We start from the raw sequence: 72,089 nt of genomic DNA on the forward strand, positions 1-72,089 counted from the left end.
TTCATAGCAGACCAAACTCCTCTTGTCGAAAAGGGCTTGTCACAAGTTGATACTTGGAATGTGAAAATGTCTTGCTTAACATCCCAAAGCAAACCGAGACTGAATTGCGTAAGGGAAAGATCCATTTCTAGCTTAAATCCCCTTACACTAATGCCGTGTACAAAGGACCGTTTTTTCCGTCAGTATAAACTCTGACGATTTTTCTGACGGAGTTCCACTGAAACGGACTTGCGTACACACGATCACACCAAAGTCCGATCGTTTAGAACGCGGTGACGTACAACATGTATGACGGGACTAGAAAAAGGAAGGTAAATAGCCAGTAGCCAATAGCTGCCCTTGCGACGTTTTTTTTCCGTTGGAATAGCATACAGACTAATGCCCCGTACACACGGTTGGACATTGATCGGACATTCCAACAACAAAATCCTAGGATTTTTTCCGACGGATGTTGGCTCAAACTTGTTTTGCATATACACGGTCGCACAAAGTTGTCGGAATTTCCGATCGCCAACAACGCGGTGACGTCAACCATGTACGACGAGACTAGAAAAGGCCAGTTCAGAACCAAGCGCGGCACCCTTTGGGCTCCTTTTGCTAATCTCGTGTTAGTAAAAGTTTGGTGAGAGACGATTCGCGCTTTTTCAGACTCGTGGCTTTAAGATCGTTTTCTGCCGTTTAGTTTGTGCTTGTGGGTTTGTATCTGCTCTTCAGTGCGTGCAAGCAAGCTACGCGTGACTTGTCATTGTGTTCTTGTTCGTTCGTTACTGTTTTTCAGGTCGCTCTTCACAGGCCTTGCTGTTCTTCAGTGTATTCTGTTACTTCGTTCTGAGCAGCCGACCGATTTCTAGCCATGTTGCGTATACGTACTCCTCGTAGAGTTCGTGCTGTGCGGGGGCTTGGTGTTGGGGTCCTGACCTTGACACAAGTCCAGTCCATGAACAGGGTGGGGAGGAGTTCATGGACCAAGAATTGGTTGCTTCAGCGTGACCAGTTCTCTCATATGCCTTTGCTCCATGAGATCCGTGAGAATAATCCTGATGATTTCAGGAACTTTCTCCGGATGACGAACCCCGTATTTCACCGTTTGTTGGCTTCGCTGACCCCCTATATCAGCAGGCAGGATACCTGCATGAGGCAAGCCATCACTCCGGAGCAGAGGCTCATCACTACCCTGCGGTACTTGGCGACGGGGAGAAACCTGCAGGACTTGAAGTTCTCGACAGGCATCTCCCCCCAGGCTCTGGGGATCATTATCCCAGAGACCTGTTCTGCCATCATACAGGTCCTGCAGAAGGAGTATATGAAGGTAAGATTTGTATCCTTTAATATCACATTTTATTGTATTTAATGTTTGATAATATATAGTATTTATTTCCTCATTCCCTCATTACCATGATTGGAATATGCTGTGAATGTCCCCTTTGTCCTCATGCATGCTGGATTTTTATGTAATTATTTTTTTTAGTCCTTCATACATACTTGCCTTCACAAACCTCCCCAGCATGCTCTCCTGGCCCTATATTCACCTCATGTAGTCACTTAACAATGTATTTTATCAGCTCCATAGTAGTGCTTTACCCCAAACACCCCCTAAAATGTTTTTAAATGTGATTTGTGCTTTAAATTCAGGCAGAGTGCCAGAGGCTTTTTTTTGTAGTGTCCCCAAATCATTTTTATTAACCCTCCCTCCCCCCAACTGCTAAGTCAGCTGATAACAATTCTCTATCCTCAACCATCTATCTGCTGACTTTGCCAAGACCATACACACTATACCCACCTCTTTTGTGGTCAGATTTATGGATGAATTCCCCAAAGCATGTAGTGCAAGGGCCTGCCTGTATACTTTCAAATGGTACTGTTTAAAGTTTTTGTATCCTATTATTATCTTGATAGGTAATAGCAGAATGTCCAAATGTGCTCAAATGTGTACAGTGTGTATTTATATCTTTGTATTCTGACACTTCTTACCTGTCCAGTGGGCTGCCAATAGTGTAACTAAGGAGGGGCTGTTCCAAGTAATACCCTGTATTTAGGCATTCATCTCTCAATGAAGTGAAGAGGGTTACCTGTCCAAGATTTCCCCCCCTATAATGTTAGAGATGGCCCATGAGGGGGGGTATGATAGGTGTACCTTATACTTTGGTGTTGTAAAATTCCCCTTAATAAATGTTATTATCTGGATGTTGGGCAAGAACGTTTGTGTCTAATCTGCTTTCCATGTTTATGTGCAATTCTAAATGAAACAACCCTGACGGCGCTTGAAAGTGGCCGTCCTGGCTTGCCCTCCCTGAGTTCCCGTGATGTCCAGTTAAGATACCTTGAGTTCTTTGCCGGTAGGGGGGCCATCAATATGCCAGACAATTTGTGAAGCCTTTATCCAATAAAAACAAAAAAAAACCCAAATCTTTGGTGACATTTACTGCTTGTGTTTGTTTTAGCTGACCCTGACAGAAATGTGGGGAGTCCTGAAAATGGCGTGATTGTGTAACCTTATACAAAGCACTGTTGGGTGTTATTTACTAAAGGCAAAGACACTTTGCACTACAAGTGCACTTGAAACTGCACTGAAACTGCACTTGTAGTGAAAGAGGATTTGCCCTTAGGAAATAACATCACCACAAAAGTGTTGTAGCGTTGAGACAATAATCCACACATTCTTGATTAACAGTCTTTTTAATACCTGCACAATCACATGTGCATTTAGAAAATGTTTTTAAAACAAACCAACATGTTTGTTGTATAACAATTTTTGGGGTCACATTAGAAAAAGTAGAAATGTCCATTTAAGATAAAACAGGCATGTATAAAACCAACAAGAAAGACACAAATCTTGAACTTAGAAAGTTCACATTTGGTAGAACTTGAAGGCAATATCAGACATGAGTATTTAGGAACTGTATTTGAAATTGCATTCAGATGGGGTGAAGTCACCCCAGGAAAAGCCCAATTTGGAAGATGCACACAATTTTGCCAATGTCAACATGTGCTAGCTGCCATCACGGGGGATCAAGGGACGTGTTTTGGGGGAGAAACCCCTTCCTCTCAGCTACTTTATTGTTGAGGAAGGGGTTGCACCCCCAAAACGCGTCCATTGATCTCCCGTGATGGCAGATAGCACAAGTTGACACACTGTGTGCATCCTCCAAATTTGGCTTTTCTAAAAATCGCTAAAAAATTTTTAACATTGTAGCACACAAAAAAACATAGGGATTTGGAGGGGTTCTAAACTCGCCCCAAAACACCAATGATGTTATTATTTTTTTGAATAACATCATTGATGTTTTTCTTAAGGTTTTCCAATTCTAAATTACACCCCATGATCTCCCCGATTAGGATCTGTGCACTTTCTAATGTGAAAGGATCTGGATCCACAACATCACGATCACCTAAAAAGAGAGAAACCAAACAAAAACAGGTATCAAAAATATGCCGGCATCCATCTCTTACCTGAGTCTGTGGTCGCAGACACTCACCTGTTGTGGTGACAATTTCCACCACATCTTCATTCCTCCTCCTGCTCTGCTTGGGTTGGGGTATTTCCCCTTCTTCCCGAGGTGGGGGGTCTGTGGTCTCTTTGGATGAGGGGTGTCCTCCGAGTCTTTTCTCCCCTATGTAAAACAAAAATGGTATACTTAGCACACAGATATTTGATAGCAGAACTATAAATAGGGAACATTGCTTGGAAGTGGGGTACAATTGTCTATTTTGGCCAAGTTCCAAAATGTAGCATTTTCAGTGTCCTTTGTCAAGCTGCAATACTTTTTACCTGTTTTGTACAAGCTTCACAGATGGAGTCACTCTATAGTATACACTGGAGCACCTGTGTGGCCCCCCTAATAAGAATGGTGTTCTGGGGTCCCACACTAGTGCTCCAGTGTCCAGATGTGAAAACAGCTGCTCAGTGTCCTCTCCTTACACAGAATCTAGTTTGCATTTCATTCTAGTAACAAACACATCTACACAACCAAATTAGTTTCATACAAGTAGGGCGTAAAAAATGTGGCCAAATGCATATGGCCAAAAACAATGGTGTTTTATAGGCCGAAAGAAAAATGTTTGATACGAACGAATAATGTGCCCATGAACATGAAAGTTGCCATTTTAAAATGTACACTTTTAAGAAAAGCACATGGAGCAGCACGACCGTAATAAACACAAAAAGAATAGGAACACAGGACAACTACTTACTTTTTTGCAGCACTCTCCGGATCTTTCTGTACTGCTCGTGTTCTCGTAATTTCAGGTCCGACCACCGCTTCCTGTGCGGATCTTTCGATCGTCGTACCCCAAATTTCCGGTGCAGACTCCTGACCACTTTCGCCATGATCTTGGCCTTTCGGACATTGGGGTTGGGGTAAGGCCCATACTTTCCATCATAGTCGGCCTTCTTCAGGATGTCCACCATCTCCAACATCTCCCCAAAGGACATATTTGAGGCCTTAAATCGTCTCCTTCTGGATCGGGACGTTTCCGGATCCGGGCTTTCCTCCTCCTCCTCCTCGTTGCTGTAATTAGCACGCACCTGCTGTGTATCCGCCATGTGCTCTTCCCCCACTGCGCAGAACGAAAAGGGGTGGGGAATAGACTAGAAAGAATGTCAGGGGCGGGCGGAGTTACACGCATGCGCAGTGTGTATAAAGCGTAACAAGCATGCGTATTACGTACGATTTGTGAGCGGAGGAAGGAGCATTGGAGGCGCCGATTGTGATAACGAAGGTAAGATCTAAACTTGGGCCTATACTGCTTCGAAATTGAAGCCTATATTGTAACAATGCAAAGAGAGAAAATAGATTGGGCTTTGGACTTTTTAGGCACAATAATCACTATAGTTGGTGTAAATTAAAATCTAATTTATTAAAGATTTTTTAAAAAAATTGTAAAGATAAAAAGGACAGATACAAAATTCAGCTCATAATCACACATTTACAAGTTATACACTCCATACATAGCTTAGTGGTGTAGGGATTAGTTAAGTACTGATTGGAAGTGCCAATCCTGTTTACATACAATTGTACTATATTTGACAGAAAGCTATGCGGTGGTAACAGCCAGTATCTGAGATTTGCTCGACATGTTGCACGCCACGGGCGCTTCTTCAAGAGCACAGAACTGAATACTGTAATAAACAGAACATTCAATAAATAGTATAAGTGTATTGCACACAGTTATAACTAAGTAATGTCATTAGTGATGTCATAGATTCCACAATATTGCCAACAGTGTCCATCAGAAAGTGCTATTCCCACAAGGTCCGGGCATTATTCATATATTATGTGGACGTATGCAACATGATATTCATAAGAGTGGACATCAGATTATATAATTGATAAATTTGTTTTTCTCCGAAGAGGTATGACTGCTCCTAACATGGTAAGAAAAGAAGGGAAGAGGGGAAAGAATTAAATGATAAATGGGTGCCTGTTGTGGATATCATATAGGGATAGTAGGTCTTAATGTAGTAGTGATTAAATAAGCTATTTGCTATCAGTATATATCACAAACCCATTGGCGGTGTATTGCCGATAATTTAAACAGTGTGTGCACCCATCTATAGTGCCACAAAGGAGGGGATAAATTGCATAGGTATTGTATGCATATTAATTGAAAATACATGACTTATTTAAGTGGGCGGTTGGTCCAGTCCTTAGGGGCAACTAAAATAAATTAATATAAAATGGGGAAATATCTGTAGGTATTGTCTTGGAAATTCCCCCCTATTGTTGCATATCTAAAATAATTATTTGATTGAAAGTGCACTTCACTTACCGTAATATTATTTGTAGTTGTGTGTATAGGCAGTAGGGGTAAAAACAACAGCCTCTTTATTCAGTGTTTAAAGCATTCAGCGGTTTGCTAGGATAGTCCCATATTGATTGTATAGCTGAGGAGAATCTGGTCTCGGTCAAAAGTTGATAAAGAGTTGCAATAAGGCTAGAAAAGTCTTGCCTGTGTGAGATGTTATTGATGGTATTCCAGATATAGATCGTCCGGCTGCAGTGCCAGAAGGGTAGACCCGGAAAAAGGGAGACAAGTGGCAATAAACAAGGGAGTGAGTATTTGTATATAAGATTGGTTTGTAATTATTAGGATTGTATAGTAGCTTACCTTTTAATGAGACCGAGCTGATAAGGACTGAAAGTCAGCGGCGTAGATCCACACAGCCGCTCAGATCAGAGCACCTGGTAGTGTGGATTGTACGGTTGCGGTTGCCATGCCGACGCGGAGGATCGGGACATGCGCAGTATGCACCAGCGGCCGGCTTGAATGACATCACATTGGCTTCTCTGATTGGTGACCACAAGCGGGGCGTGTGTACAAGAGACGCTCTCAGCGTCTCTCCCCATACAATCCACACTACCAGTCGCTCTGATCTGAGTGGCTGTGTGGATCTACGCCGCTGACTTTCAGTCCTTATCAGCTCAGTCTCATTAAAAGGTAAGCTACTATACAATCCTAACAATTACAAACCAATCTTATATACAAATACTCACTCCCTTGTTTATTGCCACTTGTCTCCCTTTTTCCGGGTCTACCCTTCTGGCACTGCAGCCGGACGATCTATATCTGGAATACCATCAATAACATCTCACACAGGCAAGACTTATCTAGCCTTATTACAACTCTTTGTCAACTTTTGACCGAGACCAGATTCTCCTCAGCTATACAATCAATATGGGACTATCCTAGCAAACCGCTGAATGCTTTAAACACTGAATAAAGAGGCTGTTGTTTTTACCCTTACTGCTTATACACACAACTACAAATAATATTACAGTAAGTGAAGTGCACTTTCAATCAAATAATTATTTTAGATATGCAACAATAGGGGGGAATTTCCAAGACAATACCTACAGATATTTCCCCATTTTATATTAATTTATTTTAGTTACCCCTAGGGGCTGGACCAACCGCCCACTTAAACTAGTCATGTATTTTCAGTTAATATGCATACAATACCTATGCAATTTATCCCCTCCTTTGTGGCACTATAGATGGGTGCACACACTGTTTAAATTATCGGCAATACACCGCCAATGGGTTTGTGATATATACTGATAGCAAATAGCTTATTTAATCACTACTACATTTAGACCTACTATCCCTATATGATATCCACAACAGGCACCTATTTATCATTTAATTCTTTCCCCTCTCCCCTTCTTTTCTTACCATGTTAGGAGCAGTCATACCTTTTCGGAGAAAAACAAATTTATCAATTATATAATCTGATGTCCACTCTTATGAATATCATGTTGCATACTTCCCCATAGTATATGAATAATGCCCGGACCTTGTGGGAATAGCACTTTCTGATGGACACTGTTGGCAATATTGTGGAATCTATGACATCACTAATGACATTACTTAGTTATAACTGTGTGCAATACACTTATACTATTTATTGAATGCTCTGTTTATTACAGTATTCAGTTCTGTGCACTTGAAAAAGCGCCCGTGGCGTGCAACATGTCGAGCAAATCTCAGATACTGGCTGTTACCACCGCATAGCTTTCTGTCAAATATAGTACAATTGTATGTAAACAGGATTGGCACTTCCAATCAGTACTTAACTAATCCCTACACCCCTAAGCTATGTATGGAGTGTATAACTTGTAAATGTGTGATTATGAGATGAATTTTGTATCTGTCCTTTTTATCTTTACATTTTTAAAAAAAAATCTTTAATAAATTAGATTTTAATTTACACCAACTATAGTGATTATTGTGCCTAAAAAGTCCAAAGCCCAATCTATTTTCTCTCTTTGCATACAACTATTACAGGATGTGGCACACGTAATATACTATGTATCCGCATGACCACTATGTGCTGATACTTTAAGCATCTAATCCTATATTGTAACAAGATTAGGAGAGTTTGGCCTGACCTTAGGGTTTTTCTTGTGTCTTGCAGAGAAAATGGATGGCTTCAATGACCACAACTTCCTCCCCCTGTTCATAGACAAGTACAGGGAGCTGCCCTGTCTGTGGCAGGGGAGACATCCCCATTATAATAATAAACAAAAGAGGCAGGCAGCGCTGGAGAAACTGCTGGAGTTGGTGACGCCGGTGGTCCCCACAGCAACCATTCCTTATTTAAAAACCAAAATTGGTGGCCTGAGGAGCACTTATCTTAGGGAGCGCAAGAAGGTCATGGATTCCCAGAGGTCCGGAGCTGGAGCAGATGACGTTTATGTCCCCAGGCTGTGGTTCTATGAGAGACTGCGATTTCTGTCAGACCACACTGAAGTCAGGGAATCCCTCTCCACTCTTCCTTCCACTCTTCCTTCCACCCCAGCTGAGGCTTCCGATGTCCAACCTGGGCCTTCCAGCCAGGAAGAAGTGGAGGAGCCCAGCTGGAGTCAGGTATAGTATTCTTCTACAGATTTCTTGTCAATAAAGAAATTATCTTTACTAGATGTTATTATTGATCACTAATTGCTGATTGAAAAAAGTGTTTGACATATCAATAGACAGTAGTGGGCACCCAAAATTGGGACAAGAATGAAAAATGCTGGGCTCAGAATGATAGTCTGTTATATTTGTTCACATTCAATTTGCAACAGTCAGGAGGTGAAAATTGTGTGTGATTGATGACTAAAAAACTAAAACAATGTCCCTTTTTCATACACAGTAAGACCTCAGCCAGGAGGAGGCTGTGGAATGTGGCAGCCAGGAGGAGGCGGGGCTAAGTGTCAGCCAGGAGAAGCCTGGGACCAGTCGCAGCCTGACAGAATTGCAGGTTCCTCCCCTCCGCCTTCCATACAAAAGACCCAGGAAGGGGAGTCACGTTCAGGATTCTGCGCTCAGGCTTATTCAGGAGGCTTCTGCGTCCCTCAGAGCCTTACCCACTCCTGAAGAGGCCTTTGCCTGCATGGCTGCCACAAAACTGCAGGGCATGCAGGAGGGTCAATGCCTCATGTGTGAGCAACTTATTTATAAAGTCCTAACTAAGGGGGTGAGTGGCAAAATCACACCCAAGACCGACGTGATTGAGTTGGACCATCCTCCTCCTCCTCCTCCTCCTGCTGCCACAACTCCACCACCAGAGCCACAGCGTGGAAGGAAACGTGGAAGGAAGACCAGAGAGTGATGGCCCTGGGTTCAGTCTGGTCTGACAAAAGCTGTAGTCTCTTGTATGACCACAGCCTGGGGACACAGATGTCATCTGCTGCTTTCTGGATCTCTGGGACTTCTGGACCAGACTGCACTCCCTTACATATGGACTCCTCAGGCCACCAATTTTGCTTGAAAATAGTTGATGTGTGCCCTGGGGGTCCAAGGCTTCACCCATTTCTGCTGTTTCTCCAGCGTTGCCTCCCTCTTTGTTTAGTTGTGAGCCCTTAATAAATGAATTTTTTGGGAAAATTATACTCTCCTATGTGTGTTTTCATCCAAAAAGGACAGTTTGCTGGTGAGGATTCAGGTACATTTCGAAAATACAATGTGAAATTAACAAGAGACAACAACACCAAACAATCTCCTACAGATTAAATATAACAACATATCAATGGTGTTGTGGTAACTTGACACACAAAACACACACAAAAATATTCTGGAGTAAAATTTAAAATACAATAAAACAAAGATCAGCCTTGAAAAAAAGACAAACCAAAAAAAAAAAAAAATCTGCCTTAAAACCAAAAAAAAAAAAACAACACAAAAATAATGTTGTCAGATGTGACAAATCAAAATATATTGAGGGAATCCCGATAAATAGTAAAGAAATAAGTTTGTGAGAAGTCTGTGTGAATATGAGCAGCAAAACTACTTCATTCTTCTCACATTATAAAGAAGAAGAGAGTGCGCTGTATTAAACCATTTTTAACATTGCAGCGTGACGAAAGTGCTGTATCCATTCCGAACACTAATTTTACCCGACCGAGCTGTTCCGTCTCGGAATTTCTTCTGAGCATGCGTGGCACTTTGTGTGTCGGAACAGGCCACACACGGTCGGAATTGACGCAATCGGATTTTGTTGTTGGAAAATTTTATAGTCTGCTCTCAAACTTTGTGTGTCGGAAAATCTGATGGAAAATGTCCGATGGAGCCCACACACAGTCGGAATGTCCGACAACACGCTCCGATCGGACATTTTCCATTGGAAAATCCGACCGTGTGTACGGGGCGTAACAGTTTTACTGATAGGAATTGATTCCGTTGGAAAGATTTAAAACATGTTCTATTTCTAGGTCCGTCAGAATTTTCGAAAGAAAAAGTCTGATGTAGCCCACACATGATCGGAATATCCTATGAAATGATTCCGTCGGACCTTTTCTACCGGAAAGTTTGGTTGTGTGTACGCGGCATAACAGTATAATCATCAGAGGGAAAAGCCTTCATTACCTTGCTACTGTTAGAGATAATTTTGTGAAGCCTGAGGTTGGCAGTTTCAAGTATATCCTGAGTTCATTTGAGAAAATCAATTGCTTCTTCTTCTGTAGGCAGAGATTTTAGCTTGTTGTCTACGTAGAAATTAAATATTATTTTCCTCAAATTCACATGTATCTGATCTGAATTCTTTTCACCTCTTTGAGCTGTCCTTCTCAGCCCAAAAATTGCTACGGCAGGAGAAGGGCTATTACAAAAAAATGCATGTTCATTTGGTAGTTTATGACTTCATCGCTGACATCATTGACATGTTCTAGTGGGGGGGGCGGTCTCCCTGTCAGAACACAATAGCACAGCAGGGGAGATCAATGTACTAACATCGCTAGTGTTAATACAGCTATCTGTCAGTTTTGTTTTTCGTTCAACCCGCTGGGTTGGCTGAAAAAAATGAATAGTGTGTACCAGACTTTAGGGTACACAAGGCTTGCCAGCAAATTAAGTTTCCACATAGCACACTATATGCCCAACACCTGGGCCTAGGCTGGGTCATCATAGGCAACATCTGTCTGAGTAATGTTTCTTCTTTCAAGACACATGTCCTGTCAAAATGGTTGCTTTATCTGTTTCGAACAGTGCACCATGCAAAAAGTTTCTCACATGAGGCGATAACAAGGCCCTTCATTTCTGGGATGATAAATGTCGGCACCACAGTGTTCAATTTAACAACTAAAGACAGTAAGCTGGCAGTCACTTTGAGTAAAGAGTTCTATCAGGACAATTGTAATAGCTGGGTGGCACCATTTTTTGCATCAAGAAAAAAATTAGAGTGTTGAGATTGAGCGACTTTGGGAGGTATGGTGGTGCAAAGGTGTTCATACCTGTCGCTGACTCAGAATTGATTGCCTTGTTGGGTTGCAGCTGTGGAACAGTGTACTTGGTAGGAGGTAGTTGACTAGCCTCATGGTAACATATATTGTCCATTATCTGCATACCGGTGTCTACGGTTTGCTGCAGTGCAAAAGCCTGGTGTACCAAGGGATGAGTAGGCAGATTGTCTTGACAGGTGGTTTAACCATGTATATACCCTGTCTGCTTAAGTTTTTGATGTGGAAGGAACTCTGTTTCTTGCTATTTTCCCTGCTGTCAGCTGAATGAAAAAGGTAAAAAAAACAGCTAAAATTAAAAAAAAAAATGTCATGGGCCCCCCTCCAAATCCATATCAGACCCTTAGGTCTGGTATGGATTTTAAGGGGAACACCCATGCAATTTTTTTTTAAATGATGTGGGGGACCCCTCAAAATCCATACAAGATCCTTATTCGAGCATGCAGCCTGGCAGACCAGGAAAGGGGGGGAGGAGCGAGCACCCACCTCCTGAACCATACTAGGCCACATGCCCTCAACATGGGGGGTGCTTTGGGGCAGGGGGGCTCTGACCCCCCCATCCAAAACACCTTGTCCTCATGATGGGGACAAGGGCCTCTTCCCCACAACCTTGGGCCCTTTGGGTCTGGTATCGATTTTAAGGGAACTCCACGCCAAAATAAAAAAAATGGTGTGGGGTCCCCCTCACAATTCATACCAGACTCTTAGATCTGGTATAGATTTTGAGGGGAACCCCACGCCATTTAAAAAAAAAACAGCGCGGGGTCCCCCCAAAATCTACACCAGACCATTATCCAAGCATACAGACTGGGGGGCTCTGCCCCTCACCAAAAGCACCTTGTCCTCATGTTGATAGGGACAAGGGCCTCTTCCCCACAACCCTGGGCTGTGGTTGTGGAAGTCTGCAGGCAGGGGGCTTATCGGAATCTGGAAGCCACCTTTAAAAAAGGGGCCCCCAGATCCCAGCCCCCCCCATGTGAATAAGCATGGGGTACCTATTCACCAAAAAAAGTGTCAAAAAGAAATAAAAACACAGACACAGTTTTGGACAATTTCTTTATTAAAGAAAAAAATAATGTCTCTCGGATGCAGATCCATCATCAATCATGCCACCCGCTGTCACCACCGAAGCCGAAAAAAAAAAAAAAAAGCTCCACCTGTGTGTATCCACCGACTGCAAGCTCCGCCATTTGACAGTTCTTGTATAGGTAAGGGTTGGGGCCACCTAGCGACATCACCTGATGGCACCTCCCCTTGTGACTTCACCAACCCAGCATGCACTGGGGGTGTTCGGCCCAACTTTTATCTTTATGGAGAAATAAGTAGTTTGGCTTTCAGCCAAGTTTCCTCCTTATCAATAGTTTACTGCAGGAGATTCATGAAAACACCGGGTGGGTACTATCCCCACAACACTCAGTCACAGCCCTCCCACACCTAGTAATTCGTAGCTTTACTGCTTCCTATTCCTTTAAACCTGGAATATCCCTGAGCTCCAGCTGTATACACACCCATAATGCTTTGAATATGGGAAATGTAGTGCTGAGTTCCCCCATTGCATGTGGCATGCAGGTACAGCACTGAACTTCCTTGAGGGCCAGGGACATCACATGTATCTGACATAGCTGATGGTATCACAAGAAATATGATAAGAAGTTATATTTAAAAAAAGGTATTTTTTTTTTAAAATTCAGCAATCGGAGCGTCATCTAGGAATAAAAAGTGGGCAGGATCACGGGGCTCAGTTTTAAAAATAACTAGCACATAATAATATATAACTTACTCTCTTTCTCTTCTTTTTTCAGTATATTTGGTAAAAGATTAATTTTAAAACTGACAAAAATTATAGGTTCTTAAATTTTATGGAATGTGCACAAATAGCTATATGCTCTTCCATCTTTCCTAAAATATACTCACTGGGGAAAATGAATTCCTTTGACTAAAAGCACATTCTTCAGATAGACTAATTTATCCTACAGCTCACAAGATGGGAATGAAAAGGCTTGCTTGACCTTCAACTTCTCTCTCACACCCAATGAAGTCTGATCTTAACTGAAATGTTCTTTTTGTAAGTTACACATTTGCTCAAAGAAAAATATAAGCTTTAGTCTCTTACACAATATTTTCAATTGGCTATTTGCAATTGTGCTCAGGTTCAAAACCAACATAAACAACCCAAAAAAAAAATCATTGATATGAATTTATGAGCTGACTGTGGGCTCTATTTAGAAAGTAGCAAAATAAAAAGTAGGTCACTGACACAAATGTCCATAGGCTCTAACAAATATTGTAGCAGCAGCCTGAAATGTGGAGGGCATATCAGGCAATCTATTTAAGCTGCTGAGTCAGTATCAATATTTTATATGTAGTGTGTATACATTGGGCATTATTATTTAACATTGAAAACATTTAAAAATATAAGGTTAGTGTTTGGAACAATAACAATCATAATAATATTAATAATAATAATAATAATAATAATAATAACAAAAACTTTATTACATTCTACTTTTGAAATTTTCTGTATTAGAAAATGTTAAGGTGCTAACAAGCTGTTTTGTGTTCCTCTCTGTGCTCCTCTCTGTGCATTTCCTAAACAATATATAATACAGGACTAAGATTAAACCTGTGAGTCAACATATGGTGACAAAAACCTTTGAAATTAGAGAAAGCTAAATTTATAAATTGTTTTCAACATTTAAAGGATAGCTAAAAATGTCAAAATTGTATTGGAAGGAAAAACATAATTGAAATACCAGTTTAAAGCATACATAAAATGAGCATTTGCCCTATGTCAATAATGATTTATAACAAAGTAAAACCATCTGTTATGCATGACTTTCATCCTACCCTCACTGAAAATGCACCACCCTTATTTTGAAAAAGGTATATGCCTCACTTGACCCCTGTCTTGTCAAAGAAATTGTCTGTTATAAAAATAATTCACATTTCCTGTTATTTTCAGCTTTGTGGCATGTGAACTAATAACATGAGATGAAGCTTAATGGAAAATGTTTAAACTTCAAGCAGAAGTATTAGGCAAATGTATTTACCAGTTAGAATTTAACTGATTTGCTTAAGGAATATCTTTGTGAACTTAGATGTGCATATATTAGTTCATATGAAATATTCTATATCATTTTTACAGTGGTTTCAGGTAAGGTGTACCCCCCAACTACACCTTAAATCCATCCTAAGTACTTCTGCTCTATCCATCCCCAGTGCTTCCCAATATTTTCCATAAACCAGTCAGGGAATGCACACAGTGGTGAACACATCTTTAGGTCTTTATATGTTTTACATTTCTATGACTAAGCGCCCGCTTGAATGAAATGCGTAAGGGGAGCAGGTGGGCTTTTCCTGTATTGGATTACATTTATACATACAGTATATTCTGAACTTTTTATAGTTGAGCAGCTCCATCCTTGTGTGTTTTCTGTTGATGTTGGTGGATCACTGACCTTTCCTGAAGCCTGCATCCTTTGGTTGGTGGAGCAGTGAGGCGAGGCTTATAGCGGAGTGTCAATCGAATAGGATGGCTGCACACCAGAGTAGGAAAGTCCAAAAAATTCCAAATCTCATTGAAGTAAAATCCACACCATGCAACACAGTGACAGGAGCTTAGGAGCAAGATGTTAACACGTTCCATGCTACTGTACGCTTAATCATAACTTGCATCTAGTATCGGGATTGTTACATTGGGTATCATGGACCTACCTTGAGCAATGCAGCTATTTGTTGGATTGTCTTATAGCGGAGTGGTTGGAATGATTTACACACTGAACACACCTTGATGCTGCTGAGAGTCTTTATCACATTTTGTTTTTCACTAAGTTGAATGGGATTGTGGGTGTCCTCCATGACCTAGCTATTGCTATCCTAGCTGACGTGAAGATAAGGGCTATGAGTTTCCCTGCCTGTCTTGGTGTTCCATCAAATGGTCATCCCAAAAGGGCTTGCTGTGGTGATTTGAGTAAATTCACCTGTGTAAGTGAGTAAATGAAGTTGTAGATACGGATCCAAAAGCCTTTCACTTTGGGACATAACCACCATATATGTAATACTGTGCCTTCCATCCCGCATCCTTGAAAGCAAGAGGAAGAGGCCCCTGGAACATATGTGGCTATTCTCATTGGAACCATGTACCCTCACATCAATACCTTATAGTTTGCTTCGATCAATAAGGTATTTATGTATGATTTTGATGCACACTGTGAAATTTTGGATCATTCATCCATTTCAAACGTATATATTTTAGAGATGTGGCCAGCGTGCTTATCAAATTACCTACACAAATACTCCATTGAAGTAGAAGTGGTAATATTGGATGTACGCTGTAAGGATTTCAAGAAATGTACAATTTGAACATAATGAAAAGAGTTTGAGAGTTGATATTTGTCGCGTAGGTTGTCTTTAGGCAGAATACCTCTGTGACCACAAAGATCGGCAATGCGCAGCAAATCCTTGTTTTCCACCAGGCAAAGATGTGGGGATAGAGACCTGGAGTGAATGCTGGGTTGTGGACCAAGGGGGCCATGGGACTGTGCGGGGACTTAAAACCGTAATGCCCTGTACACACGGTCGGACATTGTTCGGACATTCTGACAACAAAATCCATGGATTTTTTCCGACAGATGTTGGCTCAAACTTGTCTTGCATACACATGGTCGCACAAAGTTGTTGAAAAATCCGATCGCTCTGAACGCGGTGACGTAAAACACGTACGTCGGGACTATAAACGGGGCAGTAGCCAATAGCTTTCGTCTCTTAATTTATTCTGAGCATGCGTGGCACTTTGTGCATCGGATTTGTGTACACACGATCGGAATTTCCGACAACGGATTTTGTTGTCGGAAAATTTTATAGCAAGCTCTCAAACTTTGTGTGTCGGAAATTCAGATGGAAAATGTGTGATGGAGCCCACACACGGTCGGAATTTCCGACAACAAGGTCCTATCACACATTTTCCATCGGAAAATCCAACCGTGTGTACAGGGCATTAGACTTTGTTAATCTATCCCACAGATGTAATGAAAGTGATAATGTTGGACACATCATAACCCCCCTATCTTTTGGTTGCAACCACATTAAATGGCTAATTGGTTTTGTTGGATGCAAGGAGGATTAGAGGTGATGAGGATTAGAGGTGATGAAGAATGGAACTGGATTAGTTGTGACAGTTGTGTTGCATGGAAGAATTTAGCTAAGTCTGGGACTCCCCGGCCACCCCTTAGCTTGGGTGTATATAGGGTGCGTTTGTTCACTCGAGGTCTCTTATTCCCCCATATAAATTTTGGAACCTTATTTTGGAACTAGTCTAAATCTGCCATGCAAATTGAGATAGGAAATGTTCTGAATAAGTATAACAACCTAGGCAAAAGATTCATCTTGATTGTGTACAGTCTGCCGAACCACGACGGGGGATTTTTTTCCCATCCCATTGATCTGCTATCATCTTTCTATATAATGGGGGATAGTTTGCCTGATATAGCGTATCTATATTGGGTGCTCCCACATAGAATAACAGTAATAAGATATAAATGCGACAGAACTGCACCAAATTTACAGTAAATAGTGATACTGTGCAAAACATATATAGCTGAAAATAAATGTCCAATAATAATATCGAAGATGATACTGTGCAAAACTGAATAAAATAAAAAGTCCAATAATAAAGTGAAGTTTTCCTCTGTTATCACACAGAGAGGTGCAAAGTATTTCTTGAGTGAATATAAATAGTGTAGCGCTAAAAAGTGTAATGCCTCTGTATACAAACAGGGGTAATACACAGTAACATGAAAGTGATTATGTAACACCTACTTAGAATTAGGGATGGGCCGAACACCCCCCTGTTCAGTTTGTATCCAGGACATGCGAACAGGCAAAACATTTGTTTGAACATGCAACGCAGGATTCCCATTGCATCAGAGGGGGGGCAGGGTCACCCGTACATGTCACTGGGAAACCCCAGCATTTCCCCTTGTCAGAGGGGGCGGGGTCACGTGACAGCTACATAAGAGCTGTCAAGCTAGCGCTGCATCATTGGCTGGGTGCCTCCGTGGAGGCAGGATACTGTGCGCAGTCCGTTACTTCTGCTCAAGGTCTCCGCAATGTATCCCTTTGATGTCGGGGTGGCACCTAAGTTTGATAGCCAGGGGTTCCAAGGCCAGTATAAATAAGATGGAAGATAGGGGGCACCCTTGTTGGGTTCCCCTGTGAATATCTATTTGATGTGAGCTGTAGCCCTTCACCAGTATCCTAGTAGTGGGCTCACTGTAAAGGGTCCAAAAAAACCATCAGAAACTGTGGGGCAAATCCATAACCCTTAAGTACATAGAACAAATAGTCCCATGATAAGGAATCAAAAGCCTTACATAGGTCTAGGGACAGCATCATGCCCTTCCTGGGTCCACAGTTGTCCCAGTTGGACTGCATTGGAGATGTAAGATCTATTAATCTTCGGGTCTGATCTGAAGCCTGACGATTGGGCACAAACCCAACCTGGTCCGAATGGACATACCTAGTCAGGAAAGTATTCATTCGATTTGCTAAAACTTTAGTCATCAGTTTGAGACCCATGGTAATAAGTGAGATCGGGTGATAGTTAGCACAGTCCCCATGATCTTTCCCAGGTTTAGGGATGACATGGATAAATGCTGAATTTTCATGAATGGCCAAAGAGCCTTTCTTCAAATCATTAAAGAATGAACAGAGATGAGGTGTCAGCAATTCTACTTTCTACAGGAATTCTTTCTATAATAGTGACCTGAGAATCCATCGGGACCAGGTGCCTTCAATGGATGCAGGCTCTTGATGGCTGCTTTGATTTCCCCCTCCATGAAATCTCCCTTCATAAGCTCTACATGCTCTTTTGCCACCCTGGGTAGAGTGATGTCTCTAAAAAAATGTATCAGCTAAAGCTGCGGGGAAGGCAGTCACTGAAGCATACGATTTAGAGTAAAATTCACAACATTTTTGAACCACCGAGTGCAGATTCTGAGTCACTTTGCCATCCCTTAAGTGCAGCTTTGGGAGGGCAGGATTGTAAGGATGAGGGGAAGTTTCCTAGCTAGTAGGGTGGTTGGTTGATCTCCCAGCATGTAAAATCTATGCCTGGACCAGCCAAGGTACCTCTCTGCTTTAGTGGTAAGGCTAAGATTTAGCGCCATGCATGCTGCGTCGATTTTGTGCCTCAGGGCTAACTGGGGATTTTTCTTTTGTTCACATGAAATTGCCTGTAGATCATATTCTTGCTGTTGAATTGTTTGCGTGTGTATACATTTAGTCCTAGATGCTAGTTGAATCAACTTGCCGCAAATTGTGGCTTTGTGTGCTGCCCAGTTAATACTGGGGGAGGTATCTGTGGCTCGATTTTTAGTAAAATATTGGCGTATGGCCATTTCTATTTCGTTAAAGACAATGGGGTCATTAAACAAGGCAGCATTGAGGCACCACACAATGGGTTTTGGTTTAGTCCCCAGATCTGATAGGGAGATTTGTACCAGTAAATGGTCTGACCATGATGCATTCAGTATTTTAGCTGATTTGATTGAGGGGAGTATTTGCGATGGAGTAAATACATGATCAATTCAAGAGTAATGCCCTGTACACACAAATAGATTTTCCGACAACAAATGTTGGATGTGAGCTTGTTGTCGGAAAGTCCGACCGTGTGTATGCTCCATAGAACATTTGTTGTCAGAATTTCCGCGAACAAATGTTTGAGAGCAGGTTCTCAAATTTTCCGACAACAAAACTTGTTGTCGGAAATTTCGATCGCGTGTTCATAAGTCCAATGCACAAAAGTCTACGCATGCTCGGAATCAAGCAGAATAGCTGCACTGGCTATTGAACTTCATTTTTCTCAGCTCGTTGTACGTGTGGTACGTTACCGCGTTCTTGACTTTCGGAATTTCCGACAACATTTGTGTGACCACGTGGATGCAAGACAAGTTTGAGCCAACATCCTTCGGAAAAAAATCCAGTTTTGTTGTCGGAAAATCCTATTGTGTGTACAGGGCATACGTTTTATGTACTTGGGAATAATGTGTGTAATCCCTAGTTGTTGGGTGGAGATCTCTCCAGGTATCTATAAGGTCGTAGGAGTGTAACAACCGAGCCAGTTTACATCCCTGCTCTGGAACATGTTTTAAAACTGGTTTGAGTGGATTAGACCTGTCTATAGCTTGATCCAAGGGCATATTGCTGTCTTCTCCTCTAATAATCTGGCCCGTAGCTTGTGGCATCAATGTCGATAACATTGTCTCAAAAAAATGTAATCTGTCCCGCATTAGGGGCATAGTATGAAACTAGGGTGATAACTTGTCCATGAATTTTCCCGACCACCATAATATATCTGCAGTCTTTATCTTTAATTACTATGTCTGGGGTAAAGGGGACATTTTTGTTAATGCAAATTGTGACTCCCCCTTTTTTCTCTTGGCCATTAGATAAGTAGCATGTGGTAAAGTGGGGGTTCAGGTATTTAGGTGCCGAGACGTGAGAGAAATGCATTTCCTGTAAAATCACAATATTCGCTCCCCATTTATGGTATTGTTGGAATGCCATTGCCCTTTTGGTTGGGGAGTTAATGCCCTGTACATTGTGGGTTAAGACTACAAATTTGTTTGACTGGGAGTTCAACATAATGGTTCGACAGACTGTACTCGCCTGGTATAGTTTTCCATCGTTACCTCCAAGATGTCATCACTCCATGGGGAAACCTCTGGATTGGAGAGAAAGAGTGAACTTGAGTGAAGAGGTAGGAATAAAGAGGGAGAAAGAAGGAGATTAGAGTTGTAATCCAATACACCGAGTGGTCATGCGTTGTGGGCTGAAGGTGAGATAACATCTTAATTGTGCATAACATAACAGAGAACCATGACCTCTGGGAAATCAACGTTCCCATAGCGTAACGTGAACTTGTCTCACTCTTGCATAGGGGGACAAGCTCACCAAGAAGTGGCATGCGTTTGCGCCCCGGTATCTTTTCATTCATATAGCTGTGAGGGCAGTGGGAGCATCTGAAATACAACATTAAACAGAAATTTGTCCATACTATTGGAAAGGATAAATTGGGCAGCTGCATCCTGGTCAAAGGGACCCGAACCCTCTATACTAAGATCAATTATATAGCAGGTGCTTCCCTGCCCATAAGTGGCGCAAAGATGTTCTTATTGTAAGTAAACCAGAGCACAAACATTGTGTGATTTTGCAAAAACATGAGAGAAAAAAACAAAAAACAATGGTGGTGAGGGTCCACAGACTTTTTTCCAATCCGGGTTTTGTCAGACAAAATGCTGACAAAAATAAAAATACAAAAAAAAAAAACATTGATTCTGAGTCATCCGTATGTTCCCACAGTTGGAGAGGGCCATTTGGAGGATGAGCGTCCTTGTTGGGACTATATGGGTGAGATCGGCAGATCCCTTTCTCGTTGAGAGGATATAGAGGATGAGTCTCGGGAGATCAATCCAAGTTCTAGAAGAATTTCTCCTTCATCGAAGTTCATGGAAGTTGGCGAAAGAATGCGTCTTGCCCTTGTGGGTAAACGATAGGCGAAAGGGGAAGGACCAGCGGTATTTTATGTGCCGATTGGTTAGGTGTACTAGCAGTGGCTTTAGTAAACGTCTCTTCTGGATGGTCAGTTGAGAGATCTTGTCAGGTCTTGGGGCCGTTAAGGCATGATATACACTGTCAATCTCCAGATGGGAGTGGAGAAATTTCAGGGATCAAGTCCTGCAGCAGGAAATGCACTGCGTCTTCCAGCTCATTGACCAACTCCGGCAGTCCGCGTATCCGAAATTTGTATCGTCCAGATCTATTTTCTAGATCTTCTATTTTTGTATTGGCTTGGTCTAGTTGTTCTTGTAATTTAAGAAATCAGGGTGGTGTTCTGATTTACCCCTCCCACTATACCATCCATCTTTGTGAAAAACTTTTTTTATTTTCTTAACAAACACATAGACAATACAAACAGCCAACATCTGGCTATTAACAGGGAAGGGACCCGCGCAGGGGTCACAAGGTATCCTTACATTACCCAGAAGCATGAAAGTATTAACGACTAGCTTAGTATAACAATATCAATGGGCTGGCCTGGCTCATGCTCCAGAGGTGGGCTGATAATGAGCTAGCTCACCTAAATTATCTTGCCAGCAGGAATTGGTCTATTAGGGTTTCAAGGGAGGCCATGATAATCAGGAAGGTTTCTTAGTCTGTCGCAGCAGTAGAGGGTTCTGCTTACCACTTTCTCCAAACTGTCTTATTTTTTTGGACAGCCTCTATTTGTATAGGTGTCCCTGTATAGAGGTATTACATTGTTTACAAGTGTTTTCCATAGACATATAGAGGGAGGAGTCTTTTGCTTCCAGTGTAGATGGATTTCCTGGCATAGAACAGCAGGAGACCCAATAAGGTTCTCTCAGCCACCCTGGGCACCAAATCCTCCACCAACCCCAGCAGGCATATTCTTGGGGATGGAGCAATAGAAATACTTAATAGTTCATTCACCTTCTTACAGATTTGTGACCAAAAAACAGTAATTACCGGGCAGGACCAAAAGACGTGAATGTGACCATCCCCAGGGGCATGGTCACAACGCCAGCACTCTGGGGAGAGAGAGGACCTCATCCTGTGCACTCAAGTGGGAGTAAGATGTGCCCTATGGACAATCATGTACTGAATGAGTCGGTCTCTCAAGGAAACAGGTATTTTAAATGGAAAGTCCCACACATCACTCCAGTCCTCGGAGTCCATCTCCGGAACGTCCAGGCCCCATTGCTGTTGGAGCCTGGATAGTACAGAATACGAGACCCGGAGGAGATGTGCGTACAGCACGGAGGTGGGCTTTTCTGTACAATCAAAGCGCAAGATCCGCTCCAGGTCGGACTGCACCAACTGCTTTTCGCCAGATGGGAACTGAGCCTTGAAAGCATGGGACAACTGTAAATATCTGAATTTGTATGAGAGCGGGGCATTGTGGTGAGACATTAGATGATCAAAAGAGAATATCGATAGGTCTGAGGTGATGTCTGAGAGAACCTTAATATGGTACTTGGCCCACATCACAGGGTCAGGAATCTCGAGAAAGTGCTGTAGGTTAGGATTGTTCCAGAGGGGGGCGTTCTGGGATACGGCAGTCAGAGGGTACTTTTCACAAGCCAGGCCTTCCCTCCAGGCCCTAAGGGTAGTACGCATGGAGGGGGTTAGGTCGATGGAGCTTTTGGACCCCGCAAAAGGAGATTCAGCAATGCCTACACAGATCGCATCACCGCAGCCTCAGTAGCCCAAGCTGAGTTGGATCTATCTGGAACAAGCCACCAAAATGCAGTGACTAATTGAGCTGCCATGAAATATTTGTGGCAGTCCGGGAATGCAACGCTCCCCTGTGAACAAGGACACATAAGGGTGGTTAACTTGAAGCGGGGGGGACGTGGGCCCCAAAGAAAGAAGGAGAAAATTTTGTTTATTTGGGAGAAGAATTTGGGGATCCATTGAGGGGAATTATGAAATGGATATGTAAGCTTGGGGAGGATTTTCATTTTGATGAGGTTAATACGACCCAGTAGGGACAGAGGAAAATTCTCCCATGCTTTCAGCTTGGCTTTGACTGAGTTGACTACTGGGGACAAGTTTAGCAGAATGAAGTCAGTCATTTTACTCCAAATACACACCCCCAGGTAGGTAAATTTGTCCACCCATTGTAGCTGAAGAGAAGCCGAAGCCTCTTTTTTAGCATCAGCATCAATAGCAAGCAGTTGCGACTTTGAACAATTAACCTTAAGCCCTGTCACCTCTGACAAGTCTTTTAGGACTGAAAATGCCCCTTGCAGAGAGGAGTTAGCATCATTTAGGAAAAGGAGGAGGTCGTCTGTGTACAAGGCCACCCTCTCCTCCAGCCAGGCCAGCCGTAATCCTTTAATGAGCGGCGAGACACATAATGCATCAGCCACTGGTTCCGTGGCAATGGCAAAAAGGGCCGGAGAGAGAGGGCAGCCCTGCCATGTACCCCTAGAGAGTTTAAAAACAGGAGACAGACGACCCCTGAGGCCACTCAATGGAGTTGAAAGCCTTCTCAATATCAAGAGAGGCAACCACTCTGGTTCCCTGATTATCATGTCTTGCATGGAGGTTAGTGAACAATTAACTAAGAGTGATATCTGTAGACTTGTGGGTCATGAACCCGGTCTGATCCGAGTCTATAAGAGAGGGGAGTAAAGGGTTAAGTCTAGCGGTGAGGGGTTTAGTAAGGATTTTGAGTTCATTATTTAGGAGTGCTATAGGTCTATAAGAAGCACATAGTTTGGGATCTTTATCATTCTTGGGGATGAGAATAACATGTGCGTTCACCATGGAGGGCAAGACAGAGCCCCACTCCAGGCAATGTGTAAATAGGGTGGCCAGCCGGGGGGCCAGCATGTGGCCATGTGCTACATAGAAATCAATCAGAAGACCATCCGGACCAGGAGCCTTGCCTGTGGATAGGGAGTTAATTACAGCAAGAACCTCTTCCGTGGTAATTGGAGCAACTAATTGAGATCTTTCGGAATCAGAGAGCCAGCCAAGGGCTATCGGATCCAGAAGAGATGCCAACCTCTTTGCGTCAAAACCTGAGGGTAGTGTGGTGGTATATAGGGATTGATAAAAATCGTGGAAAGCTAGCAGGATAGCCTCTGGGGAGGAGACAGCCTCATCTGTGGGAGAGGTAAGTTCAGGAATCACGGTACTGGGGATGTCATGGTGAGACATCATCGCCAACAGTCTGCCATTCCTGTCCTCCTGTTCAAAGAACTTTTGTTTCGTATTATACATTTCCAGTCTAGTGACCTCTTTTTTTTTTCAAAAAGATTTTATTTAGATTTACAAAGCGTAAAACATATTACACAACCTTTTGTAAGACATTTTACAGAGGAAAAAAAAAAAATGTAAGTACATACTTATGTTTGTTTGAATCTGTTTATAGGAAATCCCTAGGATTTGCTAGATAAAAACAAAAACAATGGAAAATGAAACAAGAAGGGGGGGCAATAGAGTAAGGCATAGTGAGGGGGGGGCTGCATGGCTGAGGCATAGACAGTTGTAGAGGTAAGCTTTACAATATTGAATAGCTAGTGATGAATGAGGGCAAAACTGATGATCTGAGCTAAAGTCCATTAGATGTGAGATGCCCTGTAGATGCCTCTTTTGGGATTGGAGGGGAAGACTCATAGTATGAAAACGAGAATTGGCTGAAATTGGCTAGTTCCTCCTGAGAGAGAGTTGAGAGCATGAATGAATGCCATTTGGAGTAAAAGCAGGCTTTAGATTTTTCCTGTTTGAAATCCGTGTTTAGACAGTCCTTAATTAGGAGATGAAGAAGCTCTCGTTTGATTTGGGTGATATTGGGGCTGTGAGAGGAAGTCCAATGTTTCAAGATGGTTCTTCTTGCAATTAGAAGACAAATCAGAGTGCAGTCTTTGTGGGAAGGGTTATCCTTTGAGATTCCTGCGAGTCTCGTAGTTGTAGTTTGGGACCAAGGCAGCAATTTGGGGTCCCAGTGACCAAAGATGAGGAGTAGCGGGTCTTTTGGTAGTTTTAGTAAGGTTACTTTGAAGATGTAGGATAGTAATTGGTCCCAGAAGGTAGAGATATAGGAGCAGTTCCAGAAGCTATGGGTCAGAGATGGCTTCGGTAGGTTACAGAGGGGGCAAAAGGCTTTGCTCTGATCTGATTTTGAGGATAAGAAGGGTATGTATGCTCGGTGAACTATTTTCAGCTGCGTTTCTCTCCAAATTTCATTGGGTGTTAATTTTTGCACAGCGTTAAGGCCTTGTAGAATTTTTTCCACTAGGTTCGGGTCAGGGAATTCTTTGCGCCAGTTGTCGACAGAGGAGGATGTGAGAGGAAGAGGTCCGAGATTTTGTAGGAGCCATCCAGGATCATTTGGTCCATGTTGTTCCGCTGAAACCTTTTGCTATCTTCTTTACATGCGTCCTTTAAAAAGCTGATGCATTGGCTATAGTGGAAGGCATGCGTAATGGGAAGGTTTCCGCTATGTTGGCAAAGGGTAAAGGCCGCCCCGTCGCTGTATTACATAAGGAGGAGAATTTTGTTAGGCCTTTTTGTACCTAGACGGTGAAGGGTTTGTGTTCCAAGCCCAGGGGGAAGACAGGGTTTCCCTGAATTGGAAGGTGGCTTGACATAAAAGGAGATAACTTAAGCTGTTTCCTGGATTCTCTCCATGCTATTGCTGTATCTCTTAGCAGGAGGTTGTGTTGATAAAGAGGGGGGACTGACTTCCATTTGCAGTGGAGAAGGGCTACTAATGAATACGGATGGCATGTCAGATTCCAAAGAAAAGTTGGAGTAGCGGGAGGATTGTGTTATCCAGTCCAGACTAGTTCTGAGTAAACATGCTAAATTATAGATTCTAATATGGGGGAGACTGATGACCCCTTCGCGCATGGGAAGATATAGTTTTTTTAAGGCTATACGTGGTCTTTTGTTTTGCCATAGAAATTTAGATATGGCTGAATTGAGAAATTTCACATCCTTGTGATGAAGAAGTGGCGGAATAGTTTGCAATGGGTATAATAATCTAGCAAAACTGACCATTTTTATCAGGTGGCATCTTCCCAAGAGCGAGAGGGGCAGATCCATTCAGGTAGTTAATTCTTGAGTTATTTTGGAAATCAAAGGAGGGTAGTTGAGGTGGTATAAGGAAGAAGGAAGTTTCCCTATTTTGATTCCCAAATAAGTAATATGTGAATTGGCGACTGGAAAGATGGAGTGCTGGGCCCAAGATGGGTTAGAGAGAGAGTGCCTAAGGGGAGGATTTCGCTTTTGCCATAGTTAATGCGTAGGCCTGAGCAGGAACGAAATTCGTCAAATACCTTGTTTATGGTGAACATATCTGATGGGGGGTTGGCTGAGAATATAAGAACGTCATCCACAAAGAGGGAGTTGCGTAAGTCGTGTTTACCAACTTTTTTTGCCATGTAAGGGAGCTTTTAAGGTTAGGTACCTGGATAGGGGTTCTAGGACGATGTTGAAGAGGAGCGGGAACAGGGGGCATCCTTGGCGTGTACCCTTATGGAGGCGGAATTCATCTAAGAGAAGGCCTTCGAGCCACCAATCTAGCTGCCGGAGCAGTGTACATGGTAATAATGAGATGGTGGAAGGGACCATTGAATCCCATCGCTGACATGGTCATGGAGAGCCATTCAAAACTGACATTATCGAAGGCTTTCTCCGCATCTAACATGATAATGGCATGGTCTGTGCCTGGGTTCTGTTTAGCATGCTCTAAGGCCAGCATGACCTTGCGTATGTTTTGGGTGGTGGTTCTGCCTTTCACAAAGCCAGATTGGGCGGGGTGGATCAGTGAGGGGATGATGTCTGCTAACCTAGTAGCTACAATCTTGGATAGAATTTTAACATCTAAATTAAGAAGTGAGATGGGTCTATATGAGCCCGGGTCCTTGGGGTCTTTGCCCTTCTTGGATAATAATTTTATAATGGCCTGGTTTCCCGACTGTAAGTATGTACCACCTGACCAAATACCATTGTATACTTGGTAGAGAGTGGGTTCTAAGAGAGTTTGTAGGGTTTTGTAAAATTCACTAGTGAATCTGTCAGGACCCGGGGCCTTGGAGAGGGTTAAGTTACGGATGGTGGTTGATATTTCGGGTAGGGAAATGGGAGCATTAAGGGCTTCTAGTTGTGATGGAGAAATTTTGGGCATGTTTATTTTCTTGATGAAAGAGTGTGCTGTTTGTTTATCTATGGGGTCTGGGGCGTAAAGTGTTGAGTAAAATTTAAGCATGACCTTGTTGATTTGCTGTGGTGTGGAGTGGACGTTTCCCTTGGTGTCTCGAAGAGATGTGATATGGGTCGGGCGGAATGGACCTTAGCCTGGCTAAGAGTTTGCCTGCTTTATTTCCGAACTTGTGGAGGGTGGCGTCTAGGTGGGCCTTTTTGGTTAATTCAAGGGTGTTTGCCCAGGTATCAAAGTCTCTCTTCGCTGCCTGCCATTAATTTCTGGTGTCTGGGGAGTCTTTGGTGTACATAGAGCATTGTGCCTGGTGTAGGCGTGCGCTGGCTGCTTTGTATTTTGTTAAAGTGTTTCTTTTAAAGGAGGTGGCATAGGAAATGATTTGACCCCTGAGGTATGCTTTGCCGGCATCCCAGAAGAGGTTCGGATCATCTATGTGGGGGGCGTTGGTCAAAGAGTATTCAGACCATGATTTGGACATGAACTGCTGGAAGTCAGTATTGTTATGTAAGTAGGAAGGAAATCGCCAAATTTTTGGGTGTGGGGGTAAGTCAAGATTGTCGAGTGTTACCTCTATGGGATGGCATGGTCGGAAATGGTTATGTCGTGAATGTCAGCCCTGTGGAGCATGGGGAGGAGGTTGTCTGAGCCAAAGAAATAGTCTATCCTTGTGAAGACATTGTGTGGTTTGGATTAAAAAGTAAATTCCCTGTCAGCTGGGTGAGAGAGGTGCCATAGATCCTGGAGGTGGATGGCATCCATAGTGGTTGCAAAGTATGAGGGGGCGGAGGGGGCGGACTTAGGTTTAGGGCGCTTGGGGGACGATCTGTCATCCATCTGATGGAGGACGTCATTGAAATCTCCTCCAACCAGATGGGGGAGGTGGGTGTTGCTAAGTAGCCAAGTGGACAGTTCAGTGAAGAACTGTCTGTGTGGGCTATTGGGAGCGTAGACATTTGATATCACTATCTCTTTGGAGCCTATTTGTATATGTGCCGTGATAAAACGTCCCTGGTTATGTGATTTCACAGACAAGACTATGCAGGGGAGGTTTTTATGTATTGGCAGGAGAACACCCGCTTTGCGTCCAACTGCACCCGAGCCTAAGACAGTGCCTACACAAAGCTTCTTCATGCGATAAAAGTCTGGGGTTAGTAAGTGAGATTCCTGAAGTAAGGCTATGTCAGTTTTGATTCGTTTGAGATGTAAGAGAATTTTCATCCTCTTGTGGGGGGATCTGAGACCTTTTACATTCCAGGAGACTACTTTCATATTGGGGGGGTCGTGCGAGGGATATGGGCCGATATACTAGATTTGTCACTGTGTGAGTGGTGTCACAGCTGTATCAGGAAGTAAGATATTGTTGTCCTGATGGGAATGTGGAGGAGAGAGGTGTGGAGGTTTGCATGAGCCCCAGAGGAAAGGGAGAGGGGAGGGGGGATATGTCAGGGGGGGGAAACCTGAAAAAAACCCAAAACATTCAAACATGTGAACTTCTCTGTTTTCCGCATGGAGTTACTGTGTAGGTCAACTCCCAGGACAGGACCCTAATGATACGACCTTAGAAAGCCCAAGGCTGGGTAGAGGGTTCTTGTGTGGGCTCCTTCGGGCCGTGTATTGGGGAAGGATGAGTTAAGCCGTACACAGTGAGGCCAGTAAGGATTGTAGAACATATTAAAAGACATTTGTAAAAGAAGATATTTGATAACTTAACAATGTAACATAGTAACACAGGGCATGTTGGTGTACCCACCGAAATAAATAGTGATATTTAGCAGGTATAGGTGGCGAGGTGAGAGGAGGGAGAAAAATAAAAAATAAAAGAAGTAACGAAAGATCGATAATCGTGTGAGAGGATGAGCACAGACAGAGACAAGTCCTGAAATGTTGCAGTATTAGCTACCTTAATAGAATGGTTATCCAAGAACGAAGACTGCAAGTCCTTTTTCAGTGAGTGGGGAAGCGATGATGATCCGGGATCGATGATCTGAAAGGTTTGGGGGAGTCTTTGCATGGGCTCCTTTGGTCCAGGGAGTGATTGATAGGAGCAGCTTTGGATGGGGTGTGCAGGTGAGGGTTCGGATGTAGAGACCGCAAATAGGCTTCCGCTTCAGAGGGGTCTTGGAAGGATAGCTGATCGCCGCTTGGTGTCTTGAGACTGAGGGTGGCCGGGAAGGCCAGTGTGAATTTAATTTGTTGTTTAAAGAGTTCTGTGCAGACCTGCTGGAAGGCTTTTCGCTTCTTAGAGACCTCAATGAAGTAGTCGGCAAATATCAGAACCCTAATGCCATCAATTTGGAGTGAGCGGGTTTGTCTGTACTTTTGGAGGATAAGGGCCTTGTCAGAGTAATTTAGGTATTTAGCGATTATAGGCTGAGGGTTCCTGCGTTCTGTGTTGTAGGACCCCATACGGTGGGCATGTTCCACTGTGCAAGAGCCTGGGACGCCTAGCGCTTCCGGGATGCTTTGGGAGCAAAATTCAGATAGAGCAGGTGCTTGTAGGGATTCAGGTATACCCACGAATCGCAGGTTGCTCCTTCTGGATCTGTTTTCCAAATCATTGAGTTTTTGGATAATATATTGATTTGTCTTGTCCTGTGCTTGGTACATCTCTTCTTCCATGCTGGATAGGCGGTGTTCTAGCTCGTTCAGTCTAGTGGTGTGTTCTCCTAGCTGGGCCTTTATTTGTTTCATCCCCGCGTTTACTGCCTTTTCCACTGAGGCAGAGATCATAGGGGACAGGAGGGCTGCTACAGCCTGCGCTATGCGCCCTGTGCTGTGATCCCCATTATACTGTGGAGCGGAGGCTTGTGGGGAGAAGGCCTGAGAGAGGGAGGCTTGTGGAGAGGAGACATGAGGAGGTTGTGGCTGAGCAGAGGAGGCACGTAGGGAGGTATGAGTGGCTGTGCTGCCGCTTACCTCAGCTCCGCCATCTGGGCGCCTGTGTGAGGCTCCGTGTAGGCCGAGGCCAGGGCCTCGATTTGCCGCTGGGCCATCTGGGCCGTTTGAGTGCGGGAGCCGGTTTTCTCCACAAACCGGTCCATAGGCTGGCGGATGTCACCCGGAGGTAGCTGAGGGTGGATAAGGAGGCTCTAGGCAGGGTTTATAGGCAGTTTTGGTCCGTAGTGCGGGAGCTGAGGAGAGGAGCAGCTACCCCATGCGGCACCAGAACCGGAAGTGTGACCTCTGTTAAGTGAAGATGAAACTGTGTTTAGATGCCTGCAATGCATCAAAGTTTGAGGTGGAGGAATCCAAGCCGTATCGTCAGAAGCCAACCCCACCTCGCTCTCCAATGCTGATGTGGTAGCAGTTTGTTGCAGCCTGACTGCATGGATGATTGAGATGTAATGGCCTTTGTAAATGCCTTGAAGGCATCCCTCTTTCTGGAGAGGCTGAACCCTCATTAGAGTCCCAGTAATTGCGTAGGGCCAGGGGGATTTGATCGGCTATATCGGGGTGGGAAATCCATTGCACACCAAGACGCCAACTAGAGTCATTACGAGAGGCGGAAGTGCACAGGGTGATCTCTAGGGGGCTGTGATCAGACAGGCTGCTGGGTAAATAAGCAGCTCCCAGAACGTCTGTCAGCATAGAGGGGTTAGCAAACGCATAGTCAATTCTGGAGGCCGGTTTTATAAGAGGTAGAGAAACATGAAAAGGATTTGGTGGATGGGAATTTACACCTCCAGATTTCTGTGACTCCTGCAGATAATGCCCAGTTTGACAACTCCCCATTGAAGGACTTAGGTGGTAAGAGTCTATCCAAATCTGGGGAAAGGATGGCATTAAAATTGTCCAATAGTAAAGTTTTTGTAGGACAATAGGGGGTAATCCTCTCCAGTATAGTATAGAGAATTTTGGATTTAAAGGGTGGCGGCATATATATGCCAGCAAAGACATATTTCTGCTGCCATAGCTTGAGTACCAGTATCACATATTTACCCAGTGGATCTGTGTAGACCGCTTCTATGACACACAGGAAAGACTTATGCACCAAGATGGAAACTCCCCTCACATATATCGAATAGGAGGCATGAAAGGCCTTCTGTACCCAGGGCCTATTCAAAGCCTTTAGCTTAATACCCACCAGGTGTGTCTCCTGCAGAACTAGAAAAGCTGGACTATATTGTTTGACATATTGAAAAAGAAGCACCCTCTTAAATTTAGAATTGAGGCCAGGATAGCACAGAAAAAGTATCCTGGTCATGTGACGCCAAATTTAAAATGGCCAAAATAATTAGAGGAGATTAATAATCGTCGAGCAGGTGACACCCGGTGGGCAGCAGTGGAGCATGAGCCATTGTATATGAAACATAAAATCAACATATAGAAAAACACTTCAACCAAATTAAAACTTCCCAAGCACCAGGTGCTTATCCTACCATTTCCCAGTGCCCCCAGAACATCATGGGGGAGGGCAGGAAGCAGTCTATACCCAAAAACAAAAAAAACAATGCCTGTGAACCTGATAGTCAGGTCACAGTGCAGTCTTAGGTAGCACGGAGCTGAATTTTCAAGCTCAACTTTTGCAAAGTTCCTTCAACAAAGCAGGGTGTAACAGTTCTGGGAACTTTTGTGCTCTTACAAAATCAAACCGTGGGGGGTAAGTGCATATCCAACGTAAAAAGGTGCACTGGCCATGGCTCAGGTACTAGTGAAAAGGAGAACAGTAGGATAAGAGAGTTCAGGATGTGGAAGATCCATGCATCATATAATCTTAAGTGACAGGAAACCTTTATCTTAAAGTGGCCAGGCAGTCGTCTGTCTCAGATGGGGTGTAAAAAAAACAGACATTGCCGTCATGTTGGACACGAGTCGGCTGGGGTAAAGCATGCCGTATTTAATGTTTTTTGCTCTAAGCCTTTTGCGGACATCATTAAAGGTTTTCCTCTTCCTCTGTAGCTCGGCCGAGAAATCAGGGAAGAGGAGGATGGAGGTGTTGGTAGTGTGGGATGCTTGCGAGCTTCAGCTAAGATCCTGTCTGTCCCTGTAACTAAGAAAGCGAACTAGGGAGGGTCTGGGGAAATTCCCAGGGATTGCTCGCCCTGTGGGTACCCAATAGGCTCTCTCAACCACATACGTAGAGGTAACAGCTGTAAGACCCAGTGGGCCCTTGAAGAACTCCTCTTCAAATTCCGCTGGATGGTCCCCCTCCTCTCCCTCAGGCAGGCCAAGGACACTAATGTTGTTCTGCCAGAGTCAGTTTTCAGCATTGCCAGATTTTGCGACCAGGGCCTGTACCGTGTGCTGTAACTCGGCGATGGATGTGCTATGGCTGGCGGTAAGATCCTCAGTCACAGAGATCCTGGACTCAGACTCTGTCATTTGCCCCTGATCTTATCCAGGTCGTTCCTTATCAGGTTACATTCTTCAGCAAGGTGGTCTATGCACAGTGAGCAGTTAGCAGTGAGGTCCTGCTCTGTTCAATAGCTGCTAGAATCGTGACTGTACTATCCTGGGGTAAAGGGGCTGATGTCGCCACCACTGGAGCATCTCCAGGATCCATTTCTAGTTTGGCTAATAGGGCCTGGAGCCTCCCGACCAAGATGGCGTCCGGCCGCGGTGAAGGAGATGGCGGTGGTTTCTGCTGTGGAGTAGACTTGGCAGACTTGGGGTAACTCTTTTTTGAGGGCATTTGCACTGGAGAGAACACAGGCAGCACCTATGGGGAGGGCAGGGGACACCCAGATGGAGGTCTTGACCAGGCCCTATGTACCTTTGTCAGGATAGGTGTGCAGGCTCGGCTCAGCAGCTTTCCCTCACCTGGTAGGAGAACAAACAGGAGGCTGGAGATGTGGAGACTGCGCAGCTGGGCCCCGATTGTGTGCAGTCCCAAGCAGTGTGGCAGGATGGGGGCCGAGAAGATGGCGGACGTCACCAGGCCCCAGCAGGCTCCTGCGGACAATGATGGCTCAGCGGACACCCAAGCCCCAACAGGGGGATAAGGAGATGACAGGTTGGATGGGGCTGTCAGGAGTGTGCTCCGGAGCCTGGGATGGGGGGTGCACAGCCGCGAGTCCCAGGCCAGCAAAATGGCCACTGCGACCGGCCTCCACAAGCAGTTCCAGCCCAGCGATCCTCTAGGCCAGTGGTCATCAACCCTGTCCTCAGGGCCCACTAACAGGCCAGGTTTGCAAGATAACTGAAATACATCACAGGTGATATCATTCACTGCTCAGTGATTGCAGTATCCAGTCTGCATCTCCTCAAGGTAATACATAAAACCTGGCCTGTTAGTGAGCTCTGAGGACAGGGTTGATGACCACTGCTCTAGCCCACAGCCAGGGTATGGGGAGTGAGATGGTGGCTCAGGATGGCTGAGCGGCGTTCCGGAATCGTGGATGGATAGGGCCCAGGGCACCACTGCGGGACTTTGGTTGGGCAAGATGGCGGCAACGGCTGCAAGGATGAAGAGGAACAGTCTGGTGGCGATGTCAATGCTCACCAGACCGGTAGACACAGGTAACTCCAGACACGGATGGCAGAGGATGGCAGGCAGGATACCCGGAGCACTCCAGAAACATGTCCGCCACCGTTCACATCAGGACACGCCCCCCGTACCATCCATATTTGATTCAATTGTGTCTAGTCTCTCCTCTATGCTGGAGCACTGCAGAGAAGCAAGCCAATAGTGCTGCATCTCTGGAATAAGGAGCAGGTGGTGGGGGTTGGGATTGATCCTGCACTGAACTGGACTGGCTCAAAGTGATTTTTGCCAGATCTGCCATGTGTCTGTCCTTGGATGAGGCAGGGGACCCTGCATAATCTGTGCATTCCCTTTGATAAGCAGAGGCAGGGGAAAACTGAGGGTGCTCACCTCTGTGTGGCGGCGTCATCTCATCCTGTGACTGGGAAGAGAATGGATCCAGCTGCTGGCTAGGGTGTGAAGTGGCTGCAGCATTCCAAGGAGCCTGTGAAGCAGCTGCTGTAGTGTGAGGAGAGGCTGGGCCGTGTGAAGACCGGGTCCCATGTCCTGCTCCTTTCTGAATGTACACCATCTTGAGAGGATGCTGTGCTGCTGGTGATGGACGCTCCAAACGGGCGGTATTATAGGAGCGTGGCTAGTTTTTTTTTTTTTTTTGCTGTTCCGATTGTCCTCCGCTGCATGATGTGGCCCTAAGTCCAAGCAGGGGCTTACTGCTTCCGGATCGCTGATGTTAGCTTGGAAAGTCCGGCAGCAAGCGGAGCTCGGTCAGAACATGTCCGCTCCCGATGCCTCATGCATGCGCACTGGCAAACTTTCTTAACTCTTAACACATCGCAGATGCATTTAGAAATTACTATAAGAAACTATACAATCTATGAAACGATGCACACAACAACCTGCTTCTGACTTCTGATCTGTTACAGTCACCAAATTTCCCCAAGTCTTACTTCAGATCAATTATCCACACTAAATTTGGCATTCTCACCTACTGAAACAGATAAATTGATAAACTCAATCCCCCATAACAAATCACCAGGTTTGAATAGATTGACAGGGGAATACTTTAAACTATTTAAAGGCTACCTTCTGCAAGAAAATAATAACTGCACATACAGTATATTTGCAGAAAAAATGTGCATTTATTATTTTTTTTTGCAAATGAGTCTGCAAAACATTGAAACCACATTGCAGCTCTTTGTCCATAGTGAGGTACAAATGTTCAGTTAGAGATCAGGAGGAATTGTCAATGGACTACCAGTGTAGTATTCACTTCACTTATGTTCCATTGAGAACTACAAGTCTGTCTGCCACGGTAGTTTATTCATTCGCAGAATGTGGAGCACAGCTGCACTGTTTTCAGATCTGACAGTTGCTGCAGGGGAGAAGACCACCTCCTTGCTGTGAGAACGGCTCTGTTTTGTGGGTGAGGGATACTTGACACCATGTTACATATTACTATCTTACTGGTTGGATCAGCAGGTAATTCTAAACTTTCGGGACATTTTGGCATACAACATACTTATGATTCCCTTCAGCTCTAATACTGGTTGCCATCACGTTGTAAGGATGTCAAAAATATTTAATGTTTTAGTGTGTGCCATGTTTGTGGAATCCAATTCATTCGTTTTCACCCTAGCTAGCTTATGCCTTCATCCTCTAATTACAGATGAGCTTTGGAACTGCATTTCCATGGATTTTATCACTGATCAACCCTCCACCTGCTGGCTATACTTCCTTCTGGGTAGTGGTGGACAGATTTTCAAAATGTGTCACCTGATTCTTCTGCTTGACTGCCTTCTGTCCCCAGGTATCAGTTTTCATCAGGGAAATCTTCTCTCTGGAATTTTCTCTTACATCGTCTTTGACAGGGTAGTCAAAGTTATGGCATGGTTTTAGAGAGCCCTGGTCCAATTTGGGTTATGGTGTTTTAGAGTTGGTGTTGGGAATTTAGTGTTTTAGTTATAGGGCGTGGCCTAGCACCAGAGGAAGATGGTAGCCTGATTTGAGAGCTCCACCGCCTAGAGCTCCTTTTGCCTTCCATTAGCGGGACAATCCCCTCCATCTGCCTGCAGAGATCACCAGGAGGAGCACGTCGATCACCCGGTCACAGCAAGACCCGGCAACGCAGCTCAGCCGAAGCATACCGGCGATGTTTCGGACACAGCGCGGGGACACACAGGCCGCATCTCAATCCTCGGACCGGCCTGAGATGAGCTATGCTGCTATCGCCGACACTGCGGACTCCCTGGGCACATTAACCCCTACTGCAAGTAAGTCCACCCAGCACACTGCACCCCCGCTGTGCATGTCAGGCCTCCAGCTAGTGGCACAGGATATTAAGAACTCTCTGTTTGCAGCGGTTACTGAACTTAAGACTGAGATCAGAGCTGTAGCATCACGGCTGGAACACGTGGAGGCGGACGCCATGACACATGGAACAGCCATCCAGCAAGTTCAAAAGGTGGTCAGTGTACATGCCCAGCACTTAATTGATATGCACAGGCATTTGGAAGACTTAGATAATAGGGGTCGCAGGCGCAACTTACGGGTGAGAGGCATACCAGAAGCAGTGGATGGGCCCCAGATACAATCGGTGGTCTGGGACATCTTTAACACCCTCCTCAGATGGCCTCCTGACACTCCTGTGGAGATGGTGAGGTGCCACAGAGCACGTGGACCTAGAGGAAGAGACACTGACCCCCCCAGAGATGTGGTGTGCTGTCTGGTTTGTTTCACACAAAAAAAGGAAATATTGCGCCTGGCTCGCCACCACGAGTGACTGGAACATGAGGGGGCATGTATACAGCTATTCCAAGATTTATCTGCAATCACCCTGCAGCATAGGAGAGATCTGCTTCCCCTCCTGCATGTTCTGCTTGACAGGCACATCGCTTATAGATGGAAATTCCCCTTTTGCTTACAGGCAACCGCTGGAAATCGCACGGCGCGGCTGAGAACCCCAGCTAACCTACGTCCTTTCTGTGACGCCCTGGGCATCCCGCTGACAGAAGTCCCGGATTGGTACTGTATAGCGCATTCATGTAACCAGACCCCTGGATCCCAGCACATCCTGATGACACTCCGAAATTGCAAAGACACGAACAGAGGCGTCGCAGAATGTCAGCCGACTCCCCATCGAGGAATCGTGGGGACTTGGAAACAGAAGCAAGCCCACGAGCCTCGCCATCGTCCGTTCGGCGCAGAATGGACCACTAGCTGTGGAACAGATGGTTGGGTGAGCTGGTAACAACACCTTTGTTTGTCTGACTATGACACTGGGGCCTTATAATTATTCTCTATATTGCTGTACAGGCAGCTGGCCATACTCAAAAGGGTAGCCCTCAGCTATCTTGTGCCGGACTATGAACACCATAAGCATGAGGTACCCCACATGATTGAATAACCCATGTCCCCTACAGCTAAGTCTCAGGGGTAATCTCCTGGGACAGGGAAGCAGTTTTTATTGTTCTTCCCCAAGCAGCCCTCCTGCTGGTTCCTGAAATCCCATTAAGAGGACTGATTGCTAGCTCGAAGAATGGTTGACTGATAGGAGGGGAGGCTGACCCCTCCTAAATATGCAGACCATAGGTACTCTGCTGCTGAGGCTCCAAGGGGAAACATGTTGTCATGGTTATGCAATAGAGTTGTCTGTCAGCTTACCTGTCTCCATGTGTTCATCTCTAGAGACCAGCTGACCCTCACCTGACTGCTTTTGTAAAGTCTCCTCTAGCATGGCTCCACCCCAGCTCCTATCAGGGAACCCTATACTAACCTGTGCACTGCAAGCCAGCAGTGCTGATCAACCATTGTGTGTTAGATTTTGTGTGTACTTGCTGTGTTTCCTACATCTGATTCCAGTTACCGACTTTGGCCTGTTCTTAACTATTCCTGTCTGCTCGTGACCCTGACCTTTGGCGTGTCCCCAACCATCCCTGTTTGCCTGTGACCCTGAACCTTGGCGTGAACTCTGTTGTCCTTGTCTGCTTGTGCCCCCGACCTTGGCTTGTCCCTTACTTTCCTTGTTGTTCCAGCCTGTTGCCTCCTTCCTCTTCTCCTGTAGTCTACCGTGAGCGCGAGCTGTGAGACCCCGGGGGCCGTGACCTGGAGCCAGACTGCGGCGCAGTCCATCCTCACCACTAGAGACTCTGGTGAACACCTGGGAAATCTATGCTCTAGCTCCCAGTGGGATCTGTGTCAGTGATCCAGTAGACCTGCTTCCTGAACCTCCCATGGTTCAATCCGCAGCAGTTAGTACTAGGGTCCACTACCTAGCGGTGCACTTCTGATTCCTACAGAGTGCATCTGTCACCTAGCCTCAAGGTGACCTGACACATGTGGGCCGCATGTTCAGTTATTCCCTTGGGAGTTGCATGTGCTCCCACAACAGAACCTATGAGACTCCGGTTGGCCACTGAACACTGACTATGTGCCTTCCTCTCCAGCACCGTCTCTTGTGGTCTACCACGCTGAGCTGGTAACTGTAGCTGATTCACCGGCCACCCTTCCCATATCATTTTTTTTTCTTGCTTTTCTTTTGTCCCTTCTCTCTCTCAGGTAATGACGGTGCCATAGCTCAAGATGGACATTGCTGTGCTGTCCCTTGTGGGCTTGTGAGACTTTAATGTCGTTTGGGGTGGGCTCTCCCCCGCGGTCATGACATAAAAGAGGGGCTTTTGTATCGGAGGGTCTCCCCTCCCCCCTCCTCGAAGGGAGGGGGGGGAGTTAGGGGAGGGTGGGGGTGAGCAAGGGTAAAAGACAGAATGCATGTAACATGTATGGCCCCAGTCCAGTATCTCCATTACCCACACAAGGGTACTTGTACTTTTGTATTGTTATATTTTTGAATTTCAATATTTACTTTATTGTTCGGATTGTTTCTTAAAATAGACGGGTGTAATAGGAGGGCGTTTTACTCTCCTGATAGAGAATTGGATGTACTCCTTGGTCAGGATGAGACCCTGTATTTCGGAGATTCCGCCATCTCAGGTTTGCGGCTTTTGCTGCAATCTGAGTTCTGGATACCTCGGGGGGAGGGCGGTCTGGGTCTGGGTTTTGTTGTTGTTGTTCTTATAAAATATTTTAAGTGAATTCAGATGCCTCTTGTTTTAGATCAAACTTTACAGAGATATTCCTCCTCTGGGTTGTAGAAAGTTAATTGTGAGGGATTACTTCTTCCCCTGCTTAGACGCTGGATATGCAACAGGGAAAAGGGGGGTCTCTAGATAGGAAGGGGGTCACCCAGTTTAGGTGGGCCTGACTAGGATTGCACCGGGTCCTCAGCTCGGGATTGTCCCATAGTTGCAACACTTCACTCCAGGAGTTTCTGGGTAGTAGATGTACGAGTTTCTTCCCTAGTGTTAGACCTTTTCCCCACCTCAAGGAGGCAGGTTCCCCTTTGAAAGTCACCGGTATATTTTGTTCCCTATCCCTATACCTCTTGATTCTTTCCAATTAGGTGGGGTGGCTGGATTACACCCAACCCCGGTATATTTCACACTACACCTGAATTGGTGGTATACATTGTACACAGGTAAAGATTTCCATCCATTTTTGGAAACACCTGCAGGGCATACATAGGCGTTAACCCTACCTCTCTTTCTTTCCTGACCTTTTCTGAATCTTTTATTTCTTTCTCTCTCCCTTCCCTGTGAATCCCCTCTGTCTACATTTAACGAGTGCGATCCACGCACACTAGTATCACTCCCACATGTCCTCTACAGTGCACATGTCAGCTCCTCTGTCGCTTAAAGTGTATTCGTTGAATGCTAAGGGCCTTAATGTACCAGAAAAGCGTAGCAGTGTCCTAGCAGAAGCTTATCATTGCAGAGCACAAGTTGTCTTTCTCCAGGAGACCCATTTTAAAACGGGGTCCATCCCCCGATTTGCTAATAAACGCTTCCCTGATGCCTATCACGTGACTTGTGCTGACTCCATAACAAAGGGGGTCTCCATTCTGATGGCCAAGTCACTCATGTTTCACCTGACAGACCAAATGCTAGACCCTGAGGGCAGGTTTCTCTTTCTAAAGGGTACTTGGAGAGACAAACCGGTAACTCTAGCGAGTGTATACTGTCTCAATTCCAAGAGGGTGTCCTTTCTAAGAGAGGTCCTTCTGAAACTCACTTCCTTTCACACGGGTCTGTTGATCCTGGGAGGGGACTTTAACATGGAGCTGGACCCGCTGTTAGATACATCTACTGGCACCTCCTTTTTCCCCTTTTCAGCACTGAGACAGGTGAAGCTTCAACTAGCTCCGCTCACACTACATGACACATGGCTCACCCTCAACCCTCGCGAGAGGGATTACACATTCTTTTCGTCACCTCACAATTGCTATTCGAGGCTGGACTATTTGTTCATCCGTCAATCAGATTTTACTTATCTAGCAGATTTTACCATTGAAAATATGGTCCTCTCTGATCATCACCCGATCACCTTAACCTTGCAATTTCCACAGAAGATGGATTCCATTAAGACCTGGAGATTAGATGCTTCTACCCTTGCTGACCCTACAGATCTAGAGAGTATCAGACAGGCCCTCATTGACTATTCCTACCACAATGACACACCCGAGGTATCTCCTATGACACAGTGGGAGGCCCATAAGTGCGTTATACGGGGACACCTACTTGCCATTGCAGCTAGGAAAATGAAAGAGCACCAAGCGTTATTGCTATCACTTTCTAAGAAAATATCTCAGCTGGCAGCCCAGCATAAATACTCTCAGGCTATCCAGTTAGCTATGGAATTAGCGGATACGCGAGCCTTGTTGTTGGAGGAACTCTATAGGAGGGCATGAAGGGGACACATATTGTCTTACAAAGTGTTCTATGAACAGGGCAACAAACCAGGCAAGCTACTAGCCATATTTACACAAAAACGTACTCTAGCATACATGGTTCACCATGTGACTGACTCGGCAGAGACGATCTACTCTAAAAATAAAGATATTGTGCAACAATTTTGTCGCTTTTATAGTGAACTCTACAATCTTAAAGGGGAGACCCAGAGCCAGGGTTCAGTGATGGTTGAGACCTGTTCCCGATTGATACAGGACTTTCTTAACACTTACAGTCCGGGGGCTCTGTCGGAACCCGATCGGACTGCATTAGAAGCTCCATTGTCCTCCGAGGAATGGACGGAAGCCCTGTAAGCTACAAAACCGGGCAAATGTCCAGGACCAGATGTCTTTTCAGTGCAATACTATAAATGCTTTGCAGACCACTTGGCCTCACGTTTCCTTAAAGCCTTTAATAGTCTGGCCACTGCCCATTGACACCCTACGAGAAGCTTACATCTCTGTGATCCCCAAAGACAAAAAGGATCCAACTTATGTAGCTAACTATAGACCAATCTCACTTTTGAATGTAGATGTGAAACTTTTCTCTAAAATTCTGGCTACCCGCTTGGCATACCATGTGCCCACCTGGATAGGCTTGGACGAGGTTGGTTTTGTCCCTGGCAGGGAAGCCAGGGACAACACCACAAAAGCCCTAAATCTCCACTATTGGCTTACCTCCTCCAAACAGGAGGGTTTCTTCCTGGCAATGGATGCGGAGAAGGCGTTCGATCGAGTGGCCTGGGATTACATGGAAGCGGTGTTGACAGCTCTGGGTCTAGGGAGCTGTATGCGAGCCTTTATAGGCGCACTGTGTGAATCCACGAGCTAGAGTCTGTGTCAATGGCCACTTATCGGACACCTTCTCCATCCACAATGGCACTAGGCAAGGGTGTCCGCTTTCGCCTCTACTTTATATTCTTACCCTAGAACCGCTATTACGATGCATCCGGGCTAATCTGAATATAAAAGGCATAGAAGTCCACCAGAGGGAATTCAAGAGCGCTGCATTTGCAGATGACATCCTGCTCTTTCTCTCCTCCCCGCTGACATCCCTGCCCAACCTCATGCCTGTCTTAGACCTTTTCCAACGTATTTCAAACTTAAAAATCAATCTGTCAAAATTGTTTGCGCTAAACATCTCGTTACCAAATGACCTGGTACGGCAGTGCCAAGCAAACTTCCCATTTAAATGGGAAAAAGAGGCTATCACCTACCTAGGTATCCAGCTCCTGAGTAAATTGATGACACTGTATGATAAAAACTTCCTATCCGAACTGAAACTCTTACAACAGGATCTTCTGAAATGGGATGTACCCATGCTCTCATGGTTTGGAAGGGTGTCTATCCTAAAGATGACGGTCTTACCCTGTCTGCTGTACAAGATGCAGACTTTCCCGATTCACCTACTGCCCTCCTTTTTTATAGCCTACAGGAAAATGTGTAGAACCTTCCTATGGGGGACAAAATCAGCCAGTATTGGCTGGGCGAAACTAGTACTGCCTAAAGAAAAAGGTGGAATAGGGCTCCCGGACTTGCAGCGGTATTATTGGGCGGTTCAAATGACGAGAGTGGTGGACTGGAATGTGCATATTTGATGTAAAAGCTGGGTGAATCTTGAGAGACTGATTGTGGGAACTGAGCTTGGCTAGATATCCTGGGTCTCTAAACAGCATGTGCCGCCTAAATTCCACGCCCATCCTCTAGCAGGGGCGACCCTCCAGGCTTTTGACAGGGTATGTAAAACTAATGCACTTTCAGATATTGACTGCCCAATTACCCCCATTAGAAATAATACAGATTTCCCCCGGGTCTATGGAAGTCCTATCTCTTATTGGAATGGACATACGCACAAATGCAGGCGAAGCACTTTTTTCACAGGGGCACTTTTTTGAGGATACAAGATCTTGAGGCATGGTTTACCACTAAATCCTTCCCCTCCTGGCCTTGCAGGCAAATAAAACACTTTCTGGACATCCCAGCGAAAGTAGTCAAATACACGAGAAACCCCACAGTGTTTGAATCCCTATGTTCAAGCTCAGCACCCCAGTCTCATGTGATTTCGTCCCTATATGCCTCCATGTTCAGGGAACCGTACTCTTCTCTGAGTGCGGATCATGCATTCTGGGAATCAGCCCTGGACAGGGAAATAGGGGATGCCAATTGGGATCGTATTCATTTACTCATACACAAGGGCTCTCTCAATGTTAAGACACAAGAGAATGGGTATAAACTCAAAACGAGATGGTATAAGACCCCACAGTTACTCCACAGGATCTTTCCGATGGTACCAGAGCACTGCTGGCGTTGTGAATGAGAAGTGGGCACCTTTCTCCACATTTGGTGGACATGCCCTTTAATCAAGCCATACTGGCGTAAAATACATGAAGTGACAATGGCTATTTCCTTGCTCCCACTGGAGTTTACACCAGCAAAGTATCTCCTACACCTCTCCAAAATTTCCCCCCAAAAATATTTTAAGTCAATAGCAATGCACTTGATAAACGCTGCTAGGCTATGCATACCGGTACATTGAAGGTCAACACGGCAGCCCTCTATGAAAGAGTGGGCGGCACGTGTTGACAAAATAGCGACAATGGAGGAGCTGATATTCGCTTCACAGGATAAGATCTCAAACTTTTCAGCAACGTGGGAGACGTGGATCACGTTCAAAATCTCCCAGTCATACCAGGACTTGCTAAAACATGGCATGTAAGTCATTGTCTAGATGCAAGGTGATAGCAGACGGTTCATTCTAGGATTTCGGAGGACCTTGTTGATGTAGACTGCAAACAGTGGATGGAGGGGGTAGCAGGTGGGTCCCCACCCCCCCTCGGTCAGTCCCTACTTGTTTTTCCACTCACCCCTCACGCTTCCCTCTCTTATTTTTTCTGTTCTCTTTCTTCTTTGTTCTCTGAACAATCTTAGGTCGAGGATTTGGAGGCTGGGGCTGACTGCTTGGGCCAGTCCTGACCTCCAGGTTGCCGTTCCAAGAAGTAAAAATTTGGGTAATACAGGGCTGCTAAGAATGGGCACCCCCAGGTGGTTTGGACGGTTTCCGAGAGTGTTAGTAGGCTAATTTGAGCGGTGACACTTGTTTAATGGGAGAAGCCACTACACTCTAGGACCTTGCATATTGTTTGAAATATTATAGTGTTCTTTATAGCTTTAGCTTGTCTTTTAGACAATTTTGAAGTATGCAACTTGTGAGCCATTGTTGGGCTTATCCTGTATGGAACCTATATCCCAGTTTGATGTATTTAGCTGCATATTTAATGGCAAACTCTAATAAAAATCTTTTTGGAAAAGTGTTTTAGTTATAATTTTTTTGGGAGTGAGGTATTTTATTTTATTTGTTATTTTATTTTATTTTTTCTCTTTACTATTTTTTTTCAGGGTCAGCAGCATGAACTTGCTGACACAAGTAAAGTTGCCCTTTGTTATCAACACATCACCTCACACTATTGCAATCCAGTTTACTGCACCAAATTACCAGATTGTGAAGTGAACCAGATCCTTGATCCCCTATTGACAGCACTGTATTATTTTTAGGCACCTGTCTACAGTGTATCAAGTGTGGTATTTCATACATACTGGGTACTACATGAAGAGACACATGACCACACCTCCCAACTTTTTGAGATGGGAACGAGGGAAACTTATTAGCAAATGTATGTAGGCATAGGACCCCCTGTCACGCCCCCCGTAAAAGGAGAATTATACTCAAAAAAATTATTAGTTAAACCCACTACTACTATTGCTTTATACTGGCTTTCAAAATTTACAAATGCAGCAATTCAGAAATTGGATGAAAGACTGAGAAACACTTTCTGAAAGATAAAAGGTGCATTTTACATACAACTATATAGATCAGCCCATAATGAGGGACAAATGATGAGGAAAGAGGGACATAGGGACAGTTTGGAGCTATGCATGACTGTTCATCACAAAGCTCAGTGGGAGCAACACATTAAAGATTTTGCTTGAGAGCAAAAGGCCTCTTTTTTTCTTTTACCTTTGCACCTCTTCTCTTTTCACAAATATCTACATCCACTGAACATCTGTAGCCTCAAAGGATAGGGATGGAATTCTGACAAGGTGTTTGAAAGGCCTACTTTATGATACATAAATCAGGGAAGAGGATCAGCTTGAGGCCCTGCAAAGCAGAGACAAGTGTATGCTTCAACCTCTCCATAAGTCTCCTAACCCTACCCCACTGTCTCCAGATACATCCTTGAACAGGCAGGTGTCTCTTTTTTAGATGCTGGAACATACAAAAAACTTTTCACCTAGTTATCCTTATGCCCATTATTTCAAAGCCAGCCTGGCAAAATTGTTGGCTTTACATTTGCTCCTGTTCCAACGTGTAGAGTCTGCTCCCTTCTATGACATTGTGACCTGTGCTGCACCAAAGTGGTAGGTACCCATTACATTTTTTGGTAGCCAGAAAGGATGCAGGTTGGGGCATACCACTGGAGCTGGTGGTGCTCTGTCCCCTCTAGCCCTTTCTCCTCCTCATTGATTTCAGACATTGAGTTGTCAATCCACCAGTCCCGCCCGAGCTTACAAAAAGCCTATGCAACAGCTTAGGCAAAATGCTGCTAGACTATTTTGCATCTGGTATGGTAGTGGAATAGGAGCCACACTGGGGCAGAGATTCTTTAAGCTCTTTAAGGGCAGGTAGAGAGGTGTCTGACCCTACACCATTTTGTGCCAGTAAGCTGGCACATATCCTTAACCTGGTGGTGCAGCAGTTCCTAATTAGTTACCCTGGCTTCCGTTACATCGTGCATTTATGAAAGTGTACCCAGGCTTCCATGATGTCCTGTTATTGCTCAAATATGGCCATGTGCCATTATTTAGGCAATGATGTAACCCCTCAGATCCCCACCCATTAGCTTAATAGGTCAGGGGTTCATGCAAGGGAATGGGCGAGGTGGCATCAGTGGTTGGTAAGAACATGATGGGTGCAAGCACTTGCTGCTTCCTTTCCAACCATTGACAAGCAGAAACTGTCACATTCATCCTCACTGAACACTCTAATGCCACGTACACACGGGCAGACTTTTCGACGGACTAGGTCTGGCGGACTTTTCAACGGACTTTCCGACGGACTTTCCGAATGAACGGACTTGCCTACACACGATCAACCAAAGTCCGACGGATTCGTATGTGATGACGTACGACCGGACTAAAACAAGGAAGTTGATAGACAGTAGCCAATAGCTGCCCTAGCGTCGGTTTTTGTCTGTCAGACTAGCATACAGACGAGCGGACTTTTCGACCGGACTCGAGTCCGTCGGAAAGATTTGAAACATGTTTCATTTCTAGGTCCGTCAAACTTTTGGGGAAAAAAAGTCTGCTGGAGCCCACACACGATTGAATTATCCGACGGACTCCGGTCCCCTGGACCAAGTCTGCCGTAAAGTCCGCTCGTGTGTACGCAGCATTAATGTTCTGTGTTTGGAGGAATGTTCAAACAGTCAATATTCAGTCTAAGCTTATGTTTGAACCAAACACTGAAAGTGACCGTACATGTCAGTGGCTGTGAATGCTGTGTACTGTTTTATCACTGTTTAAAGAAAAAAAAAATCCTCCTGTCCCCAGACACAGTTGACAAGGTCACCTTTATAAAAATGAACCAGTCCTGGATCAGCAATGAACATTAAACCCCAGCAGCTGATGCTAATGTTTTTTTGTTTTTTTTTTTCAAATCTGGCCTCAGAAGATTTATTTGTTGATATCTCCTACCAATGTCACTGGCCTGTCTCAATTACCATCTCCTGCCACTGCTGCAGGCCTGCCAGATTTACCAGCTTCTTTGATGCTTCGGTGCTAATGTTTTTGCAGTTGCTCCCCAGCTACCAAATTTGGACAATTTGTTAAATATAAAAAAAAAATAAACTGTGGTAAAAGTGCTTATATACTGTGCATGGGGGTCATTAAAATCATTTTCACTTGTATTTAGTAAAATAATAATGTACTCTAATACTGAAATTTAAATAAATCCTGATGTCTCTCCTGTTCAAAATGCAGGCAATGTTTAAATTAATGTATAAGAATTTAGTACAATATTTTCCCATAATTTTTTAATGAATACAATCTAAATAAGATTTTTGATAAAAAAAGCCAACTGCATATCATCTGTCATTTTCAAAACACAGCCAAAAAAGATTGTTGCAATACCGTCCATGCAGTATGTACAATAATCCTTGTTTTTAAAGTGATTTTGGCCTTTGTCCTCAAAAGGCATATGGAATAAGTATTTATTGAATGATGCTAGCCAAACAATATTTAAAACTATAATTATGCAATGTGTAAAAATATACATTTGACATATTTTTGAATTCCATCCGTGATAAATGAACATGTGGTTTAGCCAATGTGGTCTACAGAAAATGTAGAAATATACCATAAACTGTGCGCGATAAATTACTTCAATTGGAATCAGAGAAATACATTTTTTATATTTTTTGTCGCCTCCAAAGATAATATTAATTTGGTTTAGTCAATCAGGTCTAAAATAAATTGTAGAAGTATTACATACTGTAGACTATGTATGTCATATTACTTATAACTTCTATTGTAATTAAAAAAACAAAAACAAAACAAATATATGATTTTTCTGCTCCAACACTGAATGGGAATGAAATTTGGACAATATATCCTTCAGAAATAGTAGAAATAATGCATATGTAGTGTAAAAAATATTCCTTCCTTCTTATAGCATTAAAATTAATTTTTATTACCTCTCTTTGGCCTGAACAGCTGCTTTTGCTGTGTCAGATTTAAAATGTGACCTACTTCAACAGCTTAAATGCTGTCTATGTAGTCCTGGCAATATGTTTTCCTTTATTCTGTGTTATATACACATTAATATAGATTTGTATGATGAAAGGCTGAATGCTATGTATCCATTTCACAATGAGTTCCTACTTTTTTACTTTTCAAATTTTACCTACTAAAAAGGCTTATATAATGTACTGCATGTCTATGGTATGATGCTGGCTCTTGTCTGTGACATAATCCACTGTCATTTTTACTTCACAATAAAACCTGTCTTGTCACTCCCTCTTCAAATGCAGCCTACCAAAAAGGCTTATGTGATGGGCAGCATGTAGGATATATCTGGCTCTTGTCTGTGACATAATCCACTATAGATATAGTACACAATGATCTCTGCCTTGTCTCGCCCTCTGGAAATGCAGCCTAGTAAAAAGGGTTACTATCATGTACAGCTGTGGATTGAAGCTTGTATACATGATGGCAGTGTGCTTGAGGTGAAGATTGTAAGGTGTGCCTAGCATTTGCCAGATCATCATTAAGAGGTGATAGGGTTTGCTGTAGGGAAACTCCCACGTTGTGGCCCCCAAGCATACCAGTGCAGGCTACAACTGACCAAGCAATACATAGCAAATACAGGAAACTCTAGTGGTACTAGATTATAAACACACACATTGAACACAATATAGGAGCAGTCTTATAGGGCGTACACACGGTCGGACTTTGTTCGGACATTCCGACAACAAAATCCTAGGATTTTTTCCGACGGATGTTGGCTCAAACTTGTCTTGCATACACACGGTCACACAAGGTTGCCGGAAAATCCGATCGTTCTGAACGCGGTGACGTAAAACACGTACGTCGGGACTATAAAGGGGCAGTGGCCAATAGCTTTCATCTCTTTATTTATTCTGAGCATGCGTGGCACTTTGTCCGTCGGATTTGTGTACACACGATCGGAATTTCCGAAAAACAGATTTTGTTGTCGGAAAATTTTATCTCCTGCTCTCCAACTTTGTGTGTCGGAAAATCCAATGGAAAATGTCCGATGGAGCCCACACACGGTCGGAATTTCCGACAACACGCTCCGATCGGACATTTTCCATCGGAAAATCCGACCGTGTGTACGGGGCATTAGAGGCACTAGGGTATTGTATAAAAAATGTGATTATCTGCGCTATTCAATAAAAAAAGCAGCCAGCAAAGTTTGTTGATCACCAAACATAAAAGTCCAAAGAGTCTATGAGAGCAGCGCTGAAATAGATGATGTTAAAATAGTGAGTCCGAGGTAAAGGGAGGAATGTTTGGGGGCAGGAGGCGGAGCCTAGCGGAGCAGGCATGCATTGTTAGAGCTCCACACCGCTGAGGAGAGAAGAGAAGGACAAAGCGGAGCCTGCAAGCTCAAAAGGTATCCATTTGAACCTTTTTGCCCCAGGGAACAAACTGTGAAAGTTTGGGCAGGAAATATGGTACTGGGAGGAAACCGTGGCAGAAATAAAAATCACCTCACAAAGAGCTCACAGGCACTCACTGCAGCTGAAGCAGCTCCAGTCACCTCACAAGATACAGCATCAGGGCGCTCTCACAGACAGAAAATGTCACAGCAAGACTCTCCATTTGAGTCATATACAGAACAAATCCTCTCACAAACTTCTCCACAAGCCTCCTCAGCATCCCCAGTAATATTATTACAGTTTGAAAAGATGCTTCATAAGGCTTTAAAACAAACCTCAGACCAAATAACAAAAAGCCTAACCAAAGAAATAAGAGAGCTGGGAAACCGCACCGCAGCCTTAGAAATAAAAATGGATGAAATTGAAATTACAACCCAAGAAAATATAACAGAATTGGAACAATTAAAAAAAGAGAATTTAATATTTCAAACTAAGCTCGAAGATTACGAAAATAGAGCCAGACGTTCAAACTTGCGCATAAGGGGAATACCTGAAACTGTGACAGACCTGCAATCTACTATTACTGCTCTATTACAAGAACTAAAGCCAGATATCCCTATTGAACGTTTAGAACTGGACAGAGTACACAGAGCCCTCACAGCCAAAAAGAAAGATGGACCCCCACGTGATATAATCACAAAATTTCATTATTACAGAACGAAAGAACAAATACTAATTGCTGCAAGAGAAAAAAAGGAACTTAATTTTCAAGGACACAATTATCAAATTTTTGCTGACCTATCCCAACTTACTATTACTAAAAGACGATCCATGAAACCCCAACTAATGGAACTGCAACGCCACAACATTATGTATCAATGGGGCTTCCCCTTTTCAGTCAGATTTAACTACCAAGGTACAATTTACAGAAGCAGATCAGCAGATGAACTACAACAAACCCTTTTAAAATTAAATCTGACAGAACCCACAAGCAGCAACACCCCCACACGCAGAAGAATGGCATCATCTTCACCTTCAGGCAGCACCCAGAAAATTTCAGAACAAAATGGGAATCATCATTCTCACAAAAGAGGCCGTTATGCCACATCATCCATGGACCAAGAAGATTCAATGGACTGACATCCTAATTCCTGATATCTCTTCATTTATTATACTAAGAGATGGTTCTCTATAAAAAACCTATATTTATAACTGAATGTAACTGCATTCTGATAGTCACACACTGTGTGGGATCATGTTACATTCCAGTTATATTTCTTATTACTTCTGATTCATATAGCCTTAGAATATATAAGTGAAATAAGGAAATTCTTGTTCAGTTATATATTATCAGGTAATAACAATAGATTTATTACTTTTTAGGACAAACATGTTCAATAATCCAGAAGTAATGGAAGCTTTTTCTTTCTTTTCTTAAAACAAATATATTATTACCTAACTAGTTCCTAGAATTATGTTTTTGTTTATTCTAATCTGAAGCAATACAACCTCAATTTTATGAGTTAACATATCTAAACAGTTACATATGAATAAAATATGTAATTATTTACTCTAAAAGGGTTAAAATCCCAAAATAATTCAAACTATCTTCATCAATACCAAAGTTATTAACAGTACCTTTCTAACTGAATTATTTAGCCTAGGGCAAGACTAACCATATAAAACCACCCTGGAATAAATAATTTCAACAAAAACTATATTCTGCACTCCAATTAATGAAACATCATTTTGATGTCTTTTGACATAGCACTTCTCTCCTGTAAGCGGAAGATCCGTGTACCCCCATTAGCCCTCCTCATTCTCCCAACCATATTATGTGGGAGTGTGACGAAGGCACTTATTCCCCTGAGAGAGATATTTATTCTCTTTCACGGGTAAATTGTGATTACTTGCAAAAAATAATTTATACAATGTATCATCTAATCTCATATGTTTTTTGTTTACTCTTTACTCCAGAATTCACTGGTTTCTTTTCTATCTATTCATCTCTTCAGTCCACACAGGTTGATCTGCGCAGTCAACTCTGCATAACAAAAAGTAAGTCAAAACTATTTGATCTATTGCCATGGCACCACTGAATATACTTTCCCTGAATGTTCAGGGAATAAATGTCCCTCAAAAAAGGACCAAAGCCTTCCGTACTTTCCATAACAAGAAGGCTCACATAGTATGCCTCCAAGAAACACACTTCACCAAAGATTCTACTCCAAAATATATTTCTCCTTTTTATCAACAAATTTACACGGCTTCTGCCTGTACCAAGCAAAGGGGAACTCTAATTGCATTTCACCGATCCACACCATTCACCTTATCATCAGAAATTAAAGACCCAGAAGGTAGATACCTGATACTCATGGGTTATATAATGGATACAGCAATCACGGTGATTTCCTACTACGCTCCTAACAAACAACCTACACCATTCCTCTCACATATATTACAAGTGATTAATACACACAAAATAGGAACAGTGATAATGTGTGGGGATTCGAACCAGGTCCTCCTCCCATTTCTAGATAAATCACCTTTTACACCATCCAAAATAACCTCTAGATTACCTTTTTCTCAACTTCTTTCCAAATACAATCTGGTAGATTCGTGGAGAGAAAGTAACCCAATGAAAAAGAAATTCACTTATTTCTCGCACCCTCATCAAACCTTCACCAGAATAGATCATATTTTTCTAACAATAGGAATGATACCAGAAATTATTGCATCAGATATAATTCCGATTCCGTGGTCTGACCATAATGCAGTATACACTACTATAGCCTCAGCCATACCAAAAGCGCATGACCCAACGTGGTACTTACCGGACATAATGCTCAAACACCCACTACATCAGATGGCCATTGAACAAGCTTTAAAGGAATACATATCAATTAATAATACAACAGACATCTCCCCAATAACACTGTGGGAAGCTCATAAGCCTGTCTTGCGTGGTACAATACAAAGACAAATGGCACTATTTAAACGGGAACGCAAAAATCTAGCAAAAAAACTAGAACTCAATTTTAATGCAGCCTACATATCATTTCAAGATAATCCATCTCAGAGTAAAAAATCTCATCTGGAAAAATCTAGATTGGTATACAATCTATTTCTCACTGAGTCAGTTGATAAATCCCTCAAACGCTCCAAACACAATTTCTACATGAATACAAACAAACCAGGTACATATTTGGCTCGGGCATTAAATTCAACTAACAAATCTTTCAAACCAATACGTTTGAAATTATCAAAAAATGTTTACACTTGTAATCCAGTTAAAATAGTCCATAAATTTCACTCACATCTCGCAACTTTATACAAGACAAATAATGAATTTAATCCTACAGAGGCTGAATCCTTCTTCTCAAAAATAACCTTACCTGAGTTATCTCAGAATCAAAAAAGCAGTTTGGATGAGCCTATAACTATAGATGAAGTTGCTAACGCCATAAAAGACCTAAAACTTAACAAAAGACCAGGCCCAGACGGCTACTCGGCTTTATACTATAAAACATTCTCAGAAATACTCTCTCCCATTCTCACTGAAACTTTTAACAAACTTCTAGATGGACATTCTTTTCGGCAAGAAACACTAATGGCAATTGTTTGTATGATCCCAAAACCCCTTTCTGATGATACTTCCTGTGTGAATTATCGGCCTATCTCTCTGTTAAACCTCGATATTAAATTATTAGCAAAAATAATAGCAAAACGCCTCAATAGCGTTATAGGAAAATTAATACATAGAGATCAAGTAGGCTTCATGCCAAATAGACAGGCAGGCGATAATATACGCAGGGCAGTGTTATTGGCACATATTGCTAAAAAACTGAAAATCCCTTTATGTTTTCTATCTCTCGATATTAAGAGGGCATTTGAAACAGTATCCTGGCAATATATGCAATATTCATTACAAAAATGGGGTTTTGGACCCCACTTTTTAACATGGATCAAAGCATTATATAATAAACCCAAAGCCTATATAAAATATGCTGGATACAAATCTGAAGCCTTTAATATCGAAAGAGGTACCCGACAGGGTTGCCCATTATCTCCCTTATTATTTGCCCTTATACTCGAACCCATGGCCCAATACATCAGAACAAACCAAACTATAACTGGCATTGAAGTAGGAGGTATTACACACAAATTATGTATATTTGCAGACGATATATTACTTTTTCTATCATCACCACAGGTCTCTGGTCCTAACTTAATACCAGCTCTTGATGGATTTGCAGCCCTATCCGGCCTTATGATTAATCCTAAGAAATGCCTAGTGCTTAATATTTCACTCACAAACATGGAATTGATCCCGGCTAGGGCTGCACTCCCATTCACATGGGCAGAAAAATCAATCCCATATCTTGGAATTCATTTAACAGCATCTCATTCTGACTTATTCTCAACCAATTATCCTCCTGTATTAAGACAGATCACAAATCTAATAAAACAATGATCACAACTTCCTTTATCCTGGATAGGGAAGATTAATGCAATCAAAATGACTATTCTACCCAAATTGCTTTATCTATTCAGAGTCCTCCCTATTCCAATTCCTTCCTATTTTTTGAGAATAGTACAAAAAAGAGCAACTTCGTTTATATGGGGCTCTTCTAAACCACGTATACCTATGCACACACTACATCTTCCCAAAAATAAAGGAGGCCTGGGATACCCTAATTTTACTAACTACTACAGAGCAGCACATTTGGCCAGTCTGTCCAAATACCATGCAAAACAGGAAATCCCATTATGGGTATTTATAGAGGCTTCAGAAAATGACCCTCTATTAATATCAAATTTATTATGGCTTGATCCTAAAGACCGCTTTAAAATTCATAATCCCATAACGAAACACTTCTTATCTCTCTGGGATAAACTAAAAACCAAATATCAGTTACAATCTCCACACAATCCTCTCCTTTCTTTTATCAGAAATCCGGCCTTTTATCCGGCATGGATCTACCCAAATTCTTTTAAAGCTTGGACAACATCAGGCATTCAGACACTAAATGACTTCATAGCATCTAAATCATTCCTTTCATTCCCATCGCTTAGAGAAAAATATGATCTACCAAACTCTGAGATATTTAGATATCTCCAAATCAAGAATTTCTATACCCCATTCCTAAAGGGGGATACACCATTATCCCAATTATCCATTTTTGAATCAATCTGTACAAAAGATCCATTTGCTAAAGGTACAATTTCATCACTTTATAATCAATTATATGGAGTAGCAAATCTTAATAGACCCTCTTACGTTCAGAGGTGGGAGGAGGACCTGGGACGAACTTTAGAAGACACGGACTGGTCTAACATATGGCTCACATCTAAGTCATCTTCACCCAACATCTTAGCACTGGAGACAAATTATAAAGTCCTAACTCGCTGGTACCTTGTACCCGCTAGAGTGGCAAAATATTCACCTAATACCTCAGCTCTTTGTTTTCGAGGATGAAATAGGCACATATTTACACATATGGTGGACATGCCCAGTAATCCAAACCTTCTGGAAGGAAGTGTTCGTGATTGCATCTAAAATATTTAAAAAAATAATACAACCAGATCCATATTTAACTTTACTTAATCTAAAACCGGAATGGTTAACACTCTCTCAATTCAAACTTATGATCCAACTAATAACGGCTGCAAAACAAACAGTGGCCAAGGCATGGAAATCTCCTACATTGGTACTAGCAGAAACAATTCACAGAATGAATAATACAATGTCCCATGCTAAGATGGTAGCCATCGATCAAAATCAAATTCCAAAATTTGAAAAACTTTGGCATCCTTGGATAAAACAACAGTTCCTGTCAAACTTCAATGACTCTGTCCTGTTGCCATGGTAACAGATTAAATGACTTACAGAGACACCCATTCTAAGGCTTCAAAGAGAACTAAAAAGAATAATAAACTGACGAGCGGGACAACCTTGTGGACCATACCTCTACCTTTCAACCCTTTTTCTTCTTTCTCTTTCCTTTTCTTCACCTTACGATTAAAGCTCATTATCAGAATTTATTTGACCTATATACACTCTACTTGTAAACAATATGTATAGTAGGTATAAATCATTTAAATACCTACAAAAGTAACTAAGGAAATGATATATATCTTTAATTTAGGTTTACGTGAACCCAATGTTTAATATTTGAAATTTCATGATATTTACCTATATAAACCCTACTGCAAAACAATGAGCTTACTTTATAGATCATTGTAAACTTACTTTATGTATCTTTATAACATTGTATACTCAATAAACTTCTTTTGACAAGGAAAAAAAAAAAAAAAAAAAAAGGGAGGAATGTTCCTGTCACCGGTTAAAGTGCATAGATGTAGAAGCACTCAGCACCACGTGGTAAAGTAATCTGCTTACCAGAAGGCAAAGAAAGCTAGGCGTGTAATTTAATCCACAGCTCATCCAGCATGTCGGCCTCCACCATACACCCTCAATGTTTGGAACAGCAGTATCCAGATAACAATCACACCCAATACAACTTCTCCAGGGATTCACATCAAAAGTGCAGTCTCTCAGCGAACCGATCAGCAATGCTCAATGAAGAAAACATAAACGACCAATAGTGAAGCCCGTAATAGCAAAAAAAAATGGATTTATTGTAGTAACTTACACTTAAAAATCAGGAATGCATGCATCAAGGAAAGCAATATGCTGCAGCGTTCAGCGTGCTGGTGTCAACCTGCCTGACATGTTTCATCGCAAATGGATGTCTTCAGAGGGGAGTGTAAAGGGTAGATTGTGGGAGGCGGGGTTTAAGTTTTCCCCAAATGAATTGGGAAACTTTTCTCTGTAAAATTTGTAGGAAATATGCTGGAACCTGTATCGGGAGCAATCTGAAAAGATATAAAATCTTAGGAAGTATAGACATTTTAATGACAGCAATTCTACCCATCCATGTTAATGGGAGAGAAGACCAGGTTTTCATTGGAGTCGTGAGGTGATTTAGCATGGAAGGGTAATTTGCCATATATAGATTTGTTGAGTTTTCTGTAAATGTGATTCCAAGATAAGTAATTTGTGTTGATGACCAAGTGAATGGGAGGGAGTCTTGTAATTGCACCTGCAGGTCAGGTGGAATAGAAATGTTTAAGGCTTTGGACTCATGAGTATTTATTTTGAGTCCTAATATTGATTAAAATTTGGTTAGGATGTCAATGAGATTTGGGCATGGGTTAAGGGTGAAGTGAGGAAAATGAGAACGTCGTCAGCGAACTTACATAATTTGTGTTGATGACCTCCTAATTCAAGGCCTTTAATATTTGTGTTGGAACGTATGAGCTGTGCGAGAGGTTCAATTGTCAAGGCAAATAGGAGAGGGGAAAGGGGACATCCCTGCCTGTTTCCTGTTTCAACAACATAAGGGTCAGATCAGTATCCAGAATATGAGACATATGCTTTCGGGTTTTGATACACAGAAGAGATCCAACACATAAAATGTGTTCTAACTCCCCATTGGCTTAAAATAGAGTTAAGATAAGGCCAAGAAAGAGAATCAAATGCCTTTCTTATGTCAATAGAGAGGAAGCAGGCAGGTATGCAACGGGTTCTTGCTATGTGAGCTAAGAGGGTAGCACGGTGGATGTTGTCACCTGCTTGTCTAGAGGGAATAAACCCAGTCTGATCTTTGTGAATGAGGGAACCTATTATCGGATTTAGTCAGTTAGCCAGTATTTTAATGTCTAAGTTAAGTATTGAAATTAGTCTATAATTAGACCAGGAAGTGTCATCAGTATTCGGTTTAGGAATCATGGCGATGGATTCTAATAGGGATTCAGTACGGAAGGAATGGTTTGAGAGGAGGGAGTTAAAGGCTTCAACCATAAGGGGGGATAGTATAGTAGCAACATTTTTATAGAATTTAGCTGAAGAGCCGTCAGGACCTGGGCATTTGTGAATTTTTAAAGTTTGCATTGCTGTGCAAACTTCAAAGTCTGAAATAGGTTTATCAAGAGGTTCTTTTTGAGCAGTAGAGAGGGAGGGGAGTTGTATGGAGGAAAGAAGGGCATCAAATTTTGTCTGGTCAAATTTATGAGTATCCCGATACAGGTCAGTGAGTCCTCTACTAAATTTATGGAGAATTTTTTGAAGGTTACTGGAAGAAGTGTCTTTAGAAAGTTGGAGATGAATCGGTTTGGGGGTATAGTTGCCTTACGTAGGGCTAAGGCCAAGAATGTAGTTGGCTTATTGGCTTTCATATAGAAAGTGTGTGCAGATATTCAGAGAATCTTTTCAGCAGAGTCTCTTAGGAATAGATCAAGTTCTAATATAGCTTTATCATATATTTGTTTTGCTGTGAGGGTGAATTTTGAACAATTCTCCAAAGCCTTATAAAAGGCTTCATCAAGTTGTGCATGTAGTTGTTTCTGTTTTTTTCGATGATATGTTGCTTGGCTAATGCAAACTCCTCTGATGGATGGTTTAAGGGCTTCCCAAAGTGCCAAAGGATTTGTATCCATAGGATTATTGTTTGCAAGGTAGTCTTGTATAGCATTTTCTATATCTTGTCTATATCTAGGATTGGTTAGTAAACTGTCATTTATACACCAAATTCGGTGATTAGGTCCTGGGATTAGTGATGAAAAGGATGTCATGACTGATTCATGGTCTGACCAAGAGCATGGTATGATTCGAGAATTAAGGATGAGGGGTGAAGCACTAACATTAATAAGAAGGTGGTCTATACAAGATAATTGTTTGTGAGGGTGGGAATAATGCGTATTTTGTTTCCTTATAGGGTTTGGTTCATGTATCAAGGAGGAAGTGTTGGTTAAGGAGATGTTGGTATGAAAGGCGCTGGACATTTGTTGGAGTCGGGGATTTATCTAGAATTGGATATATTACTTGGTTAGACTGTACGCAAATTGTAAGGGTACCAATTTTATGTGTATACACTATTGAGAAAAAGTGTGAGAGGAAGGATAATGGGTTTTTATTCGGGGCTTAGTATGAGACGATAGTAACTTCATAGTCTAGTAAGTGGTCAGAGAGTAGTAGGTATCTTCCCTCAGGATCTTTGATCTCTTTATGAAGAATGAATGGAGTAGTATGGTGGAAAGCTATTAAGACACCTCTCTGCTTAGTGGAGGCCGAGGCGGTATAAACCTGGGGGTATTGTCAGCTGAAGAATTTTGGGAAGGATTGTGTAGAGAATTGCATTTCCTGTAAACATACCACATGTGCTTTGAGCCTAGAAAAGTATTGGAAGGCCTTAGTTCTTTTTGGAGGGGAGTTGAGTCCCTGTACATTGAGTGTTAAGATATTTAAAGTCATTATTATGTAATGTGTATAGTATCAGGGAAACTTGTGGGTATTTGGTTAGGGTGGGGAAGGAGTCTGTGGGTAGTATTAGTTAGGAATTGGGAAGTATAAATAGTATCTGGTAGTAGAAAAGGGTATGAGAAGCTTTGGTAAAGATGAGAAACGTGACTCCAATGTGGAGTGTAAATCACCAGCCAATGGATACTGTAGGTCCAAAGAGTATCCGATCAACAGTATAGGGTACTTGAGGATCAAATGGGAGACACAGTGAGTTATGTCCAGGATTATGACAGCCATTTAAAAAGTCCATAAATTTAGACAATAAACAAGTCACCATTACTACTATATTACTATCATCGGTATATTAAAAAAGTATTAAAAGATAATAAATTTAAAGTTTGAAATAAGGATAGAATAAAGCGAAACATCTTTAAAGTCAGATTTAGTTTAAGATGATATATAGTTCTATCCTATTGGTTATAACTTCCTGTGCCCACTGATCAGAGGAGTAAAACCCCCGATCATAGGCCCAGGAGCGAATGGTAATATATCATTCCTTATTGAATGAAGATATCGAGAACATACTGAGTATTGTAATTGTTTTAACATTTTAAATTAAGAACCTTAATTTGTGATAGGGTGTAAGGCCTATCACAGGGTTATTTACTGGTGAGGTCACAGTATATGTGATTTAAGGAAGAACATGCCCTTAAGGCCATATATCACCTACAAGAAAAATAGAACATCAGTCCATCTGTTGTTCTGGAGCTGGTGGTGGTGAAGCAAAGCTGGAGTGACCTGGAAGATTGGAAGTGTCCTGTCGATTTTTAGGAGAGCTGGAAGTTGCTCGATGTTTGGATCCCTCAGCTGTATTTTCTGGTGTTGACAGGCGAAGATCATGAATTGCTCCAATGAGGTCATCTTCTGTTTTACAGGTAAAGGAAGAGCCTTTGTGAGAAAAAAGCAAAAGGAAAGCTCCAATGATAAGAAATATGATGATGTTGGAGAATCTGCAAATGTAGCTTCATCGCTTTTCTTTTCATTAGTGTTTGCTGTGAGAGGTCTTGAAAAATTTGGTATCTATATCCCTGAAAGATCTATGAATCTTTATTGCGGGCAGCTTCCGTTAGTTGTTCTTTGGTGCGGAAGTAATGTCATTTTATTACAATGTCCCTAGGGAGGCCATCATCTTTTTGGGAAGCCAGGGTTCTATGGATCCTGTCCATCTCCTGGCGTTCTATGGGAATCGATGGAGCTAGTTCCTGGAAAAGCACAGTGATGGTAGATTGGAGGTCTTCTATGGCCTCAGGAATGCCACGGACATGAAGATTAGATCTCCTAACTATATTCTTGAAGTCCTCAAGTTGGGTACTGAGGGAAGAATTTTCTTCCCTGAGGGCTTCTAATTCATCATTATGATTATTAGAAATAACATCCAGTTCATCCATTTTCTGTTCTACAACAGAGGTGTGACGGCCCACCTCACGAATCTCCCGCGTGAGTTTCTCAGTAATTGTGTCTGAGGTGTTTTGTAATAATTGCTCAAATTGACATAGAAAGTCAGAGCCGGGGGGGTATTCTGTAAAGTAATGGGAGTCATCCCAAAATCAAAATCCAGCTCACCTCTCTGAGTGGAGGGAGAAATCCTTGTCTGTGCCTTTTTCTGTGAGAGAGCAGAGCGGGAGGATGATGCTGCCGCCATTTTAGTTGCGGTTCTAGTCAGCACTGCTTGAGCTTTTACAGACTTAAGTTTTGATTTTTTCTCGCTGTACATGCTATTAAAATGTGCCCTAAAGTCTCAGTGATATAGGTGTTGCTTCTATGAAATTGTGTACTGCTGTGACTTGCCGTTATTTAGCTGTCAGGTCCCGGTATCTGTGGAGCTCTTATCAGCCATGTACTACTCAAAACCTTATTTGTCTTTCCTTCTTATATTGCTGCTCAGTTAAGCTGCTTACATAGTTCACTGTGCTATATGTCTGGCTATTCTTTCTGAAATATGGCTCTGTAATTTTTATTTCTTCATAAAATTTTTTTTATGTAAATGGGTGACCCTGCCCCCTCTGACAACACGGGGAAAGCCACAGGGAAGTCCCCATGCGTCAGAGGAGGGCAGGGTCACCGGATGGCACCGGATGGTCAGAAGAACCGAAGCGTCACATGGCGGAAGACTCCCACTGAGGAGCATCTTCTCTGCTCCGTCTGCAGAGAGGAAGCTGGAGGAAGATGCGGGACGAGAAGAGCGGAGGAAAAAGAAGATGAAGTAGAAGAAGATGGAGGAAGAAGAAGAACACCGAAGGAAGACCAGAAGAAAGAAGATGGAAGAAGAAATTAATAAAGAACTTGTTAAAAACCATCTCTTGTGTTTTTTAACCTTTTTGAAACTTTTTTTGTGAAATCGTAGGGGTACATTTGTACCCCATTACCAATTCACACGGGGGGCAGGATCTGGGGGTCCCTTCTGGGGGTCCCTTCCCTTCCAGGCCCCACAACCACCGGGCAAGGATTGTGGGGATGAGGCCCCTACCCCATCAACATGGAGACAAGGTGCTTTGGGGGGCTACCCCAAAGCACCCTCCCAATGTTGAGGGCATGTGGCCTGGTACGGTTCAGGAGGGGGGGTGCTCTCTCGTCCCCCCCTCTTTTCCTGCGGCCTGCCAGGTTGCGTGCTCGGATAAGGGTCTGGTATGGATTTTTGGGGGGAACCCATGCCATTTTTTTTTTAATTTTGGCGTGGGGTTCCCCTTAAAATCCATACCAGACCTGAAGGGTCTGGTATGGATTTTGAGGGGGACCCCCACGCAATTTTTTTTTTTAATTTTGGTTCGGGGTTCCCCTGTGGGGAAATTCCATGCCGTTTTCATCAATGAACTTTTATGTGTATTGCCAGACCGACAATTCATTATAGCCGGCGCTAGCGATAATAGTTTTACATGACTTTTTTTCCTTTAGAAATGTCATTTTGCTGTCAGACTGTTCTAAACATGGGAAACATGCGTCCGTTTACAGGCATACTATAGACATCCCCAGGTACGAAATTTAAAGGAATATTACACTTTTATTGTTTCACTTTAAGCATTATTAAAATCACTGCTTTCGAAAAAACGTCCGTTTTTAAAACTTCTTTTTGCATTGATACATGTCCCCTGCAGCGGGACTCAGGTCCCCATACACTTGTTATGAAAATAACTTGCATATAAGCCTTTAAAATGAGCACTTTTGATTATGCATGTTCATGTCCCATAGACTTTAATGGTGTTTGCGTGTTCGAACAAATTTTTTGCCTGTTCACATGTTCTGGATGCGAACCGAACCGGGGGGTGTTCGGCTCATCCCTAAGTACTACTACTAGAAATGGGGGGGGGGAATGATGAATGTAAAGATTAGCAGGAAGAAAGGTTGGGGGCTTAATCCTGAGATGTGACAGGTGGTGGAGCAGGGTCAAGCATTGGTGCGGTAGGGGATTTCCACATCACAAGGATGCAACAACAGGCCTCACTAACAAGGTGGCTCATTGGGGATATTTGTATACTTTCAAGCGCACTTTGTTGTGGGGGAGGAGAAAGAACACTGGTGTCTTTAGGAGAAAAATATTTGTTTAATTACGTTGCATCTCCCCACCCAGGGTAAACATTACATTGCCCAAGTGACCAAGTCCTTCTGGAAGATGGAGATGAGCGTAGCAAATTTGAAAATTCAAAGGTGGGTGGGATTATTTGATAGCTGTATGCTGAGATATCCAATGTGTGATGTGACCCATTTGAAGGTGAAGTTGGTTTTAAGTCTGTGGATGATTGCTCCATATAGGGTCAAGTTTATTGCCTCTGATTTAATATAAAGTTAAATAATTGTCTTTAGACTGCAATTCAGCTACTAGATTTGGGGTTGAGACAGCTGAGCTACCCAGGAAATAGTGTAAGACTTCCTCATATTTGGAGATTTCATGCTAGTGCTTACCTACTTGTGTATCTGTTATATTCAGTAGGCCTACAAAAGAAGCACAATAGGAGGGGGTAATGCATATGGGTGGGAGGAGCCATTGCCCATGACGTTACAGATGTTTGGTCAGCATGGTAAGCTGATGATTACACGCTTGTTTACTCTTTTGCATTTGTGAGTGTTTTTATTCCATTCTGTTTTTTTAATAAATGTAAAATAGAGAGTACAATGGTGTTTTAGGTTTATTCTGTGTTATAATTCACTGACAAAAGAGGAACCTGGATGGATTAGCAGTTATTATACCCAAAGAGAGGAGGAGAAATATCTGCTATCTTTTCTCTAGGAGGATTTTATCAGAGGTGCCTTAGGCCCTGTAATGGGGTTGGATATTTGAGGTAAGTGGGCATTTCACCTAAAGGTGGTGGGTCACTACAAGCACAGTGAAGCTATATGAACTGTCACTTTTCCACTAAATAGTGTTTTCACTTCTATATTATACTGGGCTTTCACTGTTTTAGTGCATGCTGTGTGTCCTGTTTATTAGCACTGTATATTGAGTGATATTTTTTACACTGTATGATTTACTTTTATTTTTTGTTTATTTTATGTATACCCATTTGCACTGCACTGATTTTTGGGTCTAATATTGTCTTTACACTGTGCTGTACTCCACACCTCTCCACTTTTTACATGGTGCTCTACATACTGGTTTCCATACTGATCTATCTTATACACTGTGCTCTATTTTATATTCTCTGCACTGATTATGATCACATATTCACATATTAATAGAAGGTATGTTTACCAATAGGAGTTTTTTATAAAATCACAAACATGTCTACACTTAACAGCCTGAACCTCCTCTTCCTGGGTCCCTCGCCAGTACTGCTGGCATCTACTCTCTGTCCAGAGCGGATTCCCATGGGGGCACTTGTGCATGCTTGCCCCTCAGCCCCGCTGCTGCATCCATGGACACAGGCGGCGGGACTTGGCGCCCACCCCCCACTCCCACGTCACTAACTTTGGTTAACAACAAATGGCTCCCAGTGCCCCAGCAAAGCCAGTGAGACACAGAAGTGAGGGGAGAGAAGAGCTGTAGACTAGGGATGAGCTGCGTGTTCTGTTCGATCGTTCGCCGAATTGCGAACGTTATGGGCCATTCGCGCCAAATTCGTGTGGTGCATCACGGCCCATAATTCACTGCGGCATCGCAGTGCATTGCTGGCTGATGGTTGGCCAAGCATGCACTATGACCCGCATGCTTGGCCAATGACAGCGCCGTCAGTAGAGAGAGCTGTAATTGGCCAAAGCCACGGTGGCTTTGGCCAATTATGGCTCAGGGGGTTTAGAACATGCCCCACACTATATAAGGCCATAAGATATTTAAGATACATGCAGCGCTGTAAATTATTCAAAAGTGAAGTGACAAAATGTGAGTATCAACATAAAAATGATAAATATTCCTTATTAGTAAAACAGTCCATCTTGATTGGTCTGCTCCAGGCCACCTGTTGTTTGCAGTTTTAAGTAATTTGTTTGCTGCATCCCCCCTGCCAAACCTGCCCCTCCATGTTCAGCCTCTCATGGAGTTGGAAGACCCTGAATGCTGAAGGACGTCTCTATCCTCCATATGGAGAAGGCATCCCGGTGAAGCACCCCTAGGATTTCTTCTCCAGTGTACCATTGGATCTCCTCATCTTTGCCAGGGGGCAACTTTTAAGCCTGTTTGACTCATACAGCATACGCTGTCTTGGGTCCCAACCTTTCGGTAAGCCTCCATTCATATGGGTGGTGGTATCTGCACAATCTTTATTTTTTCACATCAAACCCCTGAGAAGGCCTCCAAGGCGATTTATACCTGTATATTTTCTTCTGACCTACACTTTTGCTATTGGACATTAAAGGCTTGTCTAGACCTACTGTATATAACATCAGCTATTTTTAGGTCCAATATCCATGATACGCCTTCATTACTTTGGGGATTATTTTGACCACTGTTTTCAATATTTATCCACGTGGTGACTATAATTGTTTCACAATCAAGATGGACTGTTTTACTAATAAGGAACATTTATCATGTTTATGTTGATACTCACATTTTGTCACTTCACTTTTGAATAATTTAAGGCGCTGCACGTATCTTAAATATCTTATGGTTTTCAGCAAAAATTCTATTTGCAGTGTCAGCGGCTTACATGTTTTGAGTTAATACGTTTTGAGTGAGCGCAAGGTTATTTTGTTTTTTCTGTGTAGTGTGTTCCAGCGTGCTTAGATAGACAGAGAGACAGTGTCATTTCATTTGAGTTAGCTAGATTAGGCAGGACAGTCAGTGAGTTAGCTGCACTTACAGTGTATTGTGCATATATATGCATCCCAGGTGTTGTGTATATATATATATATATATATATATATATATATATATATATATATATACACTGTATTCAGTTTAGCTAGATCCCTTCCTGTTATCTTCCTACTGACAGGCAGGCTTGTCTTGTTACAGTATTTACAGCTACCTGAAGAAAATTGCTGGTGTTCTTTTGATCCTATTAGTACCACAGTCGGGCAGCTAGACTATTTACAGTTAGTGTAGTGCGTCCTCCTCACAGTGTTCAGTTAAAGCTACAGGTTAGTTTAGTGTGACCTCTGCACAGTGTTCAGCTAAAGCTACAAGTTAGGGTAGTGCATCCTCCTCACAGTGTTCAGCTAAAGCTACAAGTTGGTGTAGTGCGTCCTCCTCACAGTGTTCAGCTAAAACTACAAGTTAGTGTAGTGCGACCTCTGCACAGTGTTCAGCTAGAGCTACAAGTTAGTGTAGTGCGTCCTCCTCACAGTGTTCAGCTAAAACTACAAGTTAGTGTAGTGTGACCTCTGCACAGTGTTCAGCTAAAGCTACAAGTTAGTGTAGTGCGTCCTCCTCACAGTGTTCAGCTAAAACTACAAGTTAGTGTAGTGTGACCTCTGCACAGTGTTCAGCTAAAGCTAAAAGTTAGTATAGTGTGTCCTCCTCACAGTGTTCAGCTAAAACTACAAGTTAGTGTAGTGCGACCTCTGCACAGTGTTCAGCTAAAGCTACAAGTTAGTGTAGTGCATCCTCCTCACAGTGTTCAGCTAAAACTACAAGTTAGTGTAGTGCGACCTCTGCACAGTGTTCAGCTAAAGCTACAAGTTAGTGTAGTGCGTCCTCCTCACAGTGTTAAGCTAAAACTACAAGTTAGTGTAGTGTGACCTCTGCACAGTGTTCAGCTAAAGCTACAAGTTAGTGTAGTGCGTCCTCCTCACAGTGTTCAGCTAAAACTACAAGTTAGTGTAGTGTGACCTCTGCACAGTGTTCAGCTAAAGCTAAAAGTTAGTATAGTGTGTCCTCCTCACAGTGTTCAGCTAAAACTACAAGTTAGTGTAGTGCGACCTCTGCACAGTGTTCAGCTAAAGCTACAAGTTAGTGTAGTGCATCCTCCTCACAGTGTTCAGCTAAAACTACAAGTTAGTGTAGTGCGACCTCTGCACAGTGTTCAGCTAAAGCTACAAGTTAGTGTAGTGCGTCCTCCTCACAGTGTTAAGCTAAAACTACAAGTTAGTGTAGTGTGACCTCTGCACAGTGTTCAGCTAAAGCTACAAGTTAGTGTAGTGCGTCCTCCTCACAGTGTTCAGCTAAAGCTACAAGTTAGTGTAGTGCGACCTCTGCACAGTGTTCAGCTAAAGCTACAAGTTAGTGTAGTGTGTCCTCCTCACAGTGTTCATCTAAAGCTACAAGTTAGTGTGGTGCGTCCTCTGAACAGTGTTCAGCTAAAGCTACAAGTTAGTGTCGTGTGTCCTCCTCACTGTGTTCAGCTAAAGCTACAAGTTAGTTTAATGTGACCTCTGCACAGTGTTCAGCTAAAGCTACAAGTTAAGGTAGTGTGTCCTCCTCACAGTGTTCAGTTAAAGCTACAAGTTAGTTTAGTGTGACCTCTGCACAGTGTTCAGCTAAAGCTACAAGTTAGGGTAGTGCGTCCTCCTCACAGTGTTCAGCTAAAGCTACAAGTTAGTTTAGTGTGACCTCTGCACAGTGTTCAGCTAAAGCTACAAGTTAGTGTAGTGCGTCCTCCTCACAGTGTTCAGCTAAAACTACAAGTTAGTGTAGTGCGACCTCTGCACAGTGTTCAGCTAAAGCTACAAGTTAGTGTAGTGCGTCCTCCTCACAGTGTTCAGCTAAAAACTACAAGTTAGTGTGGTGCGACCTCTTCACAGTGTTCAGCTAAAGCTACAAGTTAGTGTAGTGCGTCCTCCTCACAGTGTTCAGCTAAAGCTTCAAGTTAGTGTAGTGCGTCCTCTGAACAGTGTTCAGCTAACGCTACAAGTTAGTGTAGTGCGTCCTCCTCACAGTGTTCAGCTAAAGTTACAAGTTAGTTTAGTGTGACCCCTGCACGGTGTTCAGCTAAAGCTACAAGTTAGGGTAGTGCGTCCTCCTCACAGTGTTCAGCTAAAGCTACAAGTTAGTTTAGTGTGACCTCTGCACAGTGTTCAGCTAAAGCTACAAGTTAGGGTAGTGCGTCCTCTGAACAGTGTTCAGCTAAAACTACAAGTTAGTGTAGTGCGACCTCTGCACAGTGTTCAGCTAAAGCTACCTGTAGAAGGTTGGTGGTGTTTTCCTGATCCTATCACTACCACAGGCAGCTAAATAAGCTACAAGTTTAGTTTTTTGCGAGCTCTGCACAGTGTTCACCTAAAGCTACCTATCGAAGGTTGCTGGTGTTTTCCTGATCCTATCACTACCGCAGGCAACTAAATAAGCTACAAGTTAGTTTTTTGTGAGCTCTGCACAGTGTTCACCTAAAGTTACCTGTAGAAGGTTGGTGGTGTTTTCCTGATCCTATCACTACCAAACTGTTTGACCACAGTGTTGGGTACATGGAGGATGCCCAGCGTTTAGAAGGCTCTGATGATGATACTGAGCTAGATGAAGGCAGTAACGTGAGCACGGACAGAGGGGGTGCCCAAGAAGGACAGCAATCTGGCAGTCATGCTCCCCCTGCTGCAGCATACTGCCAGGTTTGCTCCAGTGATGAGGAGGGAGGGGATGATGAGGTCACTGACTCAACGTGGGTGCCTGATAGGAGAGAGGAGGAGGCACATCACCAACGAGGCAGGATGCCCTCCAGGGGCCAGCCTAAGGGCAGCACACTGACTGCATCACACCAAAGCTCCACATGTGCAGGGCGCTGCTGTCTCTGCGTGTTATTCCAAAAGTTCTTTGGTGTGGGCCTTTTTTGAGACGAGTGCATCAGATCGCACCGCTGATATTTGCAACATATGTCTCAAGCGTATCTCGGGTGGCCAAAACATCTCCCGCTTGGGCACCACATGCTTGACCAGACATATGTTGACCTGCCATGCAGTTCGTTGGCAAGCGTATCTAAAAGACCCACACCAAAGAACAAAGAGGACCTCTCCTTGCTCCTCATCAGCTGAGATCTCCAACCCCACTATACCTTCAGTCCTCTCTGAGACCTGCACTGAGAGGAATGAAGGTGTAGAATTAGGTGTGTCACAGCCAAGTGCTTGTGGGCAATCTGCTTTCGGTACACCGACGTCAGATTGTACCAGGCAAATTTCCCTGCCCCAGTTTCTGCACCGCCGAAAGAAGTTCGCTCCCAGCCATCCACATGCCCAGCGGTTGAATGCTAGCTTGGCAAAATTGCTAGCACTTCAACTGCTGCCTTTTCAGTTGGTAGACTCTGCCCCCTTCTGTGAGTTTGTGGAATGTGCGGTTCCTCAGTGGCAGGTACCCAAACGCAACTTTTTCTCACGGCCTCGCTGGACAGGACGGTCAGTGGTAAGGTGCATATTACCGCTGACTCATGGTCCAGCAGGCATGGACAGGGACGTTACCTAAGTTTCACCGCGCATTGGGTGACTCTGCTGGCAGCTGGGAAGGATGCAGGACAAGGTGCTGTAGTGTTGGAGGTTGTTCCGCCACCACGCCTCCAAAATGCCACTACTAATGATTGTGACACACCTTTCTCTTCCACCCCTCCTCTTCTTCTTCCTCCATGGCCTCTTCCTGTGCTTTGTCCTCGGAACCAGCGGTGCTCCGTAGCCATTCAAGGGGCTACGCAAGTATGCAGGCCAAAAGATGCCATGCGGTGCTTGAGCTGGTGTGCTTGGGGGACAGGAGCCACACTGGGGCAGAGGTTCTGTCAGCTCTGCAGAGGCAGGTTCAGAGGTGGTTGACGCCACACCAACTTAAGGCAGGAATGGTGGTTTGCGACAATGGCACCAACCTCCTCTCTGCCCTCCAAAAGTGACAAATGACCCATGTGCCCTGTTTGGCTCATGTCCTTAACTTGGTGGTGCAGCGGTTCTTGGGCAGGTACCCGGGCTTACAGGATGTCCTGAGGCAGGCCAGGAAAGTCTGTGTGCATTTCCGCTGGTCATATAATGCCAGTGCTCAGCTGGCAGACCCGCAAAAGGAGTTTAACCTGCCCAAGAACCGCCTAATCTGTGACATGCCCACCAGGTGGAACTCAATGTTGGCCATGCTGCAGCGGCTGCACACACAGCAGAGGGCCATCAATGAGTACCTGTGTGACTATGGCACCAGGACAGGGTCAGGGGAGCTTGTTTTTTTTCCCCACGCCAGTGGGCCATGATTAGGGATGCATGCACTGTCCTGTCACCATTTGAGGAGGCCACAAGGATGGTGAGCAGTGACAGTGCATGCATCAGTGACACTGTCCCCCTTGTCCACCTGTTGGAGCACACGCTGCATGGAAAAATGGACAGGGCACTTGAGGCAGAACAGAGGCAGGAAGAGGAGGACTTCCTTAGCTCTCAAGGCCCTCTTTATCCAGACAGTGTTCCTGCATGCCCACTGATCACACAGGAAGAGGACGAGGAGGAGATGGAGGAGGATTGTGTCAGTATGGAGGTGGAGCCTGGCACTCAGCATCAGCAGCAGTCTTTAAGGGATCAGTCCCAAGAAACACATGGACATGTACGTGGCTGGGAGGAGGTGGCTGCGGACCATGTCATCCTTAGTGACCCAGAGGACTCCGGACCGAATGCCTCAGCAAACCTACGCTGCATGGCCTCCCTGATCCTGCAAAGCCTGCGTAAGGGTCCTCATATTCGTGGTATCAAGGAGAAGGACCAATACTTGATCCACGTTACAAGGGTAAGGTTGCGGACCTTATCTTGCCATCGCAGAGGGAGCAGAGGATGAAACATCTTCAGGGGACCTTGCAGAAAGGTCTGTGCAATGCGTTCCCAGAGACTGGGAGGTTACAAACTCCTGTTTCTGGACAACGTGTTGCTGAGGCTTCGGTCAGTCAAAGAAGGAGCGGTGGAGAAGGTGGCTGTCTGACAATTGCGTTCAGACAATTTTTTAGTCCGCAGCCCCAAGGTATGATTGGTTCCAGCAACCATCACCAGCGTCTGTTTTACATGGTGCAGGAATACCATACCTAGGGGCAAGATTTGACTTGGACACCTTTCCCAACGCAAATCCTCTGGATTACTGGGTCTTGAGGATGGATCACTGGCCAGAGCTTGCACAGTATGCAATTGAGCTACTGGCCTGTCCTGCGTCCAGCATTCTTTCAGAGCGCACATTCAGTGCTGCTGGAGGCTTTGTAACCGATCACAGGATGCGTCTGTCCACCGACTCGGTCGATCGACTGACCTTCATAAAAATGAATCAGTCTTGGATCACCACCAGCTACCAAGCACCTGATGCTGATGTAACCGAATATTTTTTTTTTAAATCTCAGATCCCTTCAAAGACTGCCTATGCTGATGCTGAGTGTTGATGCTGTAATTATCCTCTTCCTCCTCAATGATCACGCTGATAGCTTGTAAGAACATTTTTGGTTCTGGGCGCCGCCACCAGTGCCTAAGGCCCAATTTTTTAGCCCCTGTTTTTTTTTTTTTTTAATCTTTATTTATCAAACATTTTTACAAAAAAGTTTTTTTATAAACATATAAACATACATACATTTATTGGCAGTGTGTACAATTGTACTCTGCATTCCTATTTGGTTCACTTTATATAACATTAGGGTCGTTATTAGCCCCAGCCACATACTTTACTAAATAAATATAACAACTTTGCTGCTGACTAAACCCATAATCCTGTAACACACTGATTCCCCCTACCCCACTAATCCATCCTACCAGTACATCCATCCTCTCATCCCTCAAAAAAAACAAAGGACATTTTCCCAATTCCTTCAACCATTAATTGTGATATTACCTCTAAGTTGCTATCACAACTCCCACTTGGTTTCATCGGCCATGTTCTGCACTCTTCCCACTTCTTTCATATATTGGTTAAATATGTCCCTCCCTAATCATCCTCTCCTCTAACGAGCGCATCACGTCTATTTCACATTCCCATTCTTCTGTAGAGGGGGCTATTCTATTTTTCCACCTTCTGGCGATAACAGCGCGTGCCGCCATTAAAAAATACCTCAGGATTCCTTTTTTTAATGTTTTTAATTGATCCAGGGATCATTAACAATATTGCCACAGATATATCTGCTTGTAAATTTACCCTTGTTATATCCCTATATAATTTAAATACCATTTCCCAAAATAGATGGATTTCTGGACAGAAATACCATATATGTGACATTGTGCCTTTTGCTACACCACATCTCCAACATCTATCTGTGTTATCTGAGCTAATATTATTCATGTCTGCTGGACACTTGTACCATCTGGCTAATATTTTATAATTTTTTTCTTGATGTCTAGTAGAAATAGACAATTTATGTGCTACTATAAATGCCTTTTCCCAATCAGCCCTGGGGATAGTATACCCTAGCTCTTCCTCCCATTTTTTTATGTAAAATATCTCTTCCTCTTTATTCTCTGAGATTAGGTATTTATACACAACAGACAAAGTATGTGTGGGTCTGTGGTTCTGTACCAATATTTTTTCTAACCCTAGAAATGGTCTATTAAATACAGACTCCTTCTTCAAAGAAGAAATATATTGTTGGAGTTGTCCGTACTGTATCCATTTATTTCTATGTTCCATACCAAGGGCATCTAATGGGGGAAGTTTATTTTCATCCAAAGTTTCCACTATCCTCGTGTCATCCCGTCTCCGCCATTTAAGGAAAGTCTTGGCTTTAAATGCAGGTGGGAATTCCGGGTTGCTAAAGAGGGGTGTCATTGGACCTCTCAATGTAGATCCTATCCCCCTCTTTATCAAATTATCCCAGACTTTCAAGGTTGATACTACCAAGGAGGGCATATCCCCTTCTCGGGGTCTGCATTCCCTCTTAATCCATGGTAGTGCTCTCAGTTTTATATCTGCGACATCTTCCTCCAATTTTACCCACTGTTTGCAATCCATATTGTGGAACCAATCCACAATCCTGGCTATAAGTATCGATCTAAGATACAATGAAATATCCGGTAGAGCCATCCCTCCATCTTTTTTTAATCTATATAAAGTTTTCCTTTTGATTCTAGCACTCTTATTTGCCCAGATAAAACTACCTATGACCTTACATAGTTGGTTCAGTATGTTTCTTGCAGGGTATATGGGTATCGTCTGAAATATATATATAATTTTAGATAGTATATCCATTTTTATAATATTTATTCTTCCCATCCACGAAAAGGTCCCTTTATCATATATTTGTTATGTCCTTATTATTTTGCGTACTAGTGGAAGATAGTTCAGTTCCTGTAACCTATTCAACTCCCTAGGGATAGAGATTCCGAGGTACCCAATTGCCTCTACCTGCCATTTATATGGAAAATTTTTCTTTAAGAGCTCAACCATAGAGTTAGGCAATGACACATTTAGAGCCTCAGACTTATTATAATTCACCTTAAAATTACTTAGGTCTCCAAATCTTTTAAATTCTGCTATTAGATTAGGTTTTGTCACCAACGGATTTGTGATGTACAATAACAAGTCATCCGCATATACTGACATTTTATATTCTATCTCCCCAACCCTAATGCCTTTTATATCTTTATTATTCCTAATTGCTATTAAGAGATGTTCCATAACTAATATATATAAGATTGGGGATAATGGACATCCCTGTCGAGTTCCATTCGTGATATGTACAGTATCAGATAGATCCCCATTTACCCGTATTCTAGCTACTGGATTATGATATAAGGCCATTATCTTATCCATCAGTATAGGACCAATCCCCCATTGCTCTAAAGTATCTCTAAGAAACCTCCATCCCACAATGTCGAAAGCTTTTTCGGCATCTACTGCCAGGAAACAGGATGGGATGGAGTGTCTCTGAGCGTATTCCACCAATGTCAGGGTTTTTAGCGTATTATCTCTCGCCTCTCGTCCCTTTATGAATCCCACTTGGTTTAAGTGTATATACGTTGGTACCATGGGAGTAAGTCTATTGGCAATAATCTTTGAATATAATCTAATATCAATATTGGTTAAGGAGATTGGTCTATAATTAC

Source organism: Aquarana catesbeiana, linkage group LG04, assembly GCF_042186555.1.
Source record: "Aquarana catesbeiana isolate 2022-GZ linkage group LG04, ASM4218655v1, whole genome shotgun sequence".
NCBI classification, from domain to species: domain Eukaryota; kingdom Metazoa; phylum Chordata; class Amphibia; order Anura; family Ranidae; genus Aquarana; species Aquarana catesbeiana.